Source organism: Xiphias gladius, chromosome 6 (assembly GCF_016859285.1).
Source record: "Xiphias gladius isolate SHS-SW01 ecotype Sanya breed wild chromosome 6, ASM1685928v1, whole genome shotgun sequence".
In the NCBI taxonomy this organism is placed as follows: Eukaryota; Metazoa; Chordata; class Actinopteri; order Istiophoriformes; family Xiphiidae; genus Xiphias; species Xiphias gladius.
The window spans coordinates 26,137,846-26,209,934 of record NC_053405.1 but is presented as its reverse complement, the minus strand read 5'-3'; the positions used below and the strand labels follow the sequence as shown (position 1 = coordinate 26,209,934).

General features: G+C 39.5%; 3 protein-coding genes across 5 annotated transcripts; 1 reads left to right on the top strand and 2 right to left on the bottom strand.

Moving 5' to 3' along the window:
- Positions 1–25,543: 25,543 nt before the first annotated feature.
- lrrc8db (leucine rich repeat containing 8 VRAC subunit Db) lies at positions 25,544–32,300 on the bottom strand. Its single transcript, XM_040127779.1, has 2 exons — positions 32,126–32,300; positions 25,544–30,035 (listed from the first exon to the last, which is right to left on the bottom strand). Exon 2 carries the CDS (start codon positions 30,031–30,033, stop codon positions 27,478–27,480), a length of 2,556 nt encoding a protein of 851 aa, XP_039983713.1. The 5' UTR covers positions 30,034–30,035; positions 32,126–32,300; the 3' UTR covers positions 25,544–27,477.
- A 1,749-nt stretch (positions 32,301–34,049) lies between these two features.
- Positions 34,050–46,077, bottom strand: lrrc8c (leucine rich repeat containing 8 VRAC subunit C). Its single transcript, XM_040129250.1, has 3 exons — positions 45,873–46,077; positions 40,756–40,898; positions 34,050–37,429 (listed from the first exon to the last, which is right to left on the bottom strand). The coding sequence occupies exons 2-3, from the start codon at positions 40,891–40,893 to the stop codon at positions 35,180–35,182; spliced, it is 2,388 nt and encodes a 795-aa protein (XP_039985184.1). The 5' UTR covers positions 40,894–40,898; positions 45,873–46,077; the 3' UTR covers positions 34,050–35,179.
- A 5,789-nt stretch (positions 46,078–51,866) lies between these two features.
- LOC120791385 (kynurenine--oxoglutarate transaminase 3-like) lies at positions 51,867–59,682 on the top strand. Of its 3 annotated transcripts, none has more exons than XM_040129830.1 (14): positions 51,867–52,093; positions 53,925–54,015; positions 54,383–54,444; positions 55,168–55,312; positions 55,710–55,859; positions 55,961–56,047; positions 56,185–56,307; positions 56,411–56,531; positions 57,327–57,403; positions 57,490–57,579; positions 57,678–57,864; positions 58,655–58,728; positions 58,844–58,930; positions 59,082–59,682. In XM_040129830.1, exons 2-14 carry the CDS (start codon positions 53,926–53,928, stop codon positions 59,136–59,138), a joined length of 1,350 nt encoding a protein of 449 aa, XP_039985764.1. In that variant the 5' UTR covers positions 51,867–52,093; position 53,925; the 3' UTR covers positions 59,139–59,682. The 3 variants fall into 3 exon arrangements, with proteins under 3 accessions (XP_039985764.1, XP_039985765.1, XP_039985763.1); XM_040129831.1 differs by having other exon boundaries at positions 51,867–52,143; XM_040129829.1 differs by lacking the exon at positions 51,867–52,093 and adding an exon at positions 53,060–53,661.
- Positions 59,683–72,089: the final 12,407 nt, after the last annotated feature.

The following is a 72,089-nucleotide window of genomic DNA, read 5'->3' as shown; positions in this document are numbered from 1 at the left end:
GATTACAATTTTTTCTCCCCCCCCCCCCCCGTGTTGTGGTGGCAGAGCTGCCAGCGAGAGGCTGAGAGGAGCCGCGAATGTAATGGTTGTATTACTGCGCTCGGCGATGCATTATTAATGCAAACGTGATCAAGGCAGGTGGACAAGCCCAGGAGAGATGGCGCTGCTTAATGAACAGCCCCCGCTCCCTCCGCAGAACAAGGCCTGGCAGCTGTTAGTGTTGCGCTGTGAGGTGTGAGCCGCTGTACCTTTGTGGTTAAGGTAGCCCCTATTTAATTAACAAATAATCTGCAGCCGCTTCTAATTGACTCTGCTCATGGACCGGTGCATGTGTCAGCGCCGTGGTCGCGCCCACCTGCAGTTGAAATGGAAACGTAAGCGGACGTTTTGTGCCATTAATCATTTTGTTTTGCTTTGTTTTGTTTTTTTTTGTTTGTTTTTTTTCAAGCGTATCAAATTGTGCATGGCTGAACTGAGTAGCCATGCAATTATCTGAATCTACACGTGTATGTATATCTATCAATGTATATCTCTCAAAATGAAAGCATGTCATGTTACCTTTTCTTTTTATTTTATCATTATTATTATCATTATTATTATTTTATTTTTGACAAATACCAATAAGTAAAAGGGATTCCCATAATTCACCGAGTGGGCCTCAGCAACAGTGTAAGTCAAAACGGTGTAAAATTACCTGCAGGGCCATGACAGGGGTGCAATGCAAAACCTCCAGACATCTGGAGCCACTAGACTAATTTTAAATCAATTTAAAAAAATAAACACAATAATGCAAATAGTGCACATTTGTCTACATCTAAATACATGATCACAGAAGTGCATACAGGTCTTCGCCAATCCCATCTCCAGCTCCATTGTGTGAACATTCCCAAAGACTAAGTCTCTAAGATATAGATCTCACAACGCAACAGTGACTGATTATCTCTAAAACTATTGTGTAAAATAAGGTACTGCAGCCACTAATCCTGCTAAGGTACTATATGCTATTCCTTATTTTAAAAGAGCTCCATGTATGAAGCCTCATTGCAGAACATATGATTATTTAGAGGATGTTAAATTCACACATAATCTCCATGGTTTGTAGGAATATTGCTGATGTGTGCTTCGAGGATTGCTTTTATAGAGGATAAAATCAATTTGACTTTAAATTTTCATTTAATTTTTAGAGCCTGTCAAGGCACTGGCTTTATCAGTACATGTTTTTAAGTCACATACTGCCCCCTAGTGTGAGTGTGAAGTATTACGGCTTTGAATCAGTGCCTCTTCCCTGACTGGCAGACTGCTCCAGTGGGATAGGGGCTGCTGTACGCAGCGATGCATTGTAGAAAGATTGCAATACATAGGTTTAGGAAAATGCACGATTATACAAAATTCTTTTTTGTTATTGTGTGTTTTCGTGCGTGTGTTCCTGAACAATGGCACAATATGAGAGCATTTTTGGATTTAAACCAGTTGAGTGGAGGCGGTTCATTTTCACAAATCTACTTTCACTGCAATTAAAGTCATCAAAAGATGGAATGTGTTCATTTAGGTCAGGGTTGGGGTTAGGGTGCTCTAAGAATCCAAGGAATGAATGGTACTCCATGCATTTTCCAACACGGTGCTCTGTTTACCATCATGTACACATGGATACACATTTGTGTGTGTACGGTCGCTGTGTGTAATGTATTCCTTTATACTCAAATCCCTAAGGTAATACCAGCTCCGAGCAGGTGAATCCCCCACCCCCAGCCTGGGACCCCATGCTATTTTGCAGGGGACCGCAGCCTGCAAAGGGCCTACGGGGCCCTGCAGTAAAGACTTCAGTGCTGACAAGGAACCAGCAGCAATAATGCAAAAAGAGGAAAGACAGGTGGGCAGGTAGCCAGGTAGAGGTACAGTCACATTTGTACAGGTATGATGCAATGACATAGACAAAGACAGAAAAAGACACGTGCATATACTCATTGATTTAGTCATGTTCAGCTCTTCAGACAGGTAGGACTAGGGTTAATGGAATACTTATGGATGTAGTGTGTCTTCGGCTGAGGGAAAGATTGGGGTGGAGGTGGGATTTAGGGTCGCAGTGCCGCTCACCGCCTCGGTGAAGCCCCCGCTAACCGACAGAGCGCATCCCTTCGCCAGGCTGGATTAAGCGCATGTCAGGCTAGACAGAGCAGATAGCGAGGTTTATATATCACACCGGACGGACGCACCGTGGTAACACCTACACATACGCTCTGCCCTTTTACAAAGGATTTGGTCATGGAACAGTTATTTATGACTCCAGGTATAGACAGAGGCATGGGGAAATTATTCTAGGATTATATAGATGATGCTTGAAAGCCATCAGTGTTATGAATTTGAATGAGATGATAATATTTTTGGATGTGATGGGGAATTATTTTATAGAGGGGGGATAGAGCAGTAATATGTTACAGCTGTTAGTTCTGACATGCAGGATTTAGAATCTGGAGTGATTTGAATTGCTGAAATTGGTTGGGATCAAGAAATACAATGAATGTGCTCATTTCTAAAATAGGCAAATGAAACCAAGTGAATCCTTCAGATTTCTCAATTTATAACGAAAAGTGATGACTCAAACTGTCAGTATTTAGAACTTGCGTAGAATCGATCAGCTCTGAACTCGTCCCAAACCAAGGTAAATCTAAGCAAGGCTCTTTGCAATACCAATGCAAGCCAAAGGTACAATTGAATCTCAGAACAACATGTCATTATATTTCAGCCAAGCAAAAATAAACATTTGGATACCGTGAAGCCAAGAATTGATTGTGGCTTTGGGGAGGGTAACATTGTAGCCCGTGTAGCTTTGCCCGAGGCTGAAGCTTACCAGTGCTTTTATACATAGTTTATTCCTACCTGTTCTCGCTCCATGTTTTGGACCTGTATGATAGCATCTGCTTCAATTCCCCAGTCTGAGCAATCTGTTTGAATCCACAAGGTTGTGAATAAAACAAACCTGCTCTCCTGCTCAGCTTAGTGTATAATGCAGGACCTCGCCATTGGTCATGAATTGACAAAGTCCACATAGAGCTATATCCCACACCCTTACCTGCTGGAAATAGCCATACAGCAGATATGCTGCTACCAAGCAATGAGGTGGGAGGAACTGCATGACGGCGTGGAGAATTCTCGTTGAGCAGTGCAGGAAAAACCGTTCGTGAAGATGAGCAGAAAATGGGACATAATGTTCGGAGGGAGTGGACTCCCGAGTTCACCCCCTTCAAGACTGCGGTTCAAGGTGCGGAGTGGACACTGGATAAGGAGTGCCGGGCGAGGCATGCTAACAAAGCCACAGCCACCAGCCTGGTCTCAGGGAAGCACTAAGCCTGAATATTTCATGGCTCCTCCAAGCACAAAAAGACTACAAAACTGACCTGGCTCATTTGGAGCAGTGTGCTCGCTGAAGGTCAGGACCTGAAAACAGAGAGGCAGGGGCAAAAACTTGTGAGAGAAAAAGGCCAAACATCAAACACATATCTAATGCTTCATAATATCATTTTTTTGTTTTGCATGCTGTTTTTTCTCTATTGGCATACTGTAGGTTTAAAGCTTACAACATCCAGTGCATGTGTTGTTTTTGAACACTTGAGACTCCCATTCACTCCAGAGCAGATACAGTTGGTTCATTAGATTGATTTAATTTCCTTGTAGTTGTAAATGCATAAAGTTGCTCTTTATTATAGAAAGCCTAGACAAGGTGGGTGTAAAATTCACATTCACTCACTTCTCCTAACAACACAAAAGAGAAAACAATGGGGTGGTTTATACCCTGCAGACCCTAAAGGGAGGCGTTTAGCTCCTTGTGACTTTGTGTGCAAAGCAACCCAAACTCCCCACGCTGGCACATAGCAGAGAACAACAGCAAGAACTCAAGGGCTGTCTCTGACAAAAGGGAGCAGGATAGCGGTGTCTGAAACCCCCGTGTACCTCTTCTCCTATTCCCTCCCTAATCAATATCAAAAGCAACAAAAACGCAGGCGCGAGGAAGACACACAAAAACACACGCAAAAGCAAACAAATGCCTGTTCAGTGGGGGAAGAGAATTAGAGCACGGCGCCATCTCCTCATCTTACCTGTCATTATCTGCTTTAGCTCTTAATGAGTGCTCCTCTACACTTGGTCACATCACATTTGTTTTATACAAGTCCCTTTGAACAGCTGAGAGATATTGAGCCTCCTTTGATCATGGAATCCGTCTGAATTTCAAATCAGATATGAGCCCCCCCCCCCCCCCCCCCATATCTCGAGCTAGGTCGTCTCCACATTTTCAGTCACTATTTTGTTTGTTTATACACCAGCCAAGGAAAAAAAATGGGGGAAATAAAAAGAAAGAAAGAAATCACATCAAGTAAAAGTGAAGACGTGGGAGCCTTGGAGAAGGAGCATGTGGGCTGTATACATTTTGTTCATTAATGTTTATGAATTTAACAGAGAAATAATAAGAGAATAAAAGAGAAACATTGCCACAAGATGCTGTGGTGTGCCTGCTTTTTTTTTTTTTTTATATATATTTTGGTTTTTTGAAGGCAGCCGTCCTCTAATGATGACCCTTGGCATGCTGTGGCACCTGAGACCTCTCCTAGCATGAGGGAGGCTGATGAAAATTAGCCCATTCACATTTCAAACAGAATTTGGCCTGGGCCCTGATCATAGTGCTGGGGCCCCCCTCACGGTCCTGCAGAGAGAACACGCACCACCAGAAAAGATCTCCACCCGGCCAGAGCCTCTCCCCTGGCTATCATTGCGGGAACACATGGTGACATGACTGTGGGACGCGAGGGGTCTGGATGTACTCCGGCTGTTATTCCCTGTTAAAAGATTTAAACCATTGGGGTATGATAGGTCCCTTTGATGTTTGCTAAGCATAGAGCTAGGGAACATGGGAGAAAGGAGAAAGAGAAGGAGAAAGGGGGGAGAAGTGGGGTGAGGTATAGTGGTGATGGTAGCGGTGATGCGGGGCAGAGGCTTGTTACTAGAAGGCAATCATCTTTGTAGAGCCACACCAGAGAAGGGTGGAGATGTGTTGAACCTCTGTTTCAATGCAGCCACGCCAACAAAGGGAAGATAAAAGACAGAGGTGGGAGCCGGGGCCAAGACCCGCTCTGAAGCCAAGATTACTGCCAGCACAAAGTTTTGGCACTTCTACCACTCCAGCAACTTTTACGTTCCTAATTGCCCCCAGTTTGGCTCTTATTTATGGAGGTGAGAAAGGGTAGCAGACATCACAGTCAAAGTGAGATTATATTCCATACATAATCCATTGGTATTTGAAAAATGCTAATTAGCTTTTTTTTTTCTAAGGTTAGATGATAAGATCAATTTTAAGGTCTGTAAAATTGTACTTACGAAAGCAATTTCAGAAACCTTGGAAATGTGGCTAAAAATAATTGCTAAATTCAGAAGAAGAGGGTCAATGGGGCAAGAAACACATGTCATACAGGTTGTAAACAAACCCCCAGGTGTGTATGATTTATTTGGAAGAACAACAAAGGTTAACAGTAAAATTATAACCCAGACTGTCCTTTGTAAACAACGTTAGCTGTGCCCCAATACCATTCTACCATACTACAAACTAGTTCTAAGGAGGTTTTAAGTATATGTTCACACTGGAAAAGTAACAAACTGAATACTCAAAAAAGTCAGTATGCCTACTACAAATAAATAAAAAAAATAGTGTAATGTTGATGTACACCGTTGTCCCACAATGCAATGCACAAAGGAAGTTGAGGAGCTGGTCGCAGCTGCAAAAATTAAATGAAATTGCAAATGGTGATTTATACAGTTCCACAAAGATACTGGAAAACAAAAAAGTAAATCTTTAGAAAATTGAGGTGATTTCCTTTTAGTATTAACGGGTAAAACATGCTAAATGTCTTGTATACTAATTGCAAAAACAATTTAGTATAAAGTTTAAAACAAAGTAAATACTCTATACAATTAATACATAATATGAAACTGGGACACAGTTCATCAGAATTGGGTGACTGACTTCCTGGTTTAACTTTGACCAACCAGACTTTTTGTTGTTGCGTGCACTTATTGTTTCCTGAGACAGTGAGAGACTATTAAAAACATTGCCAGTGTCTTCACTTTTGGTTTTCTATCCAAATAGTGTGGTGCACAAATACTGTGGTCCAAATAATGTGGGTAATATAGGCAAAACGGTTACACCTTGTCTGCCTGTCTGAGCGCTCATGTTTCCTGCTTTGTTAGACCTGTTTTTATCAATGTCGCTGCATTGCGAGATCTCAACCATTACTTTGGTGCGGATAATATAGTCACAACAAGCAGAATCAATGGCTGGAGATATGAAAATAAAGCCCAAGTTTTAATGGTCCACAACTTTCCATTAAGTAAGAGCTGGAGTCAGCACGTGTTTGGCTAACTTTACTATAATTCACCGGAAACGAGGGGAAACAGCTATTTTGTCTCTATCCAAAGTTTTAAAAAAAAATAAATAAAAAATAAAAAAAAGCCTACCAACCTACACTATTTTATTTATGCCGTTTATTTTGTTTGTTTTACCTGTATATGAACAGAAATTTAAAAATAACAGTTTTTGGTTTAAGAGGGAGTCATGTGTTGGAGTGTCAGAAAGAAACTTGCTTTCTTTGTAGAAGACATTTTTTGACCCACATTTTGTATCAGTTTATTGTCATTGCAATTCTACACATGTATGTATCCATGTAACTGCATTCGAAGCCGTAGATTTAAGGTAGATTTAAGTTACATATCACAAAGTAGAGTTAAGAATTCTCACGTGACTATATTGGCTGTTACTCCTAATACAAAGCATATGATCATTAAACTATTATCCAGAGAATTAAAAACAGTGTGATATTTTAACACTTAGAATTATTAATTTAATGCCTGGGGTTTGCTCAGTTTAAAGTAATTGTTTCACAAGTGAATTTTTTCTTAGAAACCTCTATAAGCTCAAAAGAAGAAAAATGATTCATTTTCTGTAAAAGGAGTTAGTGGATTTTCATAGTGCTGTGCCAGTGTTTAGCGTGTGTTTAGTAATGTAAAGTTTATCCTTTCATCTATACCATATACATAAATAGTGAATCCAAAATGTTCAAAAATGAATGGGAGCACCAGAACTTTTACCCTCTAATGAATGAGTGGTGTATAATTATCTGCGCCTTACATTTGTCCTGTGGGTTTGTATGCCAGTGTCTGTGTGTGTGTACGCTGCATCCTCCCTCATGGTACAGCATTTGGGAGACAGATGGAAGACAGTCTCAGCAAAGGGAATACTAAAGATCTGAAAGTGTTTTAGAAACAATTAAAATCTTTGATGGTTTAATCTGTTCACATCAAAAGCAACAATCCCTCTGTTTGATTTTCTTTTGATGACACAGTATAAAACCGATTGAGCCAACTGTTCGCTAACACTGAAGCAAACCACAGACAGAGAACTGCCATATAATATATACTACTTCAGTGTTTCCAGGTAAAAACTAAAGTCAAAGGACAACAATATGCAGATTACACTAGGTAATGATTGGAGGCCAAGTGTTTTATTTGCCCTAATCTTTTGGTTAAATGTTTGGCTCTGGGGGAATCGGCAGAGAATTTGTAATCAGCACTGCGTCAGAGGACAAAAGTCTTATCAAACTGCCTAAGAAGCATTATTCTGACCCTATTTCATTGCTGTCTTTGTGCATGTTCATTAGACACTTAATCACAGGGGGGAGTACTTCATAGGCGAGGGGATTAGTTAAGTCAGGGAGGCTTTTTGACATTCTGACAGTGTTCCACCGGGTCACTCCCTCCTCACTTTCCTCCTGAAATCCGGCTTCACTTCTTCCCTTGATACTCTCACAGTCTGATATTCTCTAGGGAGCAAATTCATTAACTTATCTTCATATTAATAACAATTCAAAGGACGATGTCTCCAAACCTTGCATCAGTGTGCTGATAGTCTAATAATGCATGCTAGCTTTATTCGAGTCATATTGCTTTTTAAAAATGTATTTTTTTTTTTTATTTTTTTTTTTGGACAATAAAAATGGTCCAACTAGTAAAAAGTGTTTACACAGCTATTGTTTTGAGAATTTACTTCCGATAAAACATATCTTTTCCTTTTTAATTTACACATGCTTTAGTGGAAGGCAAAGCAAAACCCAGCCTGCTTGCGTCTGATGACCCCAGACTACTGAGATTTGCACTTTCGTGTTGCATGCGGTATGTTTACATTTGTCTAAAAGCGGTGTAAATTGAATTCCGCTGTATGTTCCCGACAGTGACTACAAGTGTAAAGTGGCGTGTACAGAGTTGTACATACCACTCCTCTGGGGCCCAACCCTCCCTCATTGTTCCATCAAGGCTCGGGATGATGGCTCTGAGAACAGGAGGAAAATAATCAATAACTAACATGGCATCCTGCATCCAGGAAGATTCTGCTCTAAATTAACTTGACAATGGGGATGAAAAAGGAGAGAAAGCTCCTCTGGATATCTGTTTGTCTGCTCTCTTCCTCAGATGCGGCAGGGAAAGAAGTACCAAACGGGGAGCAATTGAATGCAAAGTGCTCGTTTTCTCGCCGACTTTTCTGCAAGCGCAGCCTACCCCCCAACCCCTTGAGGCGAGACCAGCAGAAACCCGCATCAGATCACAAGGTGACATATCAAAAACTGTGTCACAAAAAAGGCAGTAATGGTTGCCAAAGATGTGGCAGGAGTTCTAGTTTTCTACTGGGCTCTTTCTACCGCTCCCCTGTCTATTGGGGTTGTATGGTATCAGAGGGAAACGCACTCTCAGGCCTGCCATGTAGAAGCGGGATTTGATCTTGATGGGTTTGTGACAGTTTGGGATGAGGGATAGCGGTTAGTGCTGAACAAGAGACTTGGAGCTGATCAATGGGACTTTTCAGACAGGCCCATGTGCAGAGAAGTTATGGGATGGTACCTCTGTGTTGCTCAAAAGCTCTCCTTTCCACATTCTTACTTGTTAATAACCACTCTTCTCTTTTCCTTCAATCTCAACAAGCACAAGATGACAACACACACATGCAGCATTGAAAACTGACCTGCCGCCCAGTGTTTTGTTCAAGAACTAATTAGAGCGCACAAGCAAATGTTACTTCTCTGTCGAGGGTGAAAAATAAGGTTGAATGATTAACCCTTTTAATATCAAAACTGCAATTTGGAAAAATTGAATCACGTTATTACATTAACAATGCCCTAAAAAGCCGTAAAAACATTTAGTCAAAGTGTAGTTGGTCAATTTCACAGGCTATTAATTGACACTAGTCCTTTTTTGCTATTTCACATTAATTCTGTGAGATAGCCAGACTACAAATGAAACTCTTCTGTGTTGCCTGGTTTAATATGCTCTCTGCATGCTTGTATCAGTACTATTAATGCTTAGATGGCTGAAGATGGTTTCCTTAAGGGAGTGGCACAAGTCTTTATCTAGATAAACCTTCTGACTAATCACGTCATCCTATTTTCAGATAGGCTGTCAGCACCCAGCTGTTTTAAACTTATCACCCTCAAAGCTCTGAATTGAGACATTCCGGATTCAGGGGTTGGAAGCAGCTCATCCTCGGAATCCATGAAGCTAACGTTAGCTTATGCAGTTACAATGCAGAGCTGTCAGGAGGATCGTAAGCCTGATATTAAAACCTTGTGAGAAGTAGCAGTTTGTCACCATCACCACAGAAAAACCACGATGTAGCTCATTGTTCAAGAAAAGACTATGTGACATCTAACAATTTTAACAGATGTAAAAATACATTTTGGCTAGCTCTGGGGAAAGTTCTTATATTAATATGCATTGTGCATGTTAAATAAGTCAACAAAATATATATATATATATATATATATATTATTTAAATGGTATTGAGTCATGCCCATACCACTAATGTAATATACATCTTACCTAATGCTAAATTTGTAATAATTTTACTTGCAAGTAAGTATCTTATCTTGTTGCTTTTTTTCTGATTATGCATGGTACAAATGTATTTTTTGTTTATTTTATTTTATTTTATTTCAAACTTGGTATACTACCAATACAGACCTAGAATTTGATTTATAGAAAAATAATAACAATATTGCTCATAAAAATCTGACCTAGATATTTTCTTCAAATCATTCAGCCAAAGTGACACCACCAGCACCAAACAACATTTTTATATTCTTTTTAAAGTGAGAGGGGAGATCCTTTGAATTATAGTGAGGTTAGTTTTCCACATTAGGGTCACAGGGTTGGTCTAAGTCCTGAGAGATGAGGATGTCTTAAAGGTCCCTCCTACTTGTTCACAGGACCTAATCAAAGAGCTGCAGACAAGGCCACAGATGAATGAATGAAGGCACCCAGCTACTGTGCCATGATGACAGGTCCCAAAGGTGCATGGTCACCAAAAGAGGGAACAAGTTAAGGATCAAATGCAGAAACAACCTGTAATCAAAGGCGAAGATATACAGTGAGGCACCTTTTACCATTTAGAGGCAGCCGTAGAGGAAGTGCAGGTTTTATTATGGATGTAATGGAGAGCCGACCAAGGTCAGAAAGCAATCATCATTCTGACACCTCGCCCAGCAGGCAGCACTGCTCCTCAGAGCCCTGCCACTGCTAGAAGAAGAAGCTGTCTTACACATAACAACAACAGGCGCTAGAGGCCAACGGCAATGTCACAGGCCACCCCTCCATCGATATCAGTGAAAAGGACCTGTAAGAGAGCTTTCTGATAGCAGAAAATACGGCCTGTCAGCGCACAAAATTCTAGGGCTTCATGTCAGGGAGCGTAGTCCAGTAAGTGATCTTGGGTGTGGATATGTGTTGACTTGACATCTGTCTAAACTGGCTGGAGAAGCACTGAGTCAAGAATAAGCGTCTCTTTTATTGGAGCCAACTGAAGCTTGGCATATGGATGGGCCCTTGGTGATGTAAAGCAAAGACAGGAGGCAGAAGAGCGTGAGGCTCGTCCAAGGCATGCGCAGCCATCCCTATAGAGGAGCCCTTTAATTAGCAAGGCTAATGCAGAATAGGGCTGAGACTAATGTCCCCACTGACCTCTGAGCTCTCTTGGCAGGGTGAGAGGGTGGACGTCAGCAGAGCAGAACATGATACTATGTTATAGCCATTAACCCCGACCCAGCACTCCCCTCAGGCTTACATCTGGTGCAGGACTGGACCGGTACCAAATCTCAGTGGGCAACAAGACTGAATACCTGGGTCCACAGGTAATAAATTGTCTGATAGGCCCTATTATCTCTCATCTACTCCACTTCACTAACTGTAAATTCACCCTTTAGGAGACACTTTGTTATTACCAGGTTGTGCTTTTCATACTGCTGCCATTGACTTAAAAATGCAATTCAAAAGGGAATCCGAAGCATCCTCAAGAGCCTTCACTTTAAGTCTGCACAATGTAGATATTCCATCATTATAAAAACTGTTGTTGTTGGCTGTTTTGCACAGCATGGGTCCTCGCACTGTGATTACATACCAGAGGAAGACACCTGTCACATGGAGCTGTTACTAGCTGTTACTAGCTGTCAAGGATTCCTACAGATTGGTTGCGGCTCATATGAATGCGTAGAAAAACTGACAAGACTAATCTTGAAGTGTATCAATTTATTTTTGCATACGCCTAAATCCCATTTTCAGAAACAAAACACTACATCCTAAGAAGGCAAAAGAATTACCGACTCTGGAAAGTGATTTAGAATCACTCTGGAGGTATTTGGAGCTACATTGTGAGTAATTTTTATTTCAGGTTTTTTGAGGAAGCTATAATGTTGCTACTAGGTGCAGGAGATGAGAGACAGGAATTCTAAAATGCTGAATGAAAGGATTGTCCGGCAGTATTTATCAGCATTAAATTAGCTGTGATGACACATTTGAACACAAACAAAGCAACATGACTGTCACCAGTCACCATTATGAACAGTAGCCCCACTGATGTGTGTCAAGCTTTACATGTGAAAGAAGAAAAATACACATCAAACAATGCAAATAATGGACACCCCTGTGGAAAGAATTATATAGGACTGATGGTCATTATCGCAATTCATCACAACAGTCTGTCAAAAAATATTAAATTACTTGTAAATTGTAAATGATTATTGTAATGTTACACGTACCTCATGCAAGGACTTTAGCCATGTAGCAGCATTGGTCCGTCAGTCGGTTGTTTCACCACTTTAGTCCAGACTGAAATATCTCAACAACTATTGTAAGCATTGAAATTTTGTGCAGACTCTCATGGTCCCCAGAGGATGAAGCTCGGCTACTTCCCTCACTTTTTAATTAGCACCACCCTCAGGTCATTCCCATCAGCTTCACCTGTACTTTGTGTTTGGTGCTATTTGGCGAATGCTAGTATGCTAACCCGCTAAACTAAGATAGTGAACATGGTAACTATTTTACCTGCTAAAAATCAGTATGTTAGCATTGTCATTTTTGAGCAAGCTACAGCGCTGACGTTAGCAGTTAGCTCAAAGCACTGCTTGTCGAAGTACAGCCTCACAAAGCTGATAGCATGGCAGTAGAATGGCAGAAGTTTTTATCACCTCACTTATTCAAAGTGCAAAATTACTGATACTATTATATATTAGGGGTATTTATTATTATTATTCTAATACCAATACAAAAGAATGTCTTTACTTTGGAAGAGTATGGCTCTATAAATTATTTTAGAAATTAAGAGTTTACCGAGATATAATGTTTAATAAAACCTATTTTTCCAATTATGGAATATGATCTTGATGAAATTTGCTGAAGCTGCTTTACAATATGTTATATCAAATCTACACTTTAGGGTCCTCCACACAGTGGTATTTTGTGAAAGAAAAATTTTAGCTGGATAACTGAATCTAAGGCCCCTGTAAAACAGAAATATATTGTGTAGTATATTGTGTAGTACAGGGTAAGTGGGAAGAAAAAGGATAAAAACACATTAGCTTTGTATGTATGTCTGTTTGATTAGACCAAGTTGAGGAAAAGGACAGATAAATATTGTGTAAATGAATTTATTTTGTAATGTGAGCAATCAAATTAATTAAGGGGTCCACAGCTGTTGGAGGCGAATAAGGCCATGAATTTTTCAGTGCTACCACTTCTCCCTAAGATTTTACAATAAATATTTCTGGAGGTCTTGGATGAATTTTTCATGGCTGAGTGGGGGAGATGAAAGGAGAATGAGGAATCCAGGGGACGGGAGCTCTCTGCTGCTGACACACCACAGAGAGGTGCATCGTCTCCAATCTTTATCAATGAAACCCAACCGGCACTATTGCTTTAATTACCCTGCTTTGTCAAGCATTCCACTATCAATAAAGAAACGCTGGGCCACGTGGTCTGCTAAAGGAGGAGGAGGAGATGGGGTGATATCATGAGTTACACTTGTTTCCATGCCCTCCCACTTAAACAGAGGAAATGATGTAACCGTGATCGAAAAGAGAAGTCTAGACCACCTCGTCATCCCACTGCAATACAACTGCAACCTGTGTTATATTTGGCGGTCAGAGAGTTACTTGCGGTCATTTAAATCCCAACAGCATGGTGTTGTCAGGTATAGCAGCACCACCTTTAATTCAAGGCTACATCATTCATTAATCTTTCATATCTTCATAGAAGACAAATTAATAAAACATCAAACTGCTATATCCATACTACTGTATACTACTTACCATGATGTTGTGATAAATGCCATTGATTTGCATGCTATTGTCTAAGCATGAGGCATAGATTGGATGAATAAATCAGAATTGTGCACAACTTGTTTTTTTCCCCTTATTTGGTATTCAGGGAGGATCCTGAGGTAACTAATTCAGAGGAGACATCTGGTGGGCAATACACTAGGCAATATTCCACCTGGAATAGCATCCATGAACAGCATCCTTTCGTTTTCACCATGTACTAAAACACAGAGAATAGAGAGCAGAGGTGGTGGTGGCGGTGGAGGTTATATGGGTGTATGTACATGACATATGATGATTTTAACACCACTTACGCCAGGCTCAAAATAACAACTCAGATCATGAACATCTGAATATGAAAGCAATGGAAATTCTTCAAAGGAGAGCAATCAGGGCTAACATGCACATACTGTATTATCATAGATAACTACGCTATGGTGAAAACTATGTGGACAACCCCATACTTTTGTTTTTTTATGGATTGGGCAAGGCATCTTAGATCCAATTAATGGAAATCTTAAACCTGCATTACTTGTGTTTTGTGTTTTTTTCTTTGTTTGTTTGTTTGTTTTTTTACCACAGGTGTGGCAGCAGAAACAAGCTGTATACACAACACTGAAGTATTATCCCCCTTATAAAGTTGAAAAGGCTAATGTGTTAGCAAGCAGTAGCCTATATAGACCTCCATAGACACATGTTTTTGGTGTTTGGTGCTGGGCAGGTAGTGTACAGTGGGTTTATTAAACCTTTTTTCCCCAAAAGTCTGCTGTGTCTGAAAACAAGGTTGATGAGAGCAGTGAAACTGATCCAAAACAGTGAAGTTGTGGGCCATAAAACTAAACCAATTAGCTAAAAGATGCTAAAACGCTCTGTAGAGCTGAGGGAAACTGCAGACTTGGGTGATAATTCTCTGTGGGTTCATCACTATGAGTGACCCCTTTCACATTATACATACTCATTTGATCCATTGTGAATGTCAAAATATTGATTAGTGCAGCTGCCACAGCAAAGAAATGAGACAACAGTGTGTTTCCAGATAATTGGCAGCAGTTTGGGGAAGGCCCTTTCCTGTTTGAACATGCCGCTGCGCACAAGGTGAGGTCATGAAAGAAATGGTTTTCCACGTTCTATATGGAAGAACCAGTCCCATATCCTAGGAATTACATTCATATTGGACAACTGCACAGCTCACATTTTATATAAAGTGCCAATCTTCAGTGCCAATGCAGAGTAAGGTCATGGAGGTTTTGGATTAACATGTAGTGCATTTGAAAAACATTATTTTTTAAAAACATAACCACAATCTTTCCTTAACCCTAACCAAGTCTTTTCATTTCTAACCTTGACCATACCTTACCCATAACAAGAAAGGAATTTTTAAAATGTTGTCACTGGTTGCAATCCAGAATTTTGCAGATTTGTCCAATACCAACATTTCAATTGGGAAGAACTCCCAACTGTGGCCTGCACAGAGCTTTGACCTTAACCTAATCCAATACCTTTGGGATGAATAGGAATGCCGACTGCAAGCCAGGCCTTATCATCCAGCATCACTGTTGGACCTCACTAATGCTCTTGTAGAGCAAATCTCTGCAGCCAGGTTCCAACATCTAGCCCTAGAGCAGAAGAATAGAGGCTGTAGCAGCATATTTATGCACATTTATTGATTCACATATGGGTGTGATGTTCGGCTGTCCAAATACTTTCTACCACATAGTATATATTACTATTAATACAATGTCAATATGGTAATCTGTGCTCTACTAGCAGTGTTGTTGTGTAACCTATTAAAGGAGGCTTACTAAAACAGACAGCTCCACTCAGCACTGAGGAGGACCGATTGTTTAATTCTGTTATATTCTCACTAATCAATGCATTCACTTCAAAGCGATGGGAAATGCTTGCATCCAAAGTAGATTGATCAGTTCTAATACAAGTCATTAACATACAAGTTGTTAACAAGTGAGGCCTCTGTACTGTATCTAGGAATCAAGAGAGCCATCAATAAAGCCAATTTAAGACTTTTAATGTCTTAAAACCTTGAGTACACACTCCTCCACTCCAGAATGGGATCAACCACCGTTTTCTTTCTTTCTCTCTCTCCCAGTGTTTTTCTGGCTATCTCTCTCCGTCCTTCGTTCACTTACCCAACCTTAGCCACTTAGCTTGAAGCCTGTACTACGGCACGAGACCACTGATATACTTTACTGATGATAAATTTATAAGCCAAACTGAGGGGAAAGTATTAAACAACCTTGTGAATAGCTGGGGTTCGCTTTAACCGAGACGGCGTATCCTTTTCATCAACAAAAATAACCTTTCAAAGGCAGTAAAAGCATGCTTAGAAAGTAAAAGGCCATTTGAGCAGGGGAGGCCAACGGTGGGAGGGATGAAAACAGAAACAGTCCAGTCTCTGATAGCCCACCAGCACAACCACCACAGCCACCGCCTCCACCATCCCCACTACTCTCTTCATTCCCTACTATCCTCAACCCCTGGCCACACCACTTCGAACACAGCACATATCCCACCCCTTACAAAAGCAAAATCAAGGCTTTGAAAAACATACAGTGTCTTTAATAATTCAAGCATCGGTGGGTTTGAATAGCCTCTTTAGCGTAGAAATATACAGTCTCCTGATATAAGATCAGTCCCTCGGGGGGCTCTTCACCATCTTACTGCAGTGTGCCCTTTCCTACTTGCAGTATGGGCTGCTGCTTAAGATGCAACTACCTGCCTGATTATATTAAGTAGAGAAATGGAATGTATACAGGACTGTACAGGGTGTACCAGCAGTTTCAAAAATATATATTTTTAATGGGTGTGCATTTAAAAAAAGAAAAGTGCCCTGAACTTGTATAACACACTGTGAATCCATGAATCAAGTGCAAAGTTTTGCAGTAAAGCAATTATTGCAGTTGACTAGCATCTTTACTGGGGTTGTGGACTAACACAGGATTGTAAATATTTAACTATCTTTGCACCCAATGCACATTCATATTTCATCAGGTTTCTTGCAGTTTATTCTCAAAGCAAAGTGTTGGACTGCATAATTATTTCAGTTTAGCATTTTTTTTCCAACCTATTACTTCCATAAATACAGGAATTTGAGTTATAGCTCCTCAGAGGGCTAATTTAAGAAAAGCATGCATTAATTAATACAACCTAGATGGAAAGGAAGAAATCCCTAAGTAAGTAAGCTGTTGGCAGATATCAAGGATGATTTTTGCCTTCAAAGGAAATAGGGATGGATTTGAGAGGATGCGGCGGTTTAATCAATACTGTTGACTCTTGAGGTTGGCAGGTGTGGTTGGTGCGTACATCTCAGTAGAAGCATTTCCATCATTCAGGAAGAAAACCTCAACGCGGCCAAACTGGAAATCTAATCCCAGCTTTCAAATGCCCTCAGTTGTCATTTGAAGCGTTTAATCATAGTTAATTTCCGATTTTGCCTTAAAAAATAAAGCAACCCGCTGAAATATTCATCCAGGTATTTCTTTGTCTTTACTTCAATCACTTCAGTGTCGTGTACAAAATGTGACTTTAAACCTTTTGTTGTACGCTTCCATTTGTGTGTATGTCCATTCTCACACCCGATGTGTGCAATAATGAAATAAATATCGAACTCTTAAATATTTTAGTGCATTCTAGGAGTAAAGTGGAATTGTTTTTCTGACAGACGATGTTCACCCCCCCAACCCCACACCCCCCACCCCCCAACCCCTCTCTTTTCACAAATGCATTGTGTGCACTGGCCAGCCCAATCCATCACTTGGCGTCTGGCGGGAGAAAAAGCACTTTCCCAGGTCGGGTGTTTTTTAGTTCTGCCAGCGCTGCTGTTTCAGTGGGCACCCGTGAGACCTCGCTGATGGACACTCTGGTCATCACTGGCAGGGAGCTTTGGGACTCTCTTCAACCTCCCATCCCCTCTCTCCCCCTCCTGCTCCCCCTCCACCTCAGCCTGTTTCACTCACCTCGTGTTTTCACTAGCACCTTCCTTTGTCCCAGCAGTGTTGTGCACTCCTTTTTGACAATGATGACTACTGGACCTGCCTGAATTCTCCCTTGCAAAGTGGCATGGCCTTCAGAGACCAGCCACACTCTGTTCAAGGGCTCGGGCCTCTCAGGGTGTTGGGAGACTTGAACAATTACAATTTGAAAAAACTTTTGCAGGAGGAGATAATGGCATAGAGATATATTATATACACACTATATATAAATAATGTCGATTCAAGTTTGAGCCTAGTGGAAAATTACATTTTTCATTCTGGAGGGATTCTCAATGGTACAGCCAGGGAGACACACACAATATCTCTCACAGTAGCTTCCGTTCAGCTCCATTTTGCATCACAACCAGGCAAAGCACAGAACACGAGGGTTTTGTTCATGTATGTGCTCGGAACAATTATGTAGGAATAATCTATTCAAATTGAAGTCTGCTCCAGTTTTCCTCTGACAAACTGAGATTTGATTTCCAAAATGCTTGCTCGTCTCTTCTACACAAAGAAGCCAGCGGGGAGAGGGTGCAATTGCTGGAGAGAAGTGGGCTGGAAGGCAAATCTAGGTGATGCGTATGTTCTTAGAGTGCCCCTGGGTCTTCCATTGGTAGGTAGGATCTGACAAAAGAGATCTGTACAGCAAAAAAATCCTCCACTCTGCTTGAGCATGGGAAATTAAGCCTAGATAAAGATTCTCTCTTAAACATACTCCCTTCTCTCTTTTCATCCCTCTTTTTTCCCTCCCTCTGCAGTGGCAGAAGAAATTACCCATTGTACCATTAGATAAACCCAAACAGCCCTCTCCATAAGACCTCCAGTTCCTCGTGCAGTCCCAGCTTGGCGTCCCTCGGGTGTTTGTTCAAAAGGAAAACTCTGCGGTGCCTCCGGGGGATGTTTAACTCATTGCAATGGCAAGTATTTAGAGAAAACTCAACAAGTTTGAGGCTGTCAAAGCTAGAATCCAACTGTCAGGCAGAATTATGTCTCTGAGGCGTCTGATGTGAGGTAATGACCAATTGCATCATTTTGACAAACCCACCATCGATGAGAACTAGGGCAGACGCCGATTGCTTTTGCACAAGTGGTTCATTTGAATTTGAAACACTGCTGCTAAGTGCATTAAATGATGCTGATTAACTAAGATTATAGCTGCGGCAGGGATGTGATTTCTGTTTTGATACGGAGCATAAATTGAGGCAGAGCAAACAGTTTTTTTGAGTGGCCGATGAATAATTGAAAGTCAGCAGAGGGTACATCAATAAAGTGGTAATGAAGCGTATTTGTGTGAAATTTCTAATTCTCAAACTCTGCCACTCTTCTAGCAGCCTATAACATCTGGTGTTATGATGAGCTTACTGTATATCAGTTATTATTAAATGGCACCCTTTCAAATACATCTACGAATGATTCAAAATAAATAAAATAAATATTACAAAACTGAATACAACAACACCATTAATACTACCGCTGTAATTGCTGCTACAGCTTATCATGACTGATGATTATGATAATAATGATAATTATTATTAAAAATGTATTTTTATAATTATTATTATTAATGTTGTTGGGGGTTTTTTGCCATGTCAAAGAGCTACGTTTTCATGTCATGTACCTATTTCATCCAATAGAATATTTCCTAACCCTAATCCTAACTCTAACTCCTATTATTAATATTATTATTATTATTATTGTTATTATTATTGTTATTATTAAGTCCCATGTGCCTTTTATTATGTAATAGTGCAATTTCATCATGTCATAAAGACACGTCATTGAACATATTTCTTAACCCTAGTCCTTCCCCTGACCCCTAACCCTACCCGTGACCTTCGCCCTGGCCCTAGGGCTAGTATAACATTACACTATGCACTAAACACTAAATCCACAAAGCACTTCAAATTGTCTGTGTTGATGTTTCAACAGCAGTATTTCCAAAACTGAGGCTTTGGTGCCCTCTGTCTTTAAGTCAAAGTAGCAACAAAAAAAAAAAAAAAAAAAATTAAGTAGTGACCAAATGTTAACTAATCAACTGTTTCTTGACAAATTCATTTATTTGCAGTTAAATCTAGTAACTTTTGTGACATATAGGTAGAAATCTATGATAGACATGACAGTAAACAGGAGATTATTCTGCCAACAGAGAGATTCTCATGTGTAACTTGATGCTAAGATTGCAAGTGATGCTGAATAATTCAGTTTGAAAAATTTACAAAAGCAATGCCTCACTTTGGTTTTTTATTTACAACATTGTCTGCAGGTCACTTTCTTTTGAGTAAAACTGTTCCTTTGTTCTGCCTTTTTCTAACACAGTTGTGGCATGTTGTGTCCACCTGGAGTACTGTTGACCTTCTGTGAGGCAGCTGCCTAGTTAAAGAAGTCCATTTTCAAGGCTGTTCTTGCTCAAATCAAAACTCCATTATAGATTTTACCTCCAGGGGAACCTAGGGCTCACAAGGTCCTTGGCAATTTTACCTGAGGAAGAAGCTAAAAGGATTTGAATCTCCGAGGATGGGTGAAGAGAGGGAGGGTGTGAGGACGAGAGAGAGGGTGGGATACGCACCCCAGGACCCAAGCCCCTAATCTTTCTCTGCCAAGCAGGGAGCAAAGCAGACCAAAAATGGAGATTTAGAGATGGTTCAGTGGCACTGAACCCTGAACATGAGGGCCTGCAGAAGTGGTGGAAGAGGCAGGGAAACCTTGAAAAACAAGAGGTGGAAAAGAAGAGCGGCGATATTGTTGTAGAGGGATTGCCAGGGGAGCTAGTTTCAGTTCCCAGAAACCGCTTCCAATACATTTAACATATATGAAAGAAGAAAAGCTCTGTCCTCACACCATCCTTAACTATGTGTACTAACAAGACAGATGGAGGCCAAAGATGCAGACAGATCACATCAGGACATCTGTCACTTCATGGCAACAGCCTCCTTAATAAGTGACAAGCCTTCCTCACCCGTGGGCACAAGATGGGGGAAGGGACGGGGAGGGGGGGGTGTTAGTGTCTCAGAGCAGTGGCTGTGCAAAGCAGCCATCAAAGTCATGTGGTGCCCTTTTTAAAAAAAAAACTTGTCCCAATTACAGCCAATCACATGCTATCTGTGCCCTTGATTATCATCCTGGGCAGTGGACATCAAAGCTGCCTTCTATGGGTTCTGACATGAGGTTGTGCAGTAATTAGTGGACTTCAGTAAGGAGAGTTTCATCACCAAATGTTTTCAAAATACTGAATGTCTTAATTTGCGAGGGGGGGGGGGTTCATGTCAGGAGAGAATGATGCCCTACAGAAATAATTAAAACGTAATTACAGCTCATCAGCTGTGCAAGTGCTCACAAAGTGCTGTCGCTGAAAATCTGCTGCTTTCCTCAGGGCAACGGCAGAGTAGCATGCCACAGACAGATCCAAAATTCACCACACAGCCCCACTTACACCAAATAAATACGTTATAATTATGTCTTGTTACCAGAAATACCACAAAGGGACTATATTGGCCACAACAGTCCAAATGCAAATTAATTTCTCTTGCAGTTAAATCGGTACTTCGTGTATGACTGTTAAACCCCTGCATTTATTAAAAAATATGTGTTCTGCCAAGGACAAACCAGGTAGCAGAGAAAGCACAGAATGCACAGCAGGTCATTAAAGCAATAACTTGTCTCCTTGGCTGATGTGTCAAACTGTATACTGTGTAAAACTGAGATACACAGATTGAGGAGCCAGTCAACCTTTTAAATTGACATCATGTTAGCTATGTCCCCAGGTTGCACTGCTTCTGTGATGACCACTTCATTCAAATATGGCTGGCAGTGCAGTCCTGTAAGGGGAAAAGTGCATGCTAAGTGTTTGTGACGAGTGCTAAGGCCATTGCTTGATCCCAAGGAAGTAATGAAGGCTGGACTGTAGGCGGTGTGTTTTCTTCATCCACCTGATGGCAGACTTCTAACAAGCCCTGTGTCAGTCTGGCTTAAAGTCATGCATCCGCTCTCTCTACTGCTCCTCCAGAGTTATCACATCATGTGTTTAGCCCTCCCAGTCCAGTGCTGTGGAGCCAAATGGCACAATCGTCACGATGTGGTCCGGTTTGGTGATGTATGTAATTCAGAAAAAAAGTCATTTGGGAGACTACGTTTGTTAATGAGTGTACGCTGAGAAGAACGTAGCAAACTAGAATTGCTGCCTTGCGGCTGTATGCCTCTGCCAACCAGGCAAGTTGCCCAGCAGCACAGATGATCTATCCAATCACCACAGTTTCAAGGTGGGCACCCAAGATAAGTGTCACCAATTCAGTATTAAACTAGTGTGAAATATGGTCACAACCTCCCCTTATATGGTTATAGTGTTGAATAATGGCCAGAAAAGTGTTTTTGCAGAACATAATGATATCACAGTGAAATTGACCTTTGACCTTTTGGATATAAAATGCCATCACTTCATCATTTTGTCTTATTAGACATTTGTGTGAAATTTTATCATAATTAGCATATGAATTCTTGAGTTATGGCAAAAAAACGTGCTTTGTGAGCTAACAGTGACCTTGACCTTTGACCTCTTACGATCAAATTTTCATCAGTTTGTCCTTGGGTCCAAGTGAACATTTGTGCCAGATGTAATAAAGTTCCCTCCAGGCATTCCTGAGACATCTCCTTCAGGAGAATGGGACGGACGGACGGACAGTGCGGAGGCATAAAAAGTATGCAAGGCTAAAACAGATTCCCCATTAGTGGTGAAATACATGCACAAATCAAGGTAGTGAATCACTGACAAAGTTATAACACTGTGTAAGTTAGAATTACTTTGGTGCTAAAATAAGGACTTTACACAAAAACATCAGCAGATAAAGCTACATTAAAAACGTAAATACCATTAAATGGAAGCTGGAGTTTGCCTTTAGAATAAATATGGACTGTTTAACATTCATCACAAGTAGATAAACACTTCATAAAATAGTTTGTAACACACTATGATGCAATTTTAAGCAAATGTAACATAATTTATTTTTTTGCTTATATTATTTTTTTTAACATGCCTTTCAAGTATTGATTAGCGGCGTTTTCAACAATGAAACCTTCACTGAGTAAGCATCCATAACTTGTATAAACAATTAATGAATACTTGATAGCACTGTATAATGTAGCTGTATGAATACAAACGTTAAAAAAAAATGTATACCAAAAACATATACCTATATGTAATTACATTACTGTGTTATATTATGTTATCAAACAGCAGTTATAGAGGTTTCATAGGAGAAGTTATAGACATTGACAAATTAATAAATATACAATTAAAAAGAGCTAATATCTCCTTGCAAATGAGTTATAGTTTGTTATAAACTATTCTAAAGTCTAATTTGAAAACTTTATTTTTTTAGTACATTCAAGCCTCCATATATTACCTGTTGCACAGGCTCACAATTAGTCAATGTTATTGACAGAAGCAAGTAGTTGAAAGGACAGTTTTGTGTTGCCAGTTTTGCATTGCCGACTGAATTCCTCATCATTTTGATCACCACTTGTCATATAGATGTATCCATCCATCTAGAATATGGCTTATTATAATTTTTCTAAGAAGCAGTCCTAATCTCAGATATTTTCAAGTTAACTACCATTGGATTAAGAAAATAATTATATTAGAGTTAGTTAGATGAGGCAATACTGCCCAAAAACATGCAGCTCAAGTGAACTGGAGGCTTGAAATGTATGATTTTGACTGTTAATATGTTTGTCTATATCAGACTTATAAACCTGCCTAAGCTCTTTCCCTGCCTCTCACCACATTTCGGTCTGTATTTATTCTGACGTATGAAAATACCCATTAATATCACTCACATTATCACTTACATTTCAAGTTAAACAATTACAGAAAGTGAAAGGGTTAATCAGTTACTAACAGTCACCTAGAAAAAAAAGTCTGGTAAGCAGCTGTAACTATAATTTAGCTTGCGTCCAAAACAATATATATTCAATTCCATGTTCTTCAACATGTTTCACAGCAGCAGCGAAAATGATACTTGTGGTGTTATAATATGTAGTCACTATTTAATTCCAACAGAGGGCAACAGTATCTAAGAAATCTGTGCAATTATGCAACATCCACAGCCTTCCCTGATGATACAGAGTGTCTGGGACCAAATACAATTTCATTACATGTATACTGAAATACATTTATGGGGTTTGGTGCTGAGGGGTTACGTATAATAGTTGTTTTCAGTGCTGTAATTAACATGCTGGTATGCCCAACTGCTGAGGCATATGAATACTGTTTTTTAACACGTGAAATGTTAGTTTTGAAGTTCTAACCTCCCTCAAGGACAAATGAGAGGTCTTTAGAATTCTGAGGGTAAGAAAACATTTTTTTTTATCATAACAGACAGAATTCAAATGATAATGCAAGCAATACCGCATGATAAGTACTCAAGCAATACTGTAATTGTTGAGTTCTCTGAGAGAGGAACTCTGGAATCTGGAAAATGTTGCAGCTGGAATTTATATGAGTGTGGATTCTCCTTTCCCAATTTTAAACCAAGCTCTAGTAGACATTACTGGAAGAAAGAGTGAGAAATTGTTGCATATTCTTGAAATGTTGGCCTACTGTCACTCTGTCTGCAAAGTGGAGACTCTCCAGTCTCATGTTATACTGTACACCTGACATGTGTTGTATCTTGTTAGTAGCTTAGGACAGAAAGAATGGGAAAATAATGTTACATGCTAGTAACACAGTTGTGACCTCTGTATCATTCAGAAGAGTTCGGAATACCCACAAAAAATACTTTTCATTTACAGTGAACTAAATACACTGTACGTTTGTTAAATACACTGCGGCAGCCATCACAAGAAATTTGAGTCAAGATTATAGTACCAGCATTTATTCATAGTGATTCATATTTATTCCAGTGAAATGTGTTGGTTTCCCTCGTTGCTAATATGCACACAGCTCTCTGTTTCTCACACACACATTGTCACACATGATCAGTAAGAGAGAGAAATTTTAACAGACTGTATTTTGTGAAATACAACACAGTTCCGATGGCCTAGTCATCCTTCACTGGTGAAACGATATGTCATTCATACGTATCATGCTCAATGAACTGGCCTGAGAAGTCAAGTGTAGGAGCACTGTGTGTTATACTGCTTCGTGTCATTTTCAGATACCAAACAGCAAGATTCAGTGTTTGGCATGTTAAGCTGTTCTAGCAGTAGATGGGGGGATCGCAAAGGAAGTGTTGACAAAGGAAAAGAAGTGTTGGCAAAAAAACTCCACATGCTTACTAAGGGCATTTTAACTTACAAACTTGAAACACTAACTTTAAAAATATAATCTGTTGCAAATAGATTTGTTTTTCCGTACTAAATTATTTGTAATTTAGAATTTTGATAATAAGCATAGAAAAGGAGAGAAATGCATCTGGCTATTGCTGTCTTCCACATTATTAACCACTGACTGGGAGAAAAACATTTCTGTGAATGTAGTGCATACATAATACCGGTGACACTGTTAACAAACCTCAGTTAAATGCTGTAATAAGAGGACTTAGGAATTTTCCAAGTTTTGATGTGATCCTGACAGAGTTCAGCATGTTCGGCACGCTGTGCGTGATTACACAGTGATTTAAAGCAGTTACTCATATGTTAAGTAAGGAGAATATATTGTCTGTACTCTGTGGTTAAACAATGAATAAATGTTTTTAAAAATTCCTTTCCTGGGGTTTCAAACGGACAGGTATTTCAGGCATCAAGGTTCAACTGTATAATTATACAGAATGTTTCAAAATATGGTTTTCGGTGCAAAAACAGCATGACAGTGCAATTTGAGCTTAATTACTAGCTTTGAATAATAGTAATAACAGTAGTAATTCCTTTATTTATATAGCACATTTTAAAACCAGGTTTACAAAATGATGTGCAGAGGGTAGAACAGATAAAAGACAATGAGATAATGAATACATACAAAGAACACACGAAATACATAAATATATTGTTTACAAAAATCAAACACAATAAAACAGGAGAGCAAAAGTGACAATTACGAGAAGCATCATCATGAGTTGACTGTACACAAGAAAGAAAGAAAATTTACCGTCTACTCCGTTTTTAAAAAAATAAATCAAAAATAATGGCATGATTGACAGATATTCAAGGAGTAGAGAAAAGGATCAGATGGGAACTTTTATCATTTTAGTGTGTAACATGAAAATGTTACAAGCGTATTCAAATTGGAATGCATAAGGTTGTAATAATACTAGGTTACATCTACTGTATATCAGTGTTTCCCAACTGGTGGTCCTGCTTTTCACTTTTAGACCCTGTGTGTCGGACTGTAGCGGTCGCTCTGCTGTTCATAGCAGAGACCGAGAAAAACGTACCTGTTCCACAACACCAACATGGCTAAAAATACATTCAACTTAAGTTTACTTCCACTGAACAATAAAAGGGAATAAAAACATTATATGCACTGAAGTACTAGTCTGGGTTGAAACCTAGTTTGAAAAAAACTTTTTTTCTCTTTATCATTTTCTGCACTGCAGCTGTTGTATCGCCCTGTTCTTTTTATCAGGCCTGTTTATATGTTATGATGTAAAAATAGTTGCAGTTCCCTTATAAGCCTGAAATAGTTGTAACTGCTACTGAAATGATTTTAATGTTTTTTAATAATTGTTTAAAGTCTTCTTACTGCAAAACTTCAATTTTTTTTCTTTTTTTTTTGGCTTCAAGCAGTTGTACTTAAGATATTTTAGTTGCTATTTTTGTGAAATAGAATTATGGGTAGCACGGTGGTTAACAATGTCCCCTCACAGCAAGAAGATATGCAGAATGGATGGATGGACATTCACTGAATCAGTGTTAAGTTGGTCTATGTGTGATCTGATGTCTGTCTTGGACCCTGAAGCTAGATCAGTTGGGAACCACTGAACTACACAATTCTTAAATTTGTATGTGGTCTACAGCATACTGTAGTGGTTGTACACATGCACATACACATGAATGCTTTTTAAAGGGTCTATTCACCCAAATTACAGTGGCATGTAGCCATGCAGGTACTTTTGTATTTATTTGTCCAAGTGATGAGATATCTCTCTCTTTGCTCACAACGTTCACATTTTAATAGAAGTATTTTTTTCTGTGAACTATATCCAGGGTGCTCTGGATAATCCCCATACTTCATTATAAGACAATATTTCTGCGATGTAAAGTAGCTGTAATAAAAACTGTGAAGAATAAGGTCTTATCCAGGGAAATGTGAGCACTATTTCTGGAAAGAACTTTTGCTGTTGGTTTTTTTTTTTTAAAATATAATATTTTATTGTTGTAATCACTGAGGCAGAAAACTCGGAGACAAAATATGGGCCAATAAAGTCTAAGTTAGTTGCATTGCTACTTTTTTGTAATTTAAGTGAACTAACCCTTTAAATTGAGGTTCGTCAAGTGTATCTTGTTAATCTGAAGAAACCTAATGAAATCACAGATTAAAAAAGGGGAAAATTATACAAATATCTGTACATCCACTATAGATATTTTGCATACAAAGGTAAAAAATATAAGCTGAGTTATTTAACTGCTATTGTGCTCCTACATTAACTGAACACAAAATGAAAATAAATATATATACATGACACAAGCCATGATCTTTTCTACAGTTCATCTAAAATTTCTCCAGTGGTACCGACCTTGTATGTGCTGTGGTATGTTCACTATGTAAGTTGAAAACATCATGAAGTGTACCAATACTGTACACTGAACTACTGTTTCTAACAGCATGACTGAAAAGACTAAGTTGAAATGCCCAACATTTGATGCAATGTAGGATGTGCCTACCGCCCATCACTGAGACACTTACACCCATTTGTAAAAGAGACACTAGATTCCTGATTGATGCTCTCTTTGACCTCCATGGGGAGTGAGTCGAAGAGGTGATCCTCCACAATCAGACAGCTCCTGCGGAGGAGGCAGCACTGACCAAGCTGAGCTGGCAGTCGATCCAAACAATTTCCCTTCAGTTCCAGATGTGCCAGCTGTGAGAGTTGGCCAATTTTCTCAGGAATTGAGGAGATACAGTTGTGGCCGAGACATAAGGTCCTCAGTTTGGTGCATTTGAACAGCTGCTTGGGGACTACCTCAACTTTGTTGCCTGTAATGGCAAAATGTTGGAGGTTCTGCAGAAAGCCAACCTCCGGTGGTATTACCACTATGGAGTTATGGCTAACATCGAGGTACCTCAACTTGAGGAGGGTGAATAATGAAGAGGGTAGAGATTCAAGCTTGTTGTGCGAGAGATAGAGCGACTCAAGGTTTTTGACGTGGCTAATTGACAATGGAATATTGATGATCTTATTGTGCCAAAGTTTGAGGCATGTCAGTCTCTTGAGGTGCTGAAAGCTGATGACCTCCTCAATGGTACGAATGTTGTTGGATTTTAGATCAAGCTCTTGAAGGTTGTTCAAACTGAAGATAGCATGAGGGATTCGCTCCAGCTCACAATTATGAAGCTCCAACTCTGCGAGATTCATCATTTTCTTCAAACTATTAAGCACTAAGAGCTTTGTACCATCATTATGAATGACCAACTCGGTCAGATGTGGGGACAGATCTGTTATGTTCGTCGGGATCTTTGTGAGGTTGCTTTTGAGATGCAGAATCTTTAAGTGCCTGAGGTCTCGGAGAGACTCCAGTCCGATCATTTTATTGTTTTCAGAGTTCAGGTTACCAACCAAGTACAGTTCCCTTAAATTCTTCAACAAGTATACCCAACTAGGAATCTCAGCGACATCTGTGAATTTGACATGAAGGCACCGGAGGTGATCGCGAAGAAAAATGAAAGCAGTCTGCTCAACTTTGGCCGGACAGTGATAGAAGTGAAGCTCCTGGAGGTTTACCATTTGTGAGATTTTAGCTGTTATCCTGGCCTCCGGGATTAATTCTAGTTTAAGGATTTCCAAATCGGTGAGATCGAACACAGCATCCGGCACTCCGGATAGCATAAAAAGATGAAGTTCCAGCTTATCTTGAGAATTGCGGGTAACATGCTGACGTAACTTCTCAAAGGTCCACTCGTGGTTCAGGCTGATCTCTCGAAGTTTGTTTTCACTCACCTCTGAGAGAAAAACCCCAAAACGCTTCGAATATAGCTGGTCATACTGATCAACCATGTGGAGGAGGAACGCAAAGTCATTCTTGACATCAGGAATGTCACTGAAGCTGCTCTCCTCCCTGACTTTTTCAAAGGAATACTCCTTCAGTGGTCGCCGAAAAAGCCAGAACAGTGTGTATATACAGATAATGCCATAAACACATATGATAGCAATATAACTGACAAGGAGCTTCTTTAACATGAAAGCCATGTTATGTGTGCAATGGAACTTAGCATATCCAGTCAAATGCTTTATTTCCGGCTCACACACATGGTCAAAATCTATAGAGGCAACAAATGTCATTGTGTAGCAAAGGATCAAAATGAATTTGACTGTTTTGATGACTGTCTGAATGGCATAGAGCCTGTAAATCAAGTCACTGTCTTCCACATGGGCACGGAACTTACGCACTTTTTCAAACAGGGCCTTTGCTTGCTCTCCATCTTTCTTGTCCAGTATGGTCATAGAGGGAACTTCACTCACCAGCTTTTCAGCAGAAAATGTGACCCCAGATTTAGTCAGCACTGGGGCAGACTGATTTGGACTCCCTTCCTCACTGCTTGTGGAAAGATGTTTCAGGAGGGAGGAGGCACCAGCCAGTCTCTGCTTGTTCTCCTCCGAGTCCTCACAAGCAGTCTCGGACAGTGCTTTAGTAGTCCAAGGTGATTCAAAACATTTTCCAAGTATGGAAACAAAATGTTCTATTTTGGAACTTGTCTTTGGGTACTTGAACCAGAAGTTGCTACTGACCATTAATACAATTGTGTGGATTAGAGCGAGGTACGGGAAATATTTGGAATACCAAGGAAGTGCAACATGGTAGCACATTTGGTTGACAAAAACATACTGCTGAAAATCCAACTTGGTTCTGACACCTGTGGGCTGGTGCTGCCCAAAAGTAGCCGGCTGTGTAAGGTGAATTGTAGGTGCAATGCTATCAGGAGGCCTTTTAGCCATTAGAGGAGCAGCTTGTTCCCCGATGGCGCTTTCTTTGTTCCAGAAACCATCAGCTGTCTCTGGTGGTTGGGGGCCCAAGAAACCGCCAGCCCCCTCTGGAGTTTGTTCCAGAATGGGTAGACAAACAACTTGGTCTTTAGTTAACTGCATGGTTCCAGAAAATATGGCCAACATCAGCATGACAATACCAAGATAATCCATGAAGACATCCCACCATGGTTTTAGTATTCGATAAGTTGGCTGGATGTCGTTCAGGGAGGCTACTTCTGTAAGGGTGAACATTCCTGCAACAGAGAATTTGAATTAACATATTGCTTTCTTTTCTTTGTAATCTCACCTTGTGTCTACATTGGAATCCTAGAAAAGGAAGGTTTATATATGTAATGGTCACCCTGCTCTCACACATAGGCTTTGGCACAGGCAGCTGTAACTTGCCTTTCGCACTAAAGGACATGCTTTTTTGAGGTTAAATTTCCAAATGTATGGGCCTTTCATCCTCTTATTTAGCTGTGACCAGCGGCATGTTTCAGTTACTTTTGTAGAGAGTGAATTCATGAAAAAAATTATATGTTAACGCAGGACAGACCTTTTAGCTTAGTTCTACTCAAACAGTGACTAGACTGTTGCACAGCTACTGCTGCCCTCACAGTGAGCCAAACTAATGGTGTGCAGTGGCAGTCCTTGTCAAATTATCTAAAATGTCCTTGTTAACTCCTAGAAATTCGCCTTTGGATGGGCGACAAAGTGGTAAACATCATAAAACTCTGGTAAATTCCGTAATACCTGAGTTTACAGTACAAGGTGTGACTTTTCACTATTATACATGATAGACAACTGTAAAAAACAGTTTAATGATAAATATATCCATGTAATCTCAATTTCCCTCTCATAATACTGTTTTTGTAAATGACTGTCTACAGCCTGTGATGAAAAAATATCAAGGCTGCTGACAGAACCAACAGAGTATATGTCTGATCATAATCCATTATTTACATCCTGCAGTGGCTTGTTCATCAGTCCAGTTTATGTGAGATACACTGACTGACCAAGAAGACAACTCTGAAAGAAAAATGGCTCTGTACATTGTAATCGTATGTGATTCAATACAACACTCTCGTAATAAAATATGCTTTTTTCTAATTTTTTAGGTGACACTATGATAGAGAGGTATTTAACTTCTCCTCACATTTTAAATAGCATGAATGAAACATGATAAACAGCCCAAACACAATACAAAGACAAAGTATGGCCTCAAAATGTACAACAAGAGAGCGACTGAAGTGACAGTCTCGATAAAATCTGAATAGTTTAAGTAAGTCAGCATTTACTCTACTGCATTGCATTACATTATCAAGGTGTTTCTGTTTTCTGGTGACTATGTGTGTATCAAACCTGGTAGGAGTTATATTTCCTGGCTAAATGGCAATGGGTCATGGATGAGAGCACATTTTATTTTTGGACGCTGAGGACAGGAAAGACTACACTGGTTCTGTCCTCTGATTTCCCGTAAGGCCACATTTCTCAGACACATTTGGAGGAGGCTCAGAGAGGACAGCCTTGTCAGATTGTTATGGATTTAGAGAGGAGGCTGGCCTTGAATTGGGACACACAAGAGTTGGCTGTGCAGACAGTGCATAGAAATTCTGCATACGGTAGGCCTAAATGAAGTCTGAATCAACCTTAACACTCTTTTTTTTGACTTTTCTGTGCAAGCATGCTTTTCTCTACATGTAACCTACCTTATTCCAAAAGAGTCTTCTTCCACAGAGTGGACAATCCTGTGTCCTACCACCACACATACTCACCATCATAATGGCTATTAATGGCTATGTGAAACCTTGACATGTTTACTGAAAATACTGTTTGTATATACACAGTATGTAAAAATCTACATACCAAAGTGTAATTAGTGTAGGTTATTATAAAAATTATTAAATAATAAGAAAATGAATATCTTGCGACTGCGACTGAACTCTATTGTGTTTGTGTTTGTGTCTGTGTGTGTGTGTGTGTGTGTGTGTTTGCTGACAGCATGAAGGTCACTATTGTCAATGCGGCTGTAGAGCAGGCTGAGACCGGCTACAGCAGCAAGACGCATCCATGGACACAAAGCAAGAGGTGGAGCTGATGTCCGTGAAGCCTTTAAACGCAACACTAAAATCTGGGCTCCGTACAAGAAAATCACGACCCATTCATGTTACATGAGAGTAGTATATTCAATGCCGGTTTTTAATGTTGCTCTATATCCAGACCCATTGATTTTTCACTCCGCTATGTAGCCTACTAACACCAACTGAGCCAGAACATTGCGTTTACATTGTTGGTCCTTGAATAACCCAGATGAGGACCTGCACTCAAACGCACAGATACGCACCTTCAGGTGGTCCGATCCAGTTATGTTGATGACAGCAGTACCGAACAACGCCTCTCCTTACACGCCATGTTTCGCTGCGCTGATGAGCTCGGCCATTCTTCGCATCAGTTCAACCGTGGGCCTGCGGGCCGGGCTGTAAGCAGCTTAGCCGACTACCCCCACTCTGCCTCAGATGGTCGGGTCCTCTGCCTCTGACTGGCGACACAGCCGGCACGGCGGCACCAGCTGCCGGAGATGTAGCCTTGTCGCTTTGATGCTATTCACGCAACCGCATCCTCCGTCGCTTCCCTCACGACCGTCGGTAGGCAAGAGTTGCGTTGTCGCGTGCAGGATAAATGTCGCCTGATGTTGCACAGGTGTTGTTTTTCCACACCAGGAGTGGATGTGATGAACAGCACAAAGCGCTATAAAAAAAAAGAAAGAAAAAAAACCTTGCGCGAATAGACAGTAAACGGGACGATGACCTACTGAAGTTAGGGACCGTCCTGCAAAAGGGTGTAACTTAAAGTTATATCACATCTTTCTTTTGTTGTTCCAAAAATGTTACGTGAAGCCTTTTCATTAGATGAAGTCTCTTATAGATTGTCCAAATTTTATTCTACCTTTTAGTAGTTGTTCGTTGTTAAGTAGTTCCAGCAGTTGGTGGGGAGGGGGGTATTCATCTGGGTCACCATCCTATTCCGCGTGCAATGCCTAATTTTAGGGTAAAATGCAAAACTATTTCTGCTTTTTTCACATGTATATATGTATGTACACACATCCCAACCAAAGAGACAACGGGTGAAAATTCCAGTAACACTGGTAGCCTACAATGTAAAAAAAATAAAATATATAAATAAATGTTTTAAAAAATGTATTTAACATATTTAGCACAAGATGAAGTTACAGTATATAACATTTTCCCAATATTTTTTGTGCAAAATGCTCCTAAACGTATTTGTGGAGAGGTGCTGTAAAAGCTTCTCTGTGACCCGGATTCATTGACCGGCCTTGCAGCAGTCCTTGCCCATCTAACCAATCAGAGAAGCCAGAGTCAGTGTTGGGAGTTCACAGCTGTCAAAACAATACATGAACGTGGTCTACTGGTCTACTACTCCTCTCGCACCGAGGCTTCAAGCTACTCTAAGCTGCTGGAAGATGTCACTGTGTGTGACTCGTGGGCCAGCGAGCTCCCGATTCCTGCTTGGCTGAGACAGGGAACAGGATGAGGATGTAGGTGAAGGGCTGGGCGGAGCGTAAAGGAGCAGGGAGAGGGAGGGGCGGGTCTCATGCTAGCGCTAGCTTGATTTCCACAACTTGCTTATTGTAGCTTTAAGTTACCTCATTTTGCTGTTCTTTCTTAATTGTTTTTTTCTTGTGCTGACACCTGCAACAAAAAAAATTCCTCGTGCACATGTACTTGGAGACTAAAAAATCATTTTCATTATTTAATCTAGGACTGATCTAGCCACAATCTCTTAAAATTTGAAGGAGAAAATGATTTACTATGTCCAAAGGAGCTCTTCTTATTTTTCATTTTTACCCAATAACGTTCTAAATTTTTTTCACTTACACTTCTGACCAATTTTATTTTTTCATCGGTGCCTCATGCACTTATAATAATAGACTAATCTTCTTTGCCTCATTAATCCTCACCAGCCAGCAGGTGATATCCCATAACACAACTGAACAATATGTCAGACAAAGTGCAGTTGAACCTTTCTGATATCAAGTGAAAGAAAAGATTGAATTTAAATTATTTTTCTGTCAATTCAGCACTATAACTTTAACGATATTTCATCCTTAATCAGATTAAATAAATGGTATCTCTCAATGTTTGTTTTGAGAAGAGGATTTTTTGCTTATACTAAGCTTTCAGAAATTCCAACCTAAGAAATGACATTCACAAATAAATCGAATTTTATTGATCAACAACATAAAAATACTGTTTATAAAAAATACATTTGTGTGATAAGCTTAACTCTTCTTGTCCACCTTTTAAGAACTGAAGAACACCAGTATGACATAGTCCTTTAAGTTTAATGCACTTAAAATGGCATCTTTCTATAATACAGAATTGTTTATACAAGGTATTACATTACACTTATGTAAGATATATCCTTTATTTGCATTTCTCCTGCTATTGTCCATATTAGCTAACAGTCTCTTGAAGAAAATAAAGGACTTCATAAGGGCAACATAAAATATATACGATACAGCATAAGGCTACTAGCCTAAACTTAAGTGAGGTCTTCAGTTTTGATTTACATTCAGTAATCCAATGGTTTCATGTAAGAAATGTAAGAAATGTGCTGGAAGGACATTTTGGGAAATATGCTTATTCGCTCTCTTACCTAGAGTTAGATGAAAAAATTGATACCACTCTCATGTTTGTATGCTAAATATTAAGCTACAGCTAGCAGACAGTCAGACTGGCATAAAGACTGGAAGTAGGGGGAAACAGCTAGCCTGTCTCTATCCAACTCACTAATTAAGAGACTCCAAGAACTCAATGCACCAGGCCCAAAAAAAATAGTCCAGCAGGTAACTCCCCATAAAACCCCAACCACGTAATTTTTACATTTTGGTTTTCACATGAATTAAACAAACAATATTCAACGTGTTAATTAGTGAGCTTCAGAGGTGCTGGTAGGTGTATTTTTCACCTTTGGACAGAGCCAGGCTAGCTGTTTCCTCCTGCTTCTGGTCTTTGTGCTAAGCTAATCTCCTGCTGGCTGTAGTTTAATGTTTAATATACAGAATTGTGATTGATATCAATCTCCTACTCTAAAGTGAAACAGTGTATTTCCCAAAATCCTGAAACATTCCATTAAGAAGGATTTGTTGCCAGTTAATATGTCAAAACCTAATAACAACAGAGCAAGCACCCCTGCAGAGCCACACTCTATGTGACAATATACGAATAAGTAATTTTTCCCTCCCTCAAGGACACTGGAAAAACAACTTTTTTAACAGTAGTGTAATACTTATGTATGGTAATGAGTTAATAAAAAACAAAGGCTCTGAATTGGTAGACAGAACAAACAGCAGGCACTGCGGCTACAATAAGGCATCTCACTCAGCCTTCATCTGGTCCCTGACATCTGAAGGCAGAGTTTCAAACAGTGTCTCTTCCACTATAAGGCCACTGCGCTTCAAAGCACGACAGTAACCGAGCTCTTGTGGCAGGAGCTCAAAGTGATTGCCTTTGAGTTCCAAATATGCCAGTAGTGCTAGGTAAGAAATTTTTGGTGAAAGTATGGACAGCGAGTTCTTGCCAAGCTTTAATGTTTTTAGCTTTTTGCAAAAGAAGAGCTCATCTGGTAGATTTTCAAGTTTGTTACATGTGACAGAGAAATACTGCAGACTCTGAAGGACTCCAATTTCTGGAGGGATGAATCGGATGTCATTGTTGGACAGGTCCAGGTACCGTAGCTTGTTGCACAAGAACAGGTGCGAGGGCAATATTTCGATCTTGTTGTAGCCGAAGTAGAGGCGCTCTAGGCTGCCAAGTTTTTTGATATGCTCTGGGATGTACATGATGCCATTGTACCAAAGTTTAAGGCAAGTGAGTTTTCGAAGATGCTGGAAGCTGATAATCTCCTCTATTGAGCGAATGTTATTCTCTTTCAGATCAAGCTCTTGCAGATTTGTCAGGCTGAAGATTGCATGTGGGATGCGTTCCAGATCACAACGCACTAACTCCAGCTCAATCAGATTGATTATCTTTTTCAGGTTGTTGAGCATTACTAGCTTAGTGCCATCATTGTGTAAGTACAGCCGCTGCAGATGGCTGGAAACATCCACTATCGACTGGGGTATCTTGGTCAAATTACTTTTAAGGGAGAGAGTTTTCAAACACTTCATCTCCCGTAGCGACTCAAGAACTATATTTTTAGAGGCATCAGGGCTGAGTGATCCAGTGAGATAGAGCTCCTCTAAATTGCGCAGGCCATACATCCAATTTGGAAGTTCCCTGTTATCATCAAACTTCACACGAAGCACTTTCAGGTTTTCTTTGAGGAAGGAGGTAGCTGTTGTGTGCAACTTTAAAGAGCATTGGTAAAGAGACAGCTCCTGAAGGTCTTCCAGCTGAGAGATAGAGGCAGGGATGGTGACATTGTTGATAATTTCAAGCTTGAGTGACTGCAGCTCCGTCAACTCAAAGACAGTGTCGGGTAACCCAGGGAGCATGAACAGTTGAAGTTCAAGTCTGTTGTTGGTATTAGTCTGGAGTCTCTGACGCAGTTTCTCAGGAGTCCACTCGTGGTTGAGGTTGAGCTGTTTCAGTTTGTTCTCACTGACCTCAGATAAAAAAACTGCAAATCTTTTAGAATACAGCGGGTCATACTGATCAATCATATGTAGCATGAAAGCAAAGTCATTCTTGACATCTGGGATGTCATTGATACCTGTTTCCTGTCGCACATACTCAAAGGAGTATTCTTTCAGTGAGCGGTAAAACAGCCAGTAGGAGGTGTAAAGGCTTGTTAATCCATAAAGAGCCACTAAACACAGGTAACAGTAAGAAAGCTTAGAAAACAGATGAGCCATAGTGTGATTACATTCAAACTCTTTGTAGCCAGTCATGTCCTGAATCTCAACTTCACAACGCACTCTATTCCGCACTTTATTCACTAGAGAACTATTATAGGCAATAATTAGGAGGAATTTAAACACCTTGAAAACTGTCTGCCGAACATACATAAGGTAAAGGATGTCTCCTTCTTCAACGTGCAGACGGAACTTCTTTACCTTTTCAAAAAGAGCTTTAGCTTGTTCACCCTCTTTTTTATCAAGAACACTTGCAGATGGCTTGTCAACTACAATCTTTTCTGGGATAGACCGGAGGGACTGTGTCTTCTCCAAACTACCTTCTCCGGGAGACACAACGATGTTGGACCTAGAAGTACCAGTCTTTTTACTGTCCTTTTCTTCAGGATTTTCTCCAGACACCTCCGACAAAGCTCGTGTCGTCCATGGAGAGTCGAAGCACTTGCCAAGCATGGAGATAAAATGTTCTATTTTAGAGCTTGAGCCAGGAAATTTGAACCAGAAGTTACTACACACCATGAAAACTAGAGTGTGTATGAGAACCAAATAGGGAAAATACTTGGCATACCAATGTAGAGCCTTCTCATAGCACATCTGATTGATGAAACTGTACTGTTGAAGATCCAGATCGGTTTTCAGGCCTCTCATTTCTTTGGGTATGGTGGAAAAATTGGGTTTCATGTGTAACGGTGATTTCAGTTCCACTTCAGTTGTGTTCTCCAAAGGTGATGATATTCTCTGAGGAAGGCATATGATTTTGTCTTGCATTACCTAAAACATAATGTAAACCAAAAAAAAAAAAACAAGAAAAAATAATCAAATTACTTAAAAAAATCAGACACTTGGAGACAACAATCAATGTGTTTATATCATGCATGATTAAGAGAGCTGGATACAGCACTTCCACTCAGCCTTGCTACCAATTTGTCCCAGCAGCCACTTGCAGTACTGCAACTAAAAATGTCCTCCATTATTGACCACCATTTTTAAAGAGACGTGTATAAAACTTTGACAGACCACCTACAGCTGCAAACAAAATCAATTATTACTCTTTGTAATACAATTTTTTTTCCCGGAGCCTAAAATAAAGAGATTTTTAAGTGAGTGACATCATCCCAATAACTATGGGCCAAGCGGGAACGTGCAGGCGAGGCCAGCGGGAGAAACAATAATCCGTATGTGCAGTGGGCTACGCAACAGGGAAACCCAGAAGCAAACCTAAAAGCTAGGAAACTTTTCTGGCTTATGCGTTCAGTTAGCAATTCTAATTTAAGTGAATGGGCACCATTCTGGAGTCCAGTATCCAATTCTTATTGTAGGCTACATCCATAGATTACATACACTTAGGTAACCAGGTTACAGTCCTTCACCAGTAAGTTGATTTGGCACACGTCATGTAAACAAGAAAAAAATGTATGTACTCAGGGTAAATGATTACAGACCAACATTCCCCTGGCTTGAGAAAAATGCAGCCCTCTTATTTGTTTGGATAAGACCACTGGACACATTTGGGGTTGCAACACACAGCAGGCTCAACTTTTGAGCCTCATCCAACAAGGACATCCGCTGGCCAATAAAATATATCCAAGGGCACATTCCTGGTAGATAATTTGTAACATGAATGTTATGTTATATAATGTTATGAATACTGTTTACCTCACGTTCGTCACAATAAAAAGATAAAATAATTACAACCATAATAACTTTTTGGAGCAGTAAAAAACCTTCCTCATGGTATTATAAACTGCACTGCAGTGTTTTGGTGTCTGATAAGCCTTCAGATTTATTGATCTGTTACTTAAACTTTAATTCAAAACTGTTTTCAGTCTGACGGCCAACTTAGAGAAACCTGATTTATAGAGGGATTTTTCCTGGAGAAAGGTGATTTCTTGGCCATGTATACATGTACATCCAGGCATGCGTATGACAAAGACCCCAGGCACGGAAAGTACTACTGTGTCAGCAGAGCAGTGGGATGAAAGGAGACATCACCACTCATAATTGAATTAAGGATCTAAAACACAAATTTTCTTTTAAAAGTCTAAATAGCTTCATTATTAAAGAACATTTGATTATTTGTTAAATTCAGACACATTTGTACTGTAAGGAAGGACTGTGCTCCCACTACAGAGCCGGTCCTCTTCTGACTGCTCTGTCAGCCCTCCATTACACACACAACGAAAAAAAAAAATCAAAAAGGAACATACTGCATCACCGCAACATGTATATTAAGTAGGTAATGCTTCGGAAATTGGGTCTAGGCGAGAAATCGGTTTACTGAACTGGGTCGAGGAATTACTATGTGGTTTGTTAACAACACTTAGGGTGAAAAAGAATGCCCTTCAGAGAGTCATAAAAACTGCACAAGGAAGCATTGGCTTAGATCTCCATAGTACTGAGTCTCCGTAGAAGAACCACTGCAGGAACAAAGTATGGGCCATTCTAAGACAGATCCCTTACCCTGGAGGAGCACTGGGGGGATTACATCAAATTACTAAAGCACTCAGGGACTTCATACTGACTTCTTTACATAATGGTTCACAACATTGCCATACCAGCATGACTGTTAATGGCCTATGGTCAGTCTCCATGCAATAGGCCAGCTGGTGAAACCTGGACAAGATAGATCATGGGCTTGAGCATCACTTGACCACACCTTCATACACCAAAGGCACTGTAGATATTATACTGTATGTTAACGTATTTTTACTTATATTTTTGTATATTTAATTCAATGTTCACTCTTTTTTTTTACTCAGTGTGTGACCCTGATGTGTTTTCTGTGTCTCTTCTTCATAAACTCCCGACCCTTCTTTGTTTCTTGTGTTTTGATGAGAGAACGCTGCAAGAATTCCTGTGTGCTTGCAAAAGTTACTTGGAAGTTGAACTTGTGGCGTATACAAAAGGATTTTAAGAAACCCCATTATTACAGAGAGTAAAAAATTGATTACCTGTGTGACCTGATTCCTCTGAGTAACCTGATTTACAGAGTGCATGTAGATGTGCTGAATATTGGCCACAAGTTGGCCTCAGTACACAACAAATGTCTTTTGTGTTTACTTGTAACATAAGCAATGAAAAGCAGCTGTTGGACTGCAAAGCTAATAACAGGAAGTCGGCACTAATTCAGTAGTAGCAGGCCTGAAGGGGAGACATTTTGTGCACTCTGTTTAGCTGCCAGATGCTCAACACAACCCACAATAATGTAACATGATCTGGAACTATTGCAGCGTGTAAATGAAAGCAAAGGAGATTTGGGACGACTGAATACAAAATACACATTATAACTATAGTAAGGGAAATGCAGTTGTGCTGCAGCACATCTCAGATTAAAATGCAAAGTCAGGTCTGCTGAGATCTCTGAAGAGCTGATCCACAGAATTTTACAAACTACATCTCTCTGTATCTCTCCTTCTAACTCTAAATGCAGGGATTATTGTGTCAGGCAATGAGGTAATTACATAACATGACATGTCAATAATGCTCTGACTTATAAAGTAAACTTAACTACAAAATTAATTTCCGACTCAATTTAATAAATATCAGATCATGTCAAAACATTGTTATAGTGAGAGTGGGAAACAATGTCTGCTCCCAGCCTGATAAATATCATGTTAACAGACTTTCCAAAACTGTTTTGATATAACTTCCAGGATTTACAGTAAAAAGCCTTGTGGCAGCCAAAAATATTCCTATCCTACACAGAGAGAGAAGTCAAGCACCAGGCCAGAGGAATTTGGTGTCTTGTTTTCACTAAAAGGAGTTGGGTGGGTAAATGTTTCCACTGGTGAACGCCTGATGAGCTGAATGGTTCTTTTGCTGCAAAAGCTCTAGGTTGTAAAAGCAGGGTGCCAATGCAGAGGGCAGAACAGTAGTGTTTCATCAGAGACCTTGCCCTAGTGGGTTCAATTACTCTAGATTTAATGAAAAAAAAAAGTAGAGCAACTCCTTTTATCTCATAAACATGTTGCAGTTCAAACTCAGTGTGCATTAGCTACAGTACATTTCTCCTTTACTGATAAAGAGAGAGGTACAGTTCTAAAGTGGAAACACAAGCAGCACAAGTAAAGACATTATGGTGAAGCAGTGTTACTGACCTGAAGAGTACATCCAAAGACACCAATCATGAGCATGATTACAGAGAGGTAGTCAGTGAACACATCCCACCATGGCTTCAGGACTCTGAACGCTGGCTGCTGTTCAGAGAACTGCCGGAATTCCATCACAGGAATCATGATGCCTGTGTCAAATGAATGAAAAATTAGGCCCATTGACCTTCAGTCAGTACAATGGGTAGTTCAAGTTTATAATAACTCATTACAGTCTAAGTTTTTAGCATTCATTCATGTCCCCCTGAGCATGCATTGTATTCACTTCGGCAAACTAATTTTTCGTTAATTTTTCATTTTAGTTTGTCCAATACTTTGGTTTATGTACAAATACCTGCAAAAACATTCCAATCAGCCTCAGTTCAAATTTTAGCTTAGTTCTAATTAGCAAATGTTAGCATGCAAAAAGCTAAACTAAGATGGGGAACATAGCAAACGCTGTACCCTTTAAGCATCAGCATGTTTGTGAGCATGTTAGCATGCTGTTAGCATTTAGCTCAAAACATCACAGACCAGTTACTGGCTCTTCTTTAAACGGACAGTAGCCCTGAGTGAAAAAACTCAGCCCTCTCATTCATTTGTAAAGAGCCACTGCCAGTCCGTCAACGCAGGGGGCTTCAGCAAATCAATGCAGGGTCGTCCAGCAAAAACACTGAACCAGCCTAATCTTCTGCTGCAACACGACACAACATCATCCAGCAAGGCACTGCACTGGCCAATCACGTTAATGCAAGGTTACATTCCAGGTAGATTACTTTGTATAGTGGACACCAAATTTCAAGTTTTTACCTTTCAACTGTCATTACAAAAGAAAACTATAATGAAAGAGACTGACCCATTAAAAATGAGCCCATAGATCATCTGCGCAAGCAGGTTAATATGACCCATAGCAACCCCTAGCAGCCGTAGTAATAGGAGGAAGTCAGGTGATGTAGTATATAGAGAAGTCCACGTTAGGAGGAAGTTGGGGTTGATGGCTGGATTGGCAAAACACAGAACTTTCACGCAGGAGACCACTGGTCATTTCCCATGTGACACGTGTCTTTCATTCATGACCATTTCACAACCTCAATCCCGTGTTTATTATTGTTACCATGAAAATGAAGGTCTGGTATGCCTGCTGCTGGTACGCTTCTACAGGTCTTATTATTGTTGCAATGAAGACAGAGGTCCGGTACAACTGTTGCTGTTTTGATATAACTTCCAGGAAAATTCCTAAAAAGCCTCGCAGTAGCCGGAAATAATCCTATTCCACATAGAGAGCGAGAAGTCAAGCACCAGGCCAGAGGAGCTTGGAATCTTGTGTTTACTAGAAGGGGCCGGGTGGGTATTTGTTTCCATGCTCCTATGAGTCATATGTGAGGGAAGGGACAAACGACCTTTATGGTCTTTGAAGTTGGAGGAATTATTGTACTGAAAAGATGACAAAAGATGAACATACACCAAGACTAACATTCCCATCAGCCTCAGCCTAAACAAAGTAGGTGATTGTACCTGCTAAACATCAGCATGTTAGCATTGTCACTGTGAATATGTTAGCACGCTAATGTTAGCGTTTAGCTAAAAATAACCCAAAACCCACTGTGCCAAACTCTGAGCCTTACAGAGCTGCTTGCACAGCTGTAGACTCTTAGTTGTGTTAAATCCTGACTCAAAAACACAAAAATCTGTGATCTGTGAAAACTAAACTCTTTCACCACGTCCTCTTTGGCCTTAGCTCAGTGGAAAACAAGGACCAGTTAATACAGAGTGTTTCCTCTAACTTCTTAGTCCCTCTCCAGTGGGGCTTCAACATTATACAAATACACATTACAACTGTAATTATTTGAATGCCAGTGCCCACAGAAGTATACATAAATGAATCATTTTATGGAGCTTATGACAATTGTTTGGACATTCGCTTCATATTCTGAGAAGTCCATTTGTTTGAAAAGTGGCTTCACACCTGGTAATTAATGAACATGGCCACTGACAAAATTGAATTAAACCAGATCTCAGCCCTCTGGTGGTTTACACACAGCAAGGTCTTCATATATATCTCTCGAAAGGCTATTAAAAAAAATCGGTCTTTGTTAACAGCGCTAGCATGAAAGAGTGGTGTGTTCCTGATGCTGCTATATGCTCGCACTGCCTGTGGTCACCTTCTGTAAGATGCATACCACAGCTGCAAGTAGCTTGTTTCCAGTATCTGCCGGGCAGGAGGCTGGCTTGCAGTGTCATTCAAAATTAAAAAGGCCTAGTTGATGAAAATTCTGTTTAAGCACTGGGGAGATTTGTGGGAAAACATACAAAAAAATACAGTCCATGTGTCTAAAGGTTTAAGCAGGTACACTGAATAATCTACGAGGTGCCAGGCCGTAATATACAGAGTTGTATCACCAGCAGCTCCACAGTGCCAAAGAGACAGGTGCTGTCAATAGCTGAATACAGCTACGTACACTCAAACTTTAGTCCACTACTGATGAGTTTAGCTGTAAGGTATTGTAGAATAGGTTGCTAAAAGCGTTGGGGCTTTTAGATAGATCTTATTCTTGATAGTTCAATTAGGTTTTCCACACAGAATGTCTTTGTTGATTCTCACATATCAGTGTCATGACATCATGAAGGATGGAGAGTAGCCATTCAGAGGATGTTTCTCTGACTGGCTTTCAACTAAAGATTGATTTTAAAAGGATCAGTTCAGCCAAAACTGCAAAAAAAAAAAAGATTTTTCTCACTAAGCAATAGATCAAATAGCTGTGCGGATTTGTGCAACGGTTTAATATATCCATCTCAATGGAATTTTGTTTATTGCACTGAAAAATGTTTATTGAAATTATGCTTATTGAAATCTGTATCCAAAAACAATGTCCCGGTTATGCTGGATCGTTCTCAGAGCTCTCTGTGAACACTTTTCATTGGAACTACTTTTAACAGAAGAAATACACTGTTAAGCCACAACATCATGAAAAACTAACAGCGTTTCTTACAGTGATAGAAAGTAATGGCGTACATTTTCAAGTACTGTACTTACAGTACAATTTGGAGGCATTTGAAGTTTAACTGAGTATTTTTATTTTGTGCTAGTTTATAACTTCTTCTCCACAAGATTTCAGAGTGAAAAATTGGGTTTTTAGTCTATTAACTTTATTTGACAGCTAAAGTTTCTGGTTACTTTGAATATTAGGATTTTACAGGCAAAACCCTCTGCACTGTGGACCTTTTTTTTTTTTTAAATCAACAATTTCAAGACCCTTCAGTCACACTGGTTGTGTCCTCACACAGGTTTCATGTACCGCTATATACCAAGGGTAGAGAGGATTGTCTGATAACTTAGTTCAAAATCAGTATATTTTTCTTAGGAGCATGACAGGGGGTGATAAGGAAAATTGCAGCATAGAGTTAGCCAAGATCTAGGTAATTATCACAAAGAGAGCAATAATAGACTTTTAAGTTATATAACATCATTCAGTTTGCTTTTTTTTTTCTTTTCTTTTTTGCCGAACCATACAATATATCTTCATGGCCATTTAGCAAAAGTTCAGAAACCTGGTATCTCGTCGTGACCAAGGGGTTGGGAACCCCTTGCAGTTAAGACCAGTAGGTGAGATAACTCAACATTATATAAACTACTTAAAATTGGCTTTACCCCAACCGGCTACAACATTAAAATGCTGATTATGTGTTGGTACATTGTAATAATTATCCTACAACATAATATACTGTAATCTAACACTCCGAAAGAAGCTATGTAGCATAATGTGTACATTTGATACTTGACATACATTTTGATGTAGGACTTTAACTTGTACCTGTGTATTCTTAAATTGTGTTATTCCAATTTTTACTTAGTGCAAGTAAGGGACCTGAATACTTCTTCCAACACTAGTGATCTGTGGGATTATGCAGAGTCAAAGGGTAGGGATGCCGATTATGAAAAGTTTCTTTTTGATGTCATTTTTCATTGCTGTGGGCACCAAAAACAAAGTCCTTCATTGTATTATCATATTAAAGGGGTGCTCCAGCAATTTAATATTGCACTTCCATATAGAGGGGAACTCACAAGACACAGATTAATAATAGAATTTCAGAATCCAAAAGATCTAGATATCCCGATTTTTAGCAACACTGGGTCTTGCTTTTCCCATAACGCACCTCTATGGTGCCTCAAACGATATCCCTCCTGCCTCCCTGATGCCCGCTTCTTTCAAACCACACACCTTTAGTTTGTAATGCAGGACTTCTGTTACAAGTCTCAAGCAGAAACAGAGTCAACCCTGATGATCCCTTTCAGTTTAAGGTGGAAATTTCAGCGACTGATTTCATAGAACCTAATAAAATCAAATCTATTTACATGGCTAGAAAGTGATAAGTGAGAAAAATTTGTTTGTTTGTTTTTTGTCATTTGGCTGTCACATCCCTTTAAAATGTTTAACAATAAAGGTGGATTTGTGGAAAAATAATATAAATAATACAGACAAATGGGGGGTAAAGAGGCTTTTGGGGGGCTTTTGATAGGAGAAATCCTGGTTCCACTGGATGAGTCAGCCATTGAGTTGGGCTGACCAGGCCATATCCTTGTCCCTTCCTGACAGGAAATTTGTCTAAATCCCAGATATCCAAAAACAGACATGTTTGGAACACACCCAGCCTTTAGGAAAACAAAAAGTCCTGTCTCGTTAAGGATATGGGGGGGGGGGGGGGGCACCCGCATTGCAGAAAAATGAAACATCTCCTGTGTTGTAAACGAAGCACACTTCTGTAGACTTTACATGGAAGGGAAGCTCCGGCAAAAGTGCTAACACAGTCGGAACAGCTGTGACTCATCCTGTGATCGGCACAAAACGTCGATCAGTCATCCGCTTTAAGAGTTCGACCTTAGAGACTGAGGATAAACGCAGGGGTGCACTCTGCCACGACTCAGAGTTGGACGCTTTGAACGCGCATTCAAGGCTGATCTACGCAAACTAATGCCTATTCACAGTGATGTACACCAGGTAAACTAACGGTAATCTCAGCGTAAACTAGTTGGTGAGACGCTCCGCCGACTTCATCTCAGGCTGCCGTACCCCACATTATAACATCTTCCCTATTGTGTCTAGAGCACAGTCACGTCGGCGGCTTACCTTCCTCTCGATGAGATCTGGACTCGAAGGGTCTGAGCGGTCGGCTTTCAAGCGATGAGGTTTCGGGTCATGGTGTGCGCCGTCTCCCTTCTTCTCCGTCCGCCAACCTTCCTGGTTCCGCGGCCAGAGCATGCAGGCATGTGCTGTCAGCCACAGGGGCGTGGACTTGCGAGGAAACCCAAGCGGAGACCCTACCCTGTGTGAATGTGTGGTGTTGGGTAGCGGGGTGGCCGGGTGGGGCCCAAATTAGTAGCCTATTATCGTTGACGCCTATCAAGTCACACATGTTTTCTCATTTGCCTTTTTGCAGAATCCTCGAAAGTTCAAGTCCGTAAAGGTTTATTCGTGCCAGACAGCGGTGGAAGAAGTAGCCCACTCAGACGCGTTGCTTTATTGAAAGTAACAGCACAACGAAGTAAAAACACTCCGTTACAAATTAGTCCTTTGTTCGAAATCCGACTCATGTAAAAGCATTGTGATCAAAATGTACTCGTGCAGAAAAATGCCCCTTTGATATATTATTATGTACGATATTATTTGATTGTTACCAGTTATGGAATGTAACTAAGTACATTAAATCAAGTACCGTACTTAAGTGCAATTTTGAGGTAGTTGTACTTTACTTGGGTACTTCCATTTTATGCAAGGCTACTTTATACCTGTAATTCTATACCATTTAGAGGGGAGCACTTTACTTTTTACTCCACTGCATTTATTTAATACATTTAGTTTCTTACTTTGCTGATTCAGATTAAAAATAAAAAAGTATTCAGCAAATAAATTATGATATATAAGTATAGGCTTAGATCAAATTAAACTTTTTTTTTATCCCCAGGGGCAAATTCACAAGCTACTCAAAAGTATATAAACCAGCTGCAACATTAATTGATGTACACATGAATATGATAATAGTTATAATCTACTAGAATAATATATATTATTTTGAAATGGGCCATTCTGCATAATGAATGCTTTTACTTTTGGCACTTCAAGCATATTTAGATTTTACTTAAGGGCCATTTCACAGCAACTCACCTGGGGTCCCCCAGTTCATGTCATGGATTTTGGAAAAGTTAATGTAAAACCTCCATTAAATTCACGGGACCTTGCACTCCAATTACTTTTTTAGTCGTTGTCATTTTAGTCATTTGTCATTTCCGCAATTGCTTGTAAGCCTCACCAATCATTTATTTTTCAGTGGATTGGTTGAAATTTGTACTGAACATTCAAGAAACCCTAAGGATAATTTGCAACATGTAGTCATGCAAACAGTTCATGCTGAATGTTTTACAGTAATCAAATTAGCTCTTTTACCCAAACGAAGAATCCTTCATTTTCTCCACTGGTTTTCGCTTTCTTTCAACCCAATTTTGATTCTGTGTAGCATTATTATAATTCTATCACATCTAGAAGGCATTTGGTCCTGTATAGAAGACTGAGTGTCACAGATCTTGCTATCTTAAATATAGCTTTGTAGCTGAAAAACGCACTTTTTAAGATATTTTGACTGTATATTTCAATTCCTTGTAACTTTTTCATGGGAAAGTGCTAATTTTCATTTGAGATATTTAAAAAAATCAAAGATGTTTCATTCAGTGGTTTTATTTCACAGGTAGATATTTGTTTTAAGGCTTTCCATCTCTGCATGATACCTATTGAGCCTGCTTTTCATTGGGTTCAGGTTACAGCTCGTAATGGCTTGGTTTGTTGCATACTAGATGATGTCATATTGTTCCGTGTACTGGACAAAATATTAATCTTAGTTCCTTAGCTCAATGCACATATATTATTTCACTGATTTAATCTGTGGCAATGCATTGTGTTTTATAAACTAAATTTTAAAATTTAAATCTAAACCAGGAAACAAGTAGCTGTGAAATAAATGTAGTGGAATAAAAAGTACAGTATTTCTGTTCTACTTCTCTGAAGCAAATGTATAAAGCAGCAGGAAATGCAAACCAGTGATAGGGTATAGGTACCTCAAAATCATATTTATGTTCGGTACTTGAGTGAGTGTAATTAGTTACAGCAGCTTCCACGGATGCTACTGTATAAGACAAGTATCTCCCCCCTAAATAATATTGTAAAACATTCAGAATTACAGGCTCCTCCACTTTCCCCATCTGTTTCCTCTGCAGTTTAGATCTATTGTATTGTATTAATAACGTAAAATGTTTGATTACCATAGGGGAAATGTCTTTTCCTTTCCATCTCCACAATTGCAACACAGAATTTCTTAAAAAGAAACTAGTAAAGAACTTCCACAACAGTTGCTGGCTGACACAAGCCAGATCCTTCTATTGAGAGAGAGTGAATACTCAGTGAACCACTATGCAGTATACACTTGCAAAATATTAAAATATACATATGTGTTCTTCATTGGGAAGCATACACCCAGTTGTCAGCTTATGAGGTAAAATTAACTAAAACTAATGCAGTCTAATACAGCTGCTCTGCAATAATTTTAAATTTGTGAATGTTGAAACTGTTTCACAGAGGTGTTGATTAAACTTCATGGTCATGTTGCAGCTGCAGTTTTTTCCCCTGGACAGTATTGCGTTGTACTCTGAAGTGTTTCTAATAGCTTGTCCTATTTATATCAATGATTTATCTTTTGTTTGCATCTTCCTCACACTTAAACCCCTAGCAACCATAGTGTTGCACTTAGCAACTGCTTCCCTTTAAACACAGAAAAAAGTTTGACATAAACTTGGACATTTTGTGAAAAGCCTCTATTGACTGCATTACATTTCACTTTGTAAAAAACAAACAAAAACAAAGAAGTGCAATATGCTGTTAGTTAAGTTATGAGTTAAGTTATGAGAACTTGCAATGTGTACCACCAATCTACAGATAAATAGACAGGTTTCCCTATTACAAACAATCAAGGATGCCCATGCAGCATTGGAAAAGAAAACATGTTTCCATAATGTCAGAAGAACTTATGTATAGAAATAAAGGAGCTGCTGTAAACCTGTGAAATTACTGTTTAGAAGTTAATTTGTATGTGACATACATCCGTGCATTGCACGTTTTTTATTTAACCATGGGCCACCTTTGATAGACAGCTCTGGCAGCTAGCATAATACATATTACGGTGAGAATAATCAAAGTTAGCTCCACAGGTAGAGAGAAATTACCTGTGTCTGCACTAAAACATCATCTGACAGCACAGGTTAAACTTAAAGGCACAAAGTTAGCAAAAAAAAATAACACTGTCATGCTGTTTGCTGCTGCCACAGTTAAGGTTTTTATAGTTGTAACATTAGCATGTATATTTCTGCAAGATATACCATACACTGAGTATATGCCAGATGTGCTTCATTAATGCAAAAACTATAATATTAGTGACGACTGCAGTGTAAACAGGCAGCGCTTCATTCCTGACAAACTGTGTCAATACAGGCTCTAATCAGTTATACTGATCAGCCGATCATGAAAAGAGACTCTGTGCACTTGTTTATAATTTTACGGAAAAGTATTGGCAGATCACTTGACCCAACTGCTAATTCTTCTCTAAGCTAACAGGCAGGTTTCCTAATTGAGATAATGAACATTTTCTACTCCTTATGTTTGCGATTCATGCAGTTTTGGGCACAAAAACAACTTTTCATGTTGGTCTTCTCATTAGCTAATTTTCTGCCCCCTGCCTGTGTGCACACCTAACTGATGACGCCACTCAGGAAAACATCTATAAAACCCTGAGTCAGAGACAGAACTTTTTTGCTATGCATATGGCACATTGCACCTTTATAAACCATGGCGCATGGGAAAGTTGTCTTTTTGATCTAACTGTTTATATAATTATTAACTGTATTGCAAAAGAAGGCTGAAATAAAATATAGTATATATAGTTTTTAGATTTAGGATGCGAAAAAAGTTAAAGTTCCCCCTGCGCTCACAAAAATGTCAGATTTTTCTACCTCCGGTCAAAAGAAGAAATTAAAATACACTCCAACTTTTCTGACCCCCTGTCCCCTCCTAATAATTTTTCAACAGTCCCTAATGTTTGCCCTATGTAAGACAGAGAGTCTGAAATGACCTCTGGTAGCAGAGTACTTCCATCAAAAAGATGACACTTTCATTACTTAAACAGGGTAAGCCATTAACAGGAGGTTAATCAAAAAGTAACTTTTTATCAATATAAACTTTAAAATTTCAGTGTCATTGCTTTCATATGTGAGAGTTATCCTTGGATTCTCTGAAAAAAAAATAAAAATATATCAAACAAACAAAAAAAGTGCACAAAAACCTAAACCATGAACACAAGGAGTGTCCATCATGACAACAGTATTGAAAAATAACATAACCCTTTGATTAAATGTATCCTATCTGAAATGAAAGAATAAAAAAACTCATAATTAATATTCTTTGTTTTGCTATTATTCGCTACTTTTCTCATTTTTACAATGTTCCCAAGTTGCATTAAATAAAACTGTATTATTTTTGTAATGCGCTGAGTGGTAGTGGCAGTCACAACACCGGCAGCAAACATCACTAGGATGTTATGAGTGAGCTGAAGTTTGGGTACTGTGCAGCTACTGAAAGCTTGCATGGCTATTTTGATAAAAGTCCTTAGTCTGTCCATTACAAAATAATCAGCTGGAAACCGTCATAAAAGACAAGTGAGGAAGAGCTATTTAGACTTGAGAGCGATGTAACACAAAGCAAGTACTCCTGATGCAGGGGAAGGCAAACACTTTCCATAAGTTAGGGAATGAATTCACAGAAAAGCTGGAAACCTTCATCAGAAATATTGCAGGCCAGCAGGTGTCATACAGGCCAAACACTTTTAACATATAAAGAATCCATGAGATGATGGAGTGCTGATGATAATGCATACTTGACAGGATCCTACAACCTGAAATATACAGGCCCTGCAGGCAATCAGATGATCCCTAAGTTCCTATAGACAAATGACTGCAGACTGGATAGGTGCAGGCAAGAGAGAAAACCCTGCCAAGACAGGGATATTCCTGTTCAGCAGGTCTGCATTAAGTGTTTTCCTGATAAATCGCGCAGAGAGTTTAACTGACTAACTTCACTTTGTTTCCAACATCTTGACAGATGCTGTTTGTGCAAAAACCAATCTAATGCTTAAATATTTACCAACTCACAAGCCCTAGGAAAATGTGTAATAGTGTCTTTGGTCTAATGTGATTGGATTTTTGGTTCTTTCTTTCTGGGGAAATGCACCAAGATTGTACTCAATACAGAATAAATATACATTAGCTGCAAAAATCTACCTAGGCATTACAGAATTCATTAATTCTATAGCTTTTTTTCTCCTCCAAATTTAACTTCAATAGCCCTACATGTTCAGTTATAAACATGCTGTCATTTCGTTTCCAAAATGCCAGCGTGGTAGCTGCAGAACATCCTGTAGCTTGATAACAGAATGAAAAAAAAAAGCGTTTTCTGCAGACTTGTTTCACCTCATGCTGTCAGCCTGACTTGGCACAATCATGTCAACAATGCATTCGGGGCTGGCTGGTTGTCTGGTTGGGATGGGGGGGACTGTCAGTGGACTTAAAAAGAATGACCAGCATAAGACGAGAAAAGTGTGTGACCACAACGATTACTTATCATACTTATCATAAATCATAATTTATAAAACCGAGAACTTTCTCGAAGGTGAGTGAAACGGACATCACTTCGTCAGGTCCACCCAGTCAGGGACAATGCTGCCTTCAGGGCTGCTACGTAGAAAATCCTTGCTTGCTGAGTAATATTACATGACTAGTTTTACATAGCAATAGGAAACAATACGTTGAGTCTCAAAAGACTTTCCCAGATCTTATGCTGGACATTAAGTAGCCGTCTTTCACTTTGTCTAAACAATTTAAAAGTCGACAACTATTCTAATGCAGTGAAAGATGGCAGAATAAAATGTGCGTCACGCATATGATTTAAACTGATTGTCATGATGAAAACATTTAAAGAGGAAGTCCATACGACAATACACATATTGCAACCCTGCTCTATTTCCCCCCGATGACAGGAACGCTCACCGTCGCTTTTTCCTAACTAGGTATCACGAAAAAACTGAAGCCAAATTTGCCTTCTCGGGGCACGTGTGCTTTCCGTAGCTTACATGTACGCGTTGCCAATTTCCGATAACTGTAAAGGCAGCACCATTTTCTCCAGCCCGTGACGACGTCTCCTCCTCCTGAACGCTGCGGTGTCACCGGGGCTCTGGTTGGGCCACAGTCTGACGGCAAGTAAGTTGTGGTGTCTGATCTGGCGGCGGTTTAACCTCTATCAGTACATGGTACGTGTTTCTTAAAAAAAAGGACTGGTGGCCGCTGTCGTCACTGAGATTAACAGCAAAAGAAAGTCTACGGGACAGTCAGTCCGTTTTAGCAGCCATAACGACATGCTGGTACTTTCAACTAAAGCTAGGTAGAGGGTGATAGCCGGCGTTAGCTAACGGCAGCCTGACAGGCGATGTGTTTTGGGCTGTAACTAACATTAGCGCATGGCTTACATGGTTTACGTCAGGGGGTGAACAAGTTCCCCGGCAGGGTTTTCCTGGGTTTTCAGTCTATCAATACCAGATAATATCATTGCTTTTGCCATGTGCAACATTATGCTGTTGGAGCTGTGCCTGGACCCTGCGCTGGACTTTGTCATTACACACAGGCGCCACCTACTGTTGTAGTTTTGCAGGATAGTATTTTTTTTTTTCTCTCTGACCAACAGTACAAACCCTCGCACTTTTACTCACTTTGTAATTATATTCAGCTATTTTCCCACTAGTCAATCAAATTGAAAAAAAAGAAAGCCCCAAACACCCGAGATTAAGATATTGACTGAAATTACTTTAACATACATCTGTACCTCTTTTATTTTGGTTAGTTCTCCTAATATTACCCAAAGTGATGACTTCCCTGAATTATCCTTATACCTACTTTTTGTGTAATGTTCTTCCCTGGCACTAAGCATCCTCTTTTATCTTATACATGCATACAGTGAGGTCCAAAAGTCTGAGACCACTTTCCCATTTGGGGAAAGTTGCTGCATTTAGAGTTTATGATTGTTTTCAATAAAGATTTTGGGGGGGAAAAACAGTATAAAACCCATAGATACTCACTTTATAAAGGTAAAAAACAGAGAAAAGTAGTCCATTTCAGATGCTGGAAATAGGTAATGCATAGCATGTATCCTTTTATAAATGTCCTAAGTGATTAATCAATTATCAGGTTTATTGTTGAGTGATTTTCTGTCATTTAACTAGTCAGTTAATTGAGCATGAAGCTATGGAATTTTTCTCAACCAAAACTAACAAGAAGGGTAAAAAAAGTGCAACCACAGAGTATTTGTTCTTTTAATATTCAGTGTTACTGTTTTTGCATTTGATCAATGTCTTTCTTACATTTTCTTAAGCTCTCTCCTTTTTTATAGTCAGAATTACATTACCAGATACACTAACTAAGAATCAATGTCTTGTTTATGTGTTCAAACTGAACTAATTCATCAACCAAAATTTGCTACTGTAATTTTCAAGGGAGGGGCGGATGAAGCCTTAATGAAGCTTGTGACGCTTCTTACTGATTGTTTCGGAAAAAGAGTCAAAGCTTTGAAACTTTGATGAAAGAAAGCAACAGGGATGTTGTTTAGGATGTTCTGATAATGATCGTTTATTCATTAGAGTGCTACTATATTCAACCGCTTCCTCATGTCCCTTTTATCTTGTGGGTTATGAGATTGCGCCAAATGTTCGTACTGTTCAACCCCTCGCTGCCCACCCCTGTGGTTCAGTGATGCTTCGGACATCATCAGTCACATGGTAAAGACAGTTTGATATAAGCGTAGTTAGTGCCTCATGCAAATGAAAGAATGTTTGGACCATGGCTTAAAAATGACCATCACTAGTAATTTCTGAAGTTTTTGGGTTCAAGACACACCTGTTCTACATTTTTAGATTTACTGTTCTTTTTAACATACACGTTGTAAAGGAAACATACGAAAAAAAACTACCGGTTAACATGGGAGAGCATAATAAGCTAGACTAATTTCCATTGTAATTTTCATCTTTCACTTTTTGTGCAGCATGAACATAGCACGACAAGTCCTGAATTGCTCCAGGTTCTCATATCATTCAGTTAACATAAACTGCAGAAGAAAGTTTTTTACTTCACAGGTAAGTCAAACTCAAAAATCTTTTATTTTAGCTGCTCTGCTTAATGTTTGTTTGGTGAATAAACTAGATCTAGGTTCTTGGGTAGACAGGTGGGATGTATTTGAACTGCTAGACCAACTTTAAAGGGTAATCTGTTTACACCAGTGCAGTGTTAGCAAAGTGGTGTTGAAGAATTGCTGGATAATAGATTCAATTCATACAGTGAGACATCCACCACAGTTACAAAACCACTTCTACCACACTTCTTGCTGGACAAGCGCTCTAGGAACTTGTTGTAGTTACCATTGCAAAAACAGTTAGACATAATGGAATTGAGCAATTAATACTCTGTCAGTTAGGTGTAATGTATTTTGGTTTTGTGTTGCAGCATATAATGAAATCAAGGCACACTCACTCAAAAAGAATTGAGGGACTGGACAAAAATGTCTGGTAAGTGAAAGAATAAAACTTTCATCTGTATGTATGACACGGCAGAAGAGGAGTTCTGAGCACAGAGCTCTGATCAGTTTCCACTTCTAAAATTCTAGAGAGCATAATCAGGTACGGTTTCCGAGCATGGTATGGTAACCTCTCAGTTAAGGTTAAATCTAAGCTCAGTCGTCTTGTACAGACCATGATGAAGGCCGTAGGGAGGAAAAAGCACCATTCTCTTTAGTCTTTGTATGAGACGTCTGTGCTTGGAGAGCCACAGAAAATGGTGAGTGACCCAGCCAGACAGATTTCTGAGCAAAGCCTGACAAATAAGGTGTACAGTAAAGTAAAGGAAGTTGTGGAACTTTATACAAAATGAGTTCTGTATATGTATTTTCTATAGACATGGTGTAATTTATAGGTCACAGCATGTCTCTTCCATTATAGTATACACATAAGTAAGTTTGACTGTGCTTGTAACAGAAGAGATAGCTGTCAGTCAAAGTTGATATCAAACCATAGCAAAATGTTGTGATTAGAGATCATAAGAGGGAAACATTTCAGTGTTTTAGTCAGTTTCCTGTTATCTTCTTAGGTTTTCAAGGTCCAATTACAACAGCCAGAGAGTCTGAGTGGATCAGCTTTGAAAATATTTTGTGTCTGCTCGCTTTTTGCCCTTGGGTCAGATCATTTTGTGAGCTCTGTTCTATCCAGTCATGGTTTATTTCTTTGTCATTTCAGGGTGGCGTTTACTTCAGTGGCAGCAGACCCATCCATTGTTAACCTCGGCCAAGGCTATCCAGACATCCCTCCACCTTCTTATGTCAAGGAGGCACTAGCGGAGGCAGCGTCAGATGACAGGATGAACCAGTACACCAGAGGCTTTGTAAGCCTTTTGATTAACTGTGGTACCATGGTAGACTACTACGAAAAGCAAATTCATTTTGATACCCAGTTATAAAAGTGATGTCTCTCAGACTGGGACCAAGACCGTATTCAAGCCATCTTACACAATGTAACATGCAATGAACAGGTAACATTGTTATTGCACAGCGTATAGGTGCCTTAGGGAAGTGAGTGCTGACACACTCCATAAACCAACTAAAATGCTACTACCATTACTGTTCTGACAAGTGTTGAGCTGTAGTTTTGAATAAATAGAGTAAAATATGTGTTACCAGTCAGTGTTGGGTAGAATTAAATCAAAATTTCTAGTCCACTGTTTACTGTATATACTGTTTTGGTTTTTTTTTTCTAATTTGCATCTTCTGTTTATTTAAAAGGGTCATCCATCTCTGGTGAAGGCCCTTTCGCAGGTTTATGGGAAGGTCTATGGACGTCAGATTGACCCTTTCAAAGAAATCCTGGTCACAGTTGGGGGTTATGGTTCCTTATTCACCACCATGCAAGGACTGGTGGAAGAGGGAGATGAGGTGTAGACTTCTCTCTTTCTCACTGGGTCAAGGGTGTTTATATTCATAAACATGCTCCCATTATTTGCAGTATATTTATTGTGTAATGTTTCTCCCTCCAGGTCATCATAATAGAACCTTTCTTCGATTGCTATGTACCTATGGTACGAATGGCAGGGGCCAAGCCTGTGTTGATACCGTTACGCCTTGTAAGTTCAACCTAAAGCCACTGGTGTTTGACACGCACGTTCCATATTTACAGTATTTACTTTACCTACTGCTCTGGCCTGAGAAAGGTAGAACATTTTGAGGGTCATGATGCAAAATATCTTCTGCAATATTTTAGAAGTCCAAAAAGAAGACCATCACAAGTGCTGACTGGTTTCTTGACCCAGATGAGCTTTCCAGTAAATTCAACTCAAAGACAAAGGCCATCATCATCAACACTCCCAACAATCCTATAGGGAAGGCAAGTATACGTCACTCATCATGTTTGAGAAATGTAAACACTGGGTCACTCGTCATGACAGAAAAATCAAGTGCTTACAGTAGCTTCTGTCCTCTTCCTGCAGGTTTTCACCAGAGATGAGTTGCAGGTGATTGCTGACCTCTGTATTAAACATGACACTCTGTGCTTCAGTGATGAGGTTTATGAGTGGCTCATCTACAGGGGCCACCAACATATCAAAATCGGTACGTTTTCAGTTCATACATACATACATACATACATACCTGTTTGTCTTTGCCAGAAAGGTGTTACCAGGTGACCCAGATCTTATTTTGACGCCCAAGTCTATTATCCTGTGTTTTACATACGTAACTACAGTCACTGTGTGTTGGGCTCTGAGTGCTTCTCATGTGGTGCCTGAATGCCTCCTGTGTAGACACACATGGAGCACTAGAGATACTGCTGCTGCTTTGCTAACGTGCTCCTTATGATTCACCCTCTATGTCGACAAGATGTTAGGGAGCTAATGTGGCTGGCAAGCTAACTGCTCACATGCATGCTAGCACATAACATGCTAACCCTAGCCAGTTACAATATTCCACCAAAGCAGCTGGCTGGTTAACTGCCAGTAAGCCAACCAGCTAACTCATTACCTAACCGGACAATAAGTGAAGACATTTTATTCAAGAGACCTATTTATACCATCAACTTCTGTCTCATGATTGACTACAAATAATACCTCTTAAAAATTGGATGTGTAAACACAGCTCATAAGCTTCTTTTATTTAGGGATTCAACACATGCATTAACATTAACTCTGTCGTTGCGAGTTCTCTGATCCCCTGGGATTTCATTGCAATGAATGGATGTCAGTCTGAAATATCACTGTTATAAACATTAGTGTGACTGTGGCCTTACACTTCTCACCCTGCCCTGAGGAGCATTCAAAGCATTTACTTTGTATACGTCAGCACAGTTCTATAGAAAGCACTGAATGTTGTATTTCCTGTTATACAGTATATTGTCTTCTTTCTCTATAGCCACTCTGCCTGGAATGTGGGATAGAACAATTACTATCAGCAGTGCAGGGAAAACATTTAGTGTTACAGGATGGAAGGTGAGAAATCTGTGGATTTAAAATACTGTTTTTACCCTCAACAATCAGTTCTTCCACATCCTGGTATTGTACTTTGTGTCTTCTAGCTTGGTTGGTCTATCGGACCTGAGCACTTGATAAAGCATCTTCAGACCGTCATGCAGAATACTCTGTACACCTGTCCAACACCTTTACAGGCAAGTCTGCAAAGGTCCTTCAAATCTGTAAGAAAAAGCAATCAAATAGTAAGTAATCAACTCCATTTTTATATTGAAGCCTGTCTGTTAATCTACAGGAGGCCGTGGCAAAAGGTTTGCTCTTGAACTTTGAGCTGATGGGTCAGCCCGAGTGCTACTTCTCCTCACTGGCAGAAGAACTTGAAGGCAAGAGGGACCGCATGGCTGCCATCCTGCAGGAGGTTGGTATGACTCCTGTCATCCCAGAGGGAGGCTACTTCATGCTGGTGGATGTCACATCTCTCAGTGAGTTGCTGCACATTTAAACCGACATCTATGACTTGTTTACACTAGTGTTGCGTGCAAATATTGTGGACATCTACAGCTTGGTAACTCATTCTAACTGATACAGCTTCGTTAACAGTTTTCCCTTGTCATGTTGATGTTATGTGCCTCACAGAAGTGAATTGAACAGACGGTTAGCAATTTATGTGCAAGGGAATCTCTAACTCATAGTGGGAGGAAATAACATCTCAAAGTTGTCATTGTGATGGGAGAGTTACCAGATATGTCAAACATCCTAGATCGCTTTATGCAAAAGAAGATACTCTGCTGTTATGTAGAGATATTTTTGCATTGAATCCAAAGGTTTCTTTGCACCTGGACATCTACTTGCACCAATTTCAGAGTTAAAGATGTGTAATTTCATTGCACTCAGTGCAGTAACCAAATAGCTGACAAATATCGTAAGTAAAAAGAATTTCCAGTTATGTAAAAGTGTAACTCAGTGACTGAAATTCATTACACTTAAAACTCGAGTTTTATCCAAGGGAATACCACTGAACCGCACGTATAGAAACAAGAAAAATATATACTCGGATAACTACTGGACATACCTTTGTTTTTGGAAATACCCTTACTGTGCAAAATAAATAAATTCATACTGGAAACATTTTAGATAATAAAAAAGGGGAACAATATCTTGATAAGATTTGAAAATTGTAACATCATAAATAAATATTTTACCAATTTGGAACTGGATCAGCAGTGGGACTGTGTGTTGGACCCCAACCATACTACTCTGTGTTCATTGTAGATCAGGACCTGTCACATATGGTTGATGATGAAGCCTATGACTACAAGTTTGTGAAGTGGATGATTAAAGAAAAGGTAAATTAAATGAGTTCATTCCATTTTGCTCCCTACAATAAACAACACTCACTTTGCAGCCATTATGTTTTAATTTTTTTTATTGCTGTTCTTAATAAAAATGTGTTTCCTATAGAAACTGGCAGCCATTCCAGTCACAGCATTTGTTGGGGATGAGTCCAAAAAGCAGTTTGAGAAATATATTCGCTTTTGCTTCATTAAGGTAAATACAAAAACTGTTTAATTGTGACATACCAAAAAAACAGAACATCCAAAACATCTAGTAAAAATAAATGTTGGCTGAGATACAGTTTCCTCTTTTCTGTATTGAAAAACAGTATTTTCATAACCTTCAGTTGTCTTTCTGTCAACAGCAAGACAGTACTCTCCATGCAGCAGGCAACATTCTGAAAAACTGGAATAAGATTTAATTGAGTGCAGTTTCTGAAGACTTCCGCATGATTTGAGGGAGGAGGACAAACCCTGTGGTCAACCTGAACGGTCGGGATCTGACAGCAACATTACGCACAAACTGGAAATTAGTGAAATGTTTATAGTAAAACCGTTAATAGTAAAGTGTGCGTCCACACTTTGGAGTGAATCCTGTTTTGAGGGAGAGGATCCTGTAGTTAACATGCCTGGAATGAATTGTTGTGATAAGTCCCCTAAGATGTGAGGTGAGCTATCTAAGGTGAAGTGTGATTTTTATCCTTTATCCCACGGTGGATATAAACAACCCCGTATTCATTCCTATTGTAATACTGTATAGTTTAATTCGACATTTGTTATGATAATATTTGCATAGGGGTTTAACATTAGACACACAACAGACACAGGACAATTTTTTGAAATTTTTACTTACATGGTCCTAGATAGGGTTGAGCCTCTTTAATGTGTAGACTTACAGATTGCCAAATATGAATAACAAGTTGGATGGAATTAGCTGCTTGGGTTTTGCTAACGTGTATTTTTTATATATTTTTTTATATATAATATATATATATATATATATATATATATATATATATATATATATATATATATATATAAAAAAAACCTCTGTAGAAGTCACCACGAATGATGCAGATGTTTGTTGTCTCTTTGGTTAAAATAAATGCAATTAATAAATTTACTGACTCAGCTTGACCTTTTTCAAATCATGCTGTTGTTTTTCTTAAGCTCAGCCCTTTCAATTTTTCCCAAAGTGCAACCCAATACATTTGAATTGTTACATTAATTCCACTGCCACAATAGTGAAACACAATCCCCCACAATCCCCAAAAGCATTAAATGCTACATATGATTTACACATAGCACTTATGCTTGCACTTCATAATCTTGCCTTACCAGTAAACTCAATGTTACAGTAAATCTAGTGCTTTATGTAGGCCTTTACTGTAGACTCTGGCTTAGTCTGCTCAGTACAGCAAAATGGTACCTAGCTGGAGAATATTGCTAAATAATATTTTGATCTTGTAAGCCTTGATAAAATAGCAAATGTCACCTAAAAATGGTAAACTGTATTTCCTTAATTTTCTACCCATTCAGACAGTACAGCCGACTTCCTTTTCAGAACGCACTCAAATCCAGACTCAGAGCAGCAGGTACAGCGGAGACAACAGGTAAACCTTGACTGTAACTGTGCCTGAAGCATTACTCTAAATGTGCCTTTACTATAGGGTCATTCCATGCCAGCTCACCCAGAATTCAGAACTTGTCCCAGTTCACGTCATGGATCTTTTAAAAAAAAAATACATGTGTTGTTTTCTAATGCCACCAGTTGAAGATGGTGGAAATTAGCTCAGAAAAGCTTGAAACTGCAAAGTAATATGTGCATTGAGCTAAGGAACTAAGATTAATATTTTGTCCAGTGCAGGGAACAATATGACATCATCTAGTATGCAACAAACCAAGCCATTACGAGCTGTAACCTGAACCCAATGAAAAGCAGGCTCAATAGGTATCATGCAGAGATGGAAAGCCTTAAAACAAATATCTACCTGTGAAATAAAACCACTGAATGTGAAATTACAGCCAGGGAAAAGTACAAAAAATTGGATATTTTCCAGAAATGATTAATGGCGAAGGAGTTATAAAACATCTTGGATTTTTTTTAAATATCTCAAATGAAAATTAGCACTTTCCCATGAAAAAGTTACAAGGAATTGAAATATACAGTCAAAATATCTTAAAAAGTGCGTTTTTCAGCTCCAAGGCTATATTTAAGATGGCAAGATCTGTGACACTCAGTCTTCTATACAGGACCAAATGCCTTCTAGATGTGATAGAATTATAATAATGCTGCACAGAATCAAAATTGGGTTGAAAGAAAGCGAAAACCAGTGGAGAAAATGAAGGATTCTTCGTTTGGGTAAAAGAGTTAGTTTGATTACTGTAAAACATTCAGCAAGAACTGTTTGCATGACTACATGTTGCAAATTATCCTTAGGGTTTCTTGAATGTTCAGTACAAATTTCAACCCAATCCACTGAAAAATATGCGATTTGGTGAGGCTTACAAGCAATTGCAGAAATGATGACATTTAGCTCCAAGGGCCAAACTACAAAAACGAATAACTAAAAAAGTATTTGGAGTAGAGCTGTAGGATTTTGCAAGGTCCCGTGAATTTAATAAAGGTTTTACATGAATTTTTCCAAGAAAATCCATGACATGAACTGGGGGACCCCAGGTGAGTTGGTGTGAAAGGACCCTGTATGCTTCCAATTGGCCTGATCATATAATATAGGCATATTTTTTATTATGCAACCTCAACACTGTTGACATACAGCATATCAGTGGTTTGAAAACACTGGACAGTGCTGCAATAGGGCTAAACAAAGAGAAACTACTTTTCCCTAATAACTTTAGCACTCACATTTCAGAATTAATCAAAATTATCTTGTTCTCGGGGTCAGATATTGCAATGCAGACCTCTGGGGACTGATTTAAATGTTCAGCCTACATTCGATGTGTTAGTGAGAGCTTTGTTTAAAAAAAAGAGAGCCTTGTTTTGCTGTGCTGTTTTGAATGTACTAATGCTCTAAGGGTCAGGTTCCTGGAAAAATTAATCCATTTATAAACTTCAGGGTCCCGGTATTGTTAATGCTGGTTCACTGCCATGGTTTACTGGGGCACTTGAATAGAATGGAGCCATCATTATAGTCATCATGTTATTAGTAACAAAGGTCTAAAGGTCTAAAGTGGATAAGTTGCAGTTTGATGCATAGGTGCCTGTATCATATTCTCTAAGTATAAAAGGGTTACATATGTTGATTTTTTTTTTTTTTTTTTGGTATGGGCGGTATGTACTGTATACAATTAGTACTGTATGTAGCCTAGAATTGGAACTTAACATAGAACAGGTGAAAGTAATAACATTAACATTGGCTTTGTTTTTTTTCACATGATTTCACAAGACATGATTTTTAAAAATGATACAGGTCTAAATAGTCCCACCCTAACAGGTGCAATAAAACAGGAGAGTGAGGGGGGATTTCAGTCGAGCATGATGTCCACACAGCTCTGAGAAGAGTTAAGACTATACTGTCTCAACATATATTAGTGGAGAAATTAAAATGTTGGAAAAGGTGTAGCTGTGCTTTTTTTTTTCCGCAGTGCCAGCAGAATGCGGCCCTTGGCCAGATGGTGGCCAGTTGTGTTCACTTATTCAGGGATGCTAGATGATCAGTTTGTGAGAGTGCTTTGTGGAGCAGCCTCAGCCTGCAGCCCTCCTCGCTGTAACCAGTGAGGCTGGTTTGCCAGGCAGAACTTTTCTCCTTCATTTCAGACGCAGACAGGCTGATTGATGAATGAATACTTCTAGACTCTCAGTGGAATCAATCTGTGGTAATATGCTCATATTTTTTTGTATTATCTTACAGATTTCAGTTGTGCTACGAAATATTTCCATGCAAACTGTAACCAAAAAACAGCAAAATTTATTTATTGAAGTTATTGTTTTACCCACTGGTTTCCCTAAGCGGTGGCTACATTTTTATACAGAGGTGAAGTCCAATTTTTGGGGCGGTGGTGGAAGTCTCAACGTTGTTACTGACTACATTTGAAAAACATTATGCAGTGGAGGCCAGTCCCCGCCTTGGCTTTGTGTACTTTAATAACGTTAATAACCAATCCCGCACATCTTTACTCTCCCCAATTTGTCAGTAGGGAGAAGGATGAGTGTGAGAAATCAAAGTGACATTAAATTTCTGCATAAACATTGTGCTTATGGCTGCCATGCACGCAGTGAGTGGGGGTCTATCACACTGTGGACTCTACTCTGTATCTAAAAATCTGATATGGTGTACATGTATAAACAGTGTAGTGCAACATAAACAGCAATAAGGCGGAAGACATTTTGACATGTCACAGTTGGTAAAATGGGTAAATAATATGATTAATGATGGCTGCATTCCCTTTTGCTGCTGCGGGTTGCTATTGTCCCTGCTGGTCACACAGTCATGGCTTCCTGCGAGCCTTGAATAGAACAGAGCCATTGTTAGTGTTATCTTAATGTTTCCTACCGTGACAAGTCAAAATGTCTCATGTGAAAAAGGACTATGCTGAGAAACGGTAATCTGATTTATACAGAGTTGTAGATATTGTAAGATCAATAGGCTCATTTCTCTGGTTGAACTGGAGAAGTAAAGGGAGGAAGAGAGAGATTGCCAGCTAAAGTGCATCTAATGTGATAGTAACCCCTTCCGTGTAATTCACAGCAAAGCAGAGAAGACACCAAAGTGCAATTAAAGAAATCATTTTGGATCTTTTCTTCTTCACGAATGTACTCTGTTTGACAGTAGTCCTCAGCACAGATGTATCAGCAGACTCCATGGACAGGCCATCTGTTGAGCTAAGAAACTGGTAGGCAACAAGGAACCTTTTTCACAGCAGACCTTTGGACTTGTTAGTCCCGGAAATGCACAGGTGTAAATACGAACGTTAATGATGGCTCCACAGCATTTAAGGGTCCCAGTAGTGGGCCAGCATAGACAGTACCACAGGCCTGGAACGGACTCATCTGAATGGAATGCAGCCATCATTAAAGGCTTCAGTTACACTTCTCCTTTCCTGCTGTGACTTTTCTGTATGTCTACTTCGAAAAAGGTCTGTTTATGTGCTTAACATTTGTAGAGTCTTTGTCATCAGAGCCACACTGCACTGTGAATAGTGATGTTTATTGATTCTTTAAACCACTTGAGGGAGACAAAGTACATAAGACTGAAAAGTTGACTGCACATTTATTGTAGTATTTAGTATTTGTTTTTTGCATTTTACAACAGTGATGCAACATAAAAACAAGAGCCAACTCAGTCTGTGTTTAATGTTTATTGATTTTAAGGTTTTAGCATTTAAATGAATCGCTATTTTTACTCAAAAAGGACTGCTGCCTCAGTAGGGTGGAAATGTGGAAGCATCAGGCAGGGTCACATTAACAGTGGAAGAACAAGGACATGCTTTGCCAAAGAAAATGCAAAACATTTAAAATGATGCAAAAACTCCTTGCAGATTTTATTACTTGTTAAATTATACATACATCTGTGAGCCGCCCTGTGAAAGGTACAACTGGACCTAAAATATTGTGCTCATGGCCAGACTGTGTTGTCGGTGCTGTGACATGCTGTAATGGTTGAGAGCAGGAATCTGTCAGGGTTTCAGTGGTAATAAGATGTTAGAAATTCAGTGTGGCATTGTCAGAGCTTTTGCCATCAATGGCTTTTCTCACTGCTTACGAATAAATGAAACGCTTACAGTACCTACCATACATGTACATGTAGACTGTACATTTAGAGCATATCCAAACCACAAGAACATAGTGTATTTTTAGGAAAAGGCTGATGAGTTAAGTCATGCGATGGTGCTATGTCATGGCTAAGCCATACAGTATATTAATCAAACACTGCGTATTATCATATTGTTTATTAATAATAGTTAATGATGCATGGATTATATTTTAAATGTCAACCACAATAAAAAATTCCCATAGTAGAATCTCCAAATGGTCCTAATGATCTGTAACAACATGTGGAAAGATGCATGAAACAGAAATAGGAGAAGGACTTTCTCATTCATTATATAATAATTGAAAAATACCAGAAAAAATACTGTTGATTTTTCTTTGGATGGTCAGGAAGTGACTGTAAATGTTGGCTTTATTCCCTTTAAAAAAGTGGCACACATTTCTAATTCAGAACTCAAGAGAGCCCATGTAGCAAGATTGTACTTGTTGTACAATGTTGGGATTCCATATCTGAAGCAGGTCTTTGTGTGCTCTGTAAATTTGATGCAATAAACTCCCGACTTAAAGCCATTTCCAGCTGTCATAGTCAACAGAGGTACGCCTGCACTTAATCTGGTGAAGGAAGCACTATCTGATGAAATGCTTTTAATTGTAGCCTCAGAGTTAATAGTTAACGTTCCAAGCTATTTGGCGTGAAATTGTGCTGTGCTTGGGACGAAGGTGCTCCGTACTGCTGGAAAAACAGGGGAAAGGTGAGGAGGGACGTTGATGTACACCCCCCCCCCCCCAAAACCCTAGATTAACATCTACCCACCGTGACTGTGTGAACATTTGATCCATTAATGCTGGCTGGTGATGTCATGGAAACTAGAAGCCAGGTTTATGCGGGTTTAAACATAACAACACGAGCAATTACACCTCTCTGCTTGGACAAAAGATGCAGTTCCTTTACATATGCATTTCCGCAATTGAGTCCTCACTCTTTCCCTCCACTGTGTCCACAGCCTCGCGGTTATACGATGTCGGCAGCGAGCTTGTGCAGTAATTTGATCCCTTGGTCTCAGGTACTTAGCCATCCAGAAATTATGAGGTTGCTTCTAATAACTTGTTGAAGTGGTTCACTGTGATTGGAGTGCAGTGTATTAAAACACCGAGCTGGTTAAACCCGTTTAAATGTTTGCAGCAGATGCCACAAATCATGTTTATCAATAATATTTCCAATAGATACATTTGGAGAGAGGCCGATTTTGGAATATGTGACCCCTGCTTTCTTATCTAATGCGTGCATATTATGGGCTTATTCTGCTTGTGTTTCATTTCTTATTATAGTAGCTTTTTCCTGCCTAAGTCACATAGAGTAGCTTTTTTTTTCACTTTTGCTCAATTTCTGTTTTACATAACAATGTCTTGCTTTAACTAATACACTATGTGCCATGTCGACTGAATTTTTCATGCATAGGAATATCCAGCATCATAAATGTATAATGCTACATAGTTGTAATGTAGTGTGAGAACTGATGCTGGGAACACAGCAACTGCAGTTAAAAATCTGAATAGGATTATTATGCAGGCAGCTGTAATCACACATATTTCGAATGCAGTTACCAGATCCCCTTGGATTAGATGTTTGTCGACATAATACCATCATACTTTATGTTAATTATGATTATTGTGCCAATAATCTAATGCCACGATCCTGTTATGAAGGAGGAATTAGGTTATTGTTGCCCTTAAAATGAGACCAGATGTCTGCGTTATTTTATGTTACCTCTAGGTGGCCCTGTTGATCATGTTCTGCAGTAGAGCATGGCAGAGCAGATCTTCCTGCCTTCAAACCAAACTTTGCCAAACAGCTCAAAGTGTGTGCACAGGGTGGTTTTGGAATGTGGTTAAACCATGTTCTTCAATACTCAAGCGCTTTACACCTCATTCTATCGTTTGATGAATTTCCCTCTTCAAATGGAGAGGCTTTCTGCTCAAGTTGTGTACCAAACACTTGATATGGCTGTAGTTTTAATTGGAGAAGGATTGATTTTGTTTGAAATGATAGTCCAGATACTCCTAAAGAGAGGCCTGACTTTAAGTCCCTAGTGTATAGGTCAAGTTCCATAAATTTTGGATCATACATATCCCATAATGCAACTCCACAGCATCACTGTGTATACAGAATGGGCTCCCGTGAGACCCTCCGTGCGTCCTAATTGCCCCGCAGATTCGAAACCTCAGACCCAAGCCAAGATAACCCCGATGACCTCACCAGGGTCATTTTTTCAAACTTTGGAAAGCTACCTCCAGAGCTACAGAAGACTCTGTACGAGTGAATAGTTGTCCTTGTGATGGGTAAACTAAACTTCATGTGTAAAATAGGTGTGGTGCCCCATTAATACTTCTTGCTGTAACCGAAGAGTAGTTAACTTCAGAAACAATTTTCTGCTGTGAACCATGTCGCGGTCGAATTAAATTTACAGCAGAAAGTAATAATGGCTCAAGGGATCACAGATGGATCAAAATAAAGTACTAATCCTCAGAGCATAAAACATTTATATTAGACTAAATCTGCGGCAATTCATACCATATGTTATATATCTATTGTGACCGAGGCATAAAGATCTGTGAGAATTTGAGGGGTGTATCACTTCACCCCCTAACAATGTCCGCTCTCACACAGGCCATATGGCCGCGTGTGCCCAGCTCTTATTGCCAGCCCCTGCTCTGTGCACACGGGCTAACAGCTTGGTGGACACATAATTAATTTGCTTAGGCGTCTGCCATTTATTTTCCAACATACATTTTGTTAATTGGACAGAGGAGGTTAAAATCAAATGAATGTCTCTGGGTATTTTAAGGTTACTAATTGCATGGAATTTACAAGATGATGCTTGCTTGAGGGAATACAGAATGGGGGGGGGGGGGGGGGTACTGGGGAGGTTGCTGGGGAGGAATGTAGTGAAAACATCATATGTTTTTAGTAATATGCTCAGTAGGGCTTGTGCTAAAGTCCACAGAAGACAGGAGACAATCAGGGAAGATCATAGACAAAAGTGTGACTTATCGTTTGGAAGAAATGATGAAAGAAATGTGGCAAAAGAGCGGAAAGACCCCTTTCTTCTGACAGACCTGTGTTACATGGCTTGTATTGCTTGTAATGTGTCATCTCTGTTGTCCTGTGTTGTTTACAGCATAATGGAACCTGACATAGCATCCCCCTCCCTCCTTTTCTCTGTTGCATCATTTTGTCCGTGCTACTATTAAATTCACTAAGCAGTAACTGTCTCTTGCAAGCAACGTTGAATCAGACATGGAATGTGAATTTAATCAAGTTAATTGACTAGTAAATGCAAATGTTATTAGGAGCCAAATATGCGGCATAAATCTCGATGATGTCTGTTTTTTCTGTATTTTGTAAACATCAAAAGATGATGATGAAAGTTGTTATCTAAATGATCAGAGAGATATAATGTGTATAAAGAGAAACCGTTAATTAGAAATCCTGAATATAAAATAGGTCTGCCATTGTATTATGTTTTCATTTAATACAGATCCTTCATACTGAATAATTAAAAATGGCAGTGTACTCAGATAGCAAATACTGTAATTAGCTGAGAAAGATTAGAAACATTTAGGAATGTCACATAAAATGATACACTTAGTATATCAGCTGCTTTTTCATGTCATGAAACTTTTGAAAGTCTCACTGTCTGATCTGCTTTTTGGGGTCGAGGAGCGAAATGATTGGGTTGTAAGTGCTGAGGCATGGAGATGGCGCACTAGGGGTTAATGACAATACAAATGATTGCACTCATTCAGGCTTTCAGGGGATGATCCAGCTATCCAGCGCCTGCAGCAGCTGTGTGGTAGGGGGGTTCGTATGGTGCCCCTCGAGCTGAGCAAAGCGGGGCACGTTGTCCACGGTGGCAGTCCCTGCTGTTGTTAATCACCTGCCCCCCCCCCCCATCTCACCCCCCTTCGCTGGTTCTTTCTCTCTCTCTTTCCCATGCACTGATTTGCAAGCGCAGATTAATCAGAGCATGGGGGCCTTGATGAAATTTTGCTGTTATTGTTCCCAATTTTAGCAACATCTTTTATTGTCTTCATCATTCATTTACAGGAGGGAGAAGGGGGGACTGTGTCAATTATGCAAATGATGTTGCACACTTTTGCAGATTACTTCATTCGGTTGCCATTGTTTGTGAGAATTTAATTATTAAATATTATTATGCTCATGTTTCCTTCAATTTTCCGAAGCTTTGTTTCAATTTGATCTCTCCTCCAGCTGCTCATCCCTTTGCTCTGAGCCAGAATCAAAGCAGTCTGGCGTGCCAAGGCCAAACAAACTCCCCTCAATTTAATGATTTTGAAGTTAGAACCTCACTCTCATCTGTGGGCTCAAAACTATGATTGGAAAAAGGCAGACCATATCCAGTTTAATGACCAGGAATTGAATTCAAGTTTATTCAAAATTAACATTCAATTATGTAGCACCTAATGACATTTTAATCTCTTTTCTTTAATTCCCAGGAATTGGCTTTTCAAAGGCTTTGTCTGGCAGCAATACAGACAGCCTGAATAAAGAATACAGATTGGTATTAGATCCCGCTGATGATAGGGAAATTAAGGCTTTTATAGTTCACACATTCAGAGGAAAGGCAGTGTTCCCTTGTTAGACATTTCAATCCCTGTTTCTTGAAGCCATCGCTGCCATCTTTACTCTGACATGATCAGTTCGATATTTGAATACTGCAATACATTTTAGAAAGCACTAATCCATTTCTACAAACTCTTATTCAATAATGCTTGATTATTTTGGGTTGTGGGAAATTCATCACATGTAGATGAGCTGATTTGATTGTGTTGATTAATCTGTGTAAGTGTTACCATTCGCAATATCTCTGCTTGTGGCTACTCCTTACCTGCGGCATGGCCGCACCACTTACTGACCAACACTGCCATGTGCACAAGAGCTGAAGTAATTATTTTATTATTATTTATTGCAGGTCTGTTGTATTAGACTACATTAGTTTTAGCTAGGTGTACCTAATAAACTGCAAACTGAGTCTATATTTGTAATTATTAGTTGTATGCAAAGGCTGCAAAGTGCGTGACTGGAATTTATTGGTTGCTTTTGGTGCGGTTTTCACCTGGGAAAAATACCAATGCATGTCTGCCTGGAAGCATAAAGATGTTCTTTAAATTAATAGTTTTATATATCATTAATCACCATATAACATTTTTTACCACCCCTTCCCCCTTTTAAATATGTAATGCAGTAATGTTTACTCAGAGTACATTTTAACTGGCTTACTTTATACTTTTTTCTGAGTACATTTTTTACAGAAGTAAGGAAATTTTACTTCTACTTGAGTGAAATGTCTTTTCAGTGACAGTAGTGAGTGGCCATTCATGTGCTGACATGCTGCATATCTGGTTGTCAGCTTTTCTATGTTACTGGTAGCATTTTTTGCTGCTCTGTCTCAACCCAGCTAATTTACCTATTTTCTTCATTAATGGGCTAATTACCAACTGTACATTTCAACTTCCACTATTCTGTTCAAGCACTCGTAGCTCTCTCCTTCTTTTAGCAACTTTCTCGCTAATCCCACAGTTGTTTACACACTCCTCAGATCTGCTACTTACTTTAGCTTAGCAGTTTGCGATGGCTTTGCTCTCTCCCTCTCACGCTCACTCTCACAATTATGTATATTGCTGTAGCTAACATAATAGTCATAATGAGATTGATATTTGGTTCAGCTACTCCATAATATGACTCAAAAGGTGTGTTCTTACCTTTTGAGACATACTCAAAAGGGGTGCTATTATGCTCATTTCCAGCTCTATATTTTTATTCTGGGACTTCAATAGAGTAGCTTTGGATGATTCACAGTTCAAAAAAGTCTTTATTTATCTCAGACTGCCTGTTATGCAGCCCTTAAGTTGAGCCTCTGACTGTAACAGGCAATGTGAGCCCAGGCCTCCTTAAAAGCCCACTTTCTTCTGATTAAAAAGATTAGTATAACTGAGTAACTAGTAACCAAGACTAAGTAACATATCCTGATTGATTGGAAATGACAACTTCCCAAATCAATCCGTACATGTTAGAGCCCGAATCCGATCTGCGGTATGAGGGTGGACAGCATGAACATCCGCAGCAAAAAACATTACAGCAGGATGGCTCTGTTCACCAGATATTATGCCCATTACCTGCTCATAGTGTGACATAAAGTTGGATTTAATCTTTAAATCTCAATCCAAATTTAAAAGTTTTTTTCTATATATGCCCTTGTTAATAGTTGTATGTGTGGAAAATGCGCTAAAATGCCGATTGAAGTAGAAAACGTCTGCTGTCAGGAAATACAAATGCTAACGTTGCTAGTATAATATTATTCTGTTGTCAGCAAACAACTGTATAGTAAACCTGCACCAACGGTTATTTGTATGCTGGAGTACATTAAATGCCTATAATACTACTCAAGTAGACTTTTTTGGGAGAATGAACTGTGCTCGGAGTGGATGACAGTATGAAGAAATCTGTTGAGCTGACATCAGCTTGTCGCAAAAGTAGAAAAAACTAGAGCCCGACCAATATATTGGTTGGCCAATTTTTATCAGATGATATTTGCCTATAGCAGATAAAGCATTATCAGCTTATATGTTATCTGATGTGTGTTGATATTAAAAACATTTTTACAGAACATAATGCAGAAAAAGCAGCTTGTGGTAATTTAGAAATGGCGTCATCACATAGTTTGATCAGCAGAGCCTGCTCGAACTCTATTGTTAACAATACTCTCAGCACTGTCTGCAGCACATGTAGCAGAGTACGCATCACAGCTGAGCAGATGTTGGTGCAGAGTCAAGCGGTTGCTATATATATGTATATATGTATGTATGTATATATATATGACAGAAAATAAGGAAAAGCATAATAGGTCCCCTTGAACCAACTTAAGAGAATTCGGGAGCTCCCTTAAATTATAGTATTTTTAAAAAAAAAGAAAGGTGACAAATAGTTTTTATTCTTAAATTCTTAAGTAGGCATCAAATTGATTTTTTTTTTTTTTTTTTTTACTTTTATCTCTCAAAATTTTCATTCTTAGTAGTTGGATAAATATAGCCTTAGTCAACTTTATCATAGCTTCTTTTGCCTCCTGTAGCATCAATACTACCTTTGCCCTTTTGCTGCTTGCCCTGACAGAGTAATCTTATAGGATTCCTGTGTCACTGTTGATCTCAAGCATATGGCGTTCCTCACTACAGGTTATTGGTGGAATTATACACTAACTGCACCTTTGACTGCACCAATTTAAAGGGATAGGACGAGGTCATGAGAATGCATGAACCAGCCGCTCCCCTTCACAAGACTGTTCATGAGGGCTTAGGGGCTGGGCATGAAAAACATAACCCAAGGAGCACTTTCTTGCTGATTACTCATTGACGTTTCACTGCCTTGTGGGATACTTCTATGTCTGACAGTTGCTCCTGCAGTGGGTGTGTTCAGCGGCATGTCCGGCGCCACTCGTCATGTTGACCATGGCTGTGGCTGAGGGGAACAGCTGTCTGTGTTAACGAGGCCATAGCCACACAGACCAGCGAGGCGGCGGTGCTTGAGCAGACCAGAGCAGCACTCAGGCTCCATAAGGCCCCG

Coding starts and splice junctions, on each gene's coding strand:
- lrrc8db (XM_040127779.1), bottom strand. CDS start 30,033: ATGTTCACCCTTACAGAAGTAGCCTCCCTGAACGACATCCAGCCAACT.
- lrrc8c (XM_040129250.1), bottom strand. CDS start 40,893: ATGATTCCTGTGATGGAATTCCGGCAGTTCTCTGAACAGCAGCCAGCG. Junction 37,430..40,755: donor TCTTTGGATGTACTCTTCAG/GTCAGTAACACT, acceptor ATTATGTTTTAG/GTAATGCAAGACAAAATCAT.
- LOC120791385 (XM_040129829.1), top strand. CDS start 53,636: ATGCTTCGGACATCATCAGTCACATG. Junction 54,016..54,382: donor GAAAGTTTTTTACTTCACAG/GTAAGTCAAACT, acceptor TTTGTGTTGCAG/CATATAATGAAATCAAGGCA. Junction 55,313..55,709: donor ACCAGTACACCAGAGGCTTT/GTAAGCCTTTTG, acceptor TTTATTTAAAAG/GGTCATCCATCTCTGGTGAA.